Below are 58,048 nucleotides of genomic sequence, written 5' to 3' on the forward strand. Positions count from 1 at the left end.
AAATTCACAGGATCTTCATTGCTGTCAGATGGCCATCTAGCCTGTTTAAAAACCTCCAAGGAAGGAGAACCCACCACCTCCCGAGGAAGCCTGTTCCACTGAGGAACCGCTCTTAACAGTCATAGAATCCTAGAGCTGGAAGGGACCTCCAGAGTCATCTAGTCCAACCCCCTGCACAATGCAGGAAACTCACAAAGACCTCCCCCTAAATTCAGTGCATCCTCAGTGCTGTCAAACGGCCATCGAGCCTCTGATTAAAACCCTCCAAGGAAGGAGAGCCCCCCACCTCCCGAGGAGGAAGCCTGTTCCAGTGAAGAACCGCTCTTCAGACATAGAATCATAGAGATGGAAGGGAAGGGATTCTATCGCAAGGCCAACGGGAGGGACTGGGAGGCAGCCCAGGAGGAGAGGGAGCCAGGCGGATTCCTTGAGGAAACATGCAGCTTCCTGCTCTCCCAATCACCAGACAGCGGCGCCATGGGATGACGACACCAGGGGGGGCGCTCCACTCCCAACCAATCACCAGCCAGTGCTATGAGATGACGACGGCGGGCAGCGCCGAGCACTGTGGGCTGCTGGGAAAGCGAGGCAGGCAGGCGCAGGCAGCGGTGAATGGGAGGTAAGGGCTGCGGGGCGCGGCTGAGCAGAGCTGATGTGTGGGGCTTCCTTCAGGTAGGCGGGCAAGGCTTGGTGTGGCTGCCCTGCGGCCAGGTGGCGCCCCAGGCAGCCGCCTACTCGGAATCACAGAAAACTAGAGCTGGAAGGGACCTCCAAGGTCATCTAGTCCAACCCCCTGCACAATGCAGGAAACTCACCAATACCTCCCCCTAAATTCCCAGGATCTTCATTGCTGTCAGGTGGCCATCTAGCCTGTTTAAAACCCTCCAAGGAAGGAGACCACCACCTCCCGAGGAAGCCTGTGGAAACTTAGAATTATAGAATCCTAGTGTGGGATGGGACCTCCAGAGTCATCTAGTCCAACCCCCTGCACAAGGCAGTAGACTCAGAAAGACCTCCTCCTAAATTCACAGGATCCTCATTGCCAAATCATTAATGATTTGGAGTTGGGAGTAAGCAGTGAAGTGGCCAAGTTTACAGATGACACTAAATTGCTCAGGGTGGGGAGAACCAGAGAGGATTGTGAGGAACTCCAAAGGGATCTGTTGAGGCTGGGTGAGTGGGCGTCAACGTGGCAGATGAGGTTCATTGTGGCCAAGTGCAAAGTAATGCACATTGGGGCCAAGAATCCCAGCTACAAATACAAGTTGATGGGGTGTGAACTGGCAGAGACTGACCAAGAGAAAGATCTTGGGGTCGTAATAATAGGTAGATAACTCACTGAAAATGTCAAAACAGTGTACGATTGCAATAAAAAAGGCCAGCGCCATGCTGGGAATTATTAGGAAGGGAATTGAAAACAAATCAGCCAGTATCATAATGCCTCTGTATAAATCAATAGTGTGGTCTCATTTGGAATACTGTGTGCAATTCTGGTCACCGCACCTCAAAAGAGATATTATAGCATTGGAAAACGTGCCAAAAAGGGCAACTAGGATTATTACAAGGTTGGAACACTTTCTCTATGAAAGGTTAAAACGCTTGGGATTCTTTAGCTTGGAGAAACGTTGACTGAAGGGTAACATGATAGATGTTTACAAGATTACACATAGGATAGAGAAGGTAGAGAAAGAAGTATGTGGCGGAACCGGCCCGATTCTGCCTTCAGGCCTGGTCCCGTCAGCTCCCTATTGAGTCGCCAACTCCTGGAGGGAGCTATTTCTCCTCCTGCCCCTTGGGCTCGCTGCCACCACCTGCTCAGTCTCAGGGTTCCGATTGAGAGGAACAGGACTCCCAATCCCCCTCTCCGTCTATGAGGCTAGGCCTCCAGGTCCTCTGCCACCCTGCACTTGGGTTTCACAGAGACCTCAGCGCTTCTTTGGGGCACCCCTGGAGGATTGGCACCTTATCCAACTGCATGCCTTCCTCCTTCCCAAAAACAGCGTGGCCTAAAGCGGTCTGGGGATCTAGGTGGTACAGAGATTGACTGCCAGTCTCTCTCTCTCTCGGCTTGGCTTCGCGAACGAAGATTTAAGAAGGGTGCAATAGTCCACGTTTGCTGCAGGCTCGCTGGTGGCTGACAAGACCAATGTGGGACAGGCAGGTCCGGCCACAGCGGCTGCAGGGAAAAGTCTGATTTGGGGTTGGTGCTGTAGCAGTGCGATTCTTCCTCAATCTCCTTTTGTCCTCAAGATCAGCTATGCGTGCGTTCTCAAAGGAAGAGACAGCCTGGTGGATGGTGTGCCTCCATGCTTTGCGATCTGAGGTGCCATCTAGCCTCTGTTTAAAACCCTCCAAGGAAGGAGACCACCACCTCCCGAGGAAGCCTGTGGAAACTTAGAATTATAGAATCCTATAGTTGGAAGGGACCTCCAGAGTCATCTAGTCCAACCCCCTGCACAAGGCAGTAGACTCAGAAAGACCTCCTCCTAAATTCACAGGATCCTCATTGCCAAATCATTAATGATTTGGAGTTGGGAGTAAGCAGTGAAGTGGCCAAGTTTACAGATGACACTAAATTGTTCAGGGTGGGGAGAACCAGAGAGGATTGTGAGGAACTCCAAAGGGATCTGTTGAGGCTGGGTGAGTGGGCGTCAACGTGGCAGATGAGGTTCATTGTGGCCAAGTGCAAAGTAATGCACATTGGGGCCAAGAATCCCAGCTACAAATACAAGTTGATGGGGTGTGAACTGGCAGAGACTGACCAAGAGAAAGATCTTGGGGTCGTAATAATAGGTAGATAATTCACTGAAAATGTCAAAACAGTGTACGATTGCAATAAAAAAGGCCAGCGCCATGCTGGGAATTATTAGGAAGGGAATTGAAAACAAATCAGCCAGTATCATAATGCCTCTGTATAAATCAATAGTGTGGTCTCATTTGGAATACTGTGTGCAATTCTGGTCACCGCACCTCAAAAGAGATATTATAGCATTGGAAAACGTGCCAAAAAGGGCAACTAGGATTATTACAAGGTTGGAACACTTTCTCTATGAAAGGTTAAAACGCTTGGGATTCTTTAGCTTGGAGAAACGTTGACTGAAGGGTAACATGATAGATGTTTACAAGATTACACATAGGATAGAGAAGGTAGAGAAAGAAGTATGTGGCGGAACCGGCCCGATTCTGCCTTCAGGCCCGGTCCCGTCAGCTCCCTATTGAGTCGCCAACTCCTGGAGGGAGCTATTTCTCCTCCTGCCCCTTGGGCTCGCTGCCACCACCTGCTCAGTCTCAGGGTTCTGATTGAGAGGAACAGGACTCCCAATCCCCCTCTCCGTCTATGAGGCTAGGCCTCCAGGTCCTCTGCCACCCTGCACTTGGGTTTCACAGAGACCTCAGCGCTTCTTTGGGGCACCCCTGGAGGATTGGCACCTTATCCAACTGCATGTCTTCCTCCTTCCCAAAAACAGCGTGGCCTAAAGCGGTCTGGGGATCTAGGTGGTACAGAGATTGACTGCCAGTCTCTCTCTCTCTCGGCTTGGCTTCGCGAACGAAGATTTAAGAAGGGTGCAATAGTCCACGTTTGCTGCAGGCTCGCTGGTGGCTGACAAGACCAATGTGGGACAGGCAGGTCCGGCCACAGCGGCTGCAGGGAAAAGTCTGATTTAGGGTTGGTCCTGTAGCAGCGCGATTCTTCCTCAATCTCCTTTTGTCCTCAAGACCAGCTATTCGTGTGTTCTCAAAGGAAGAGACAGCCTGGTGGATGGTGTGCCTCCATGCTTTGCGATCTGAGGCTAGGTCAGACCACTGGTGATGGTTGATGTGACAGGTGCTAAGGGATTTCTTCAAGGAGTCCTTGTACCTCTTCTTTGGTGCCCCTCTATTTCGATGGCCGGTGGAGAGTTCGCCATACAGGGCAATCTTGGGAAGGCGGTGGTTTTCCATCCTAGAAATATGCCCTGCCCAGCGCAGCTGCGTCTTCAACAGCAGTGCCTCGATGCTGGTAACCTCTGCCCGCTTGAGGACTTCAGTGTTGGTCACAAAGTCGCTCCAGTGGATGTTGAGGATGGTGCGAAGGCAGCGCTGATGAAAGCGCTCAAGGAGTCGCAGGTGATGACGGTATAAAACCCACGATTCGGAGCCATAGATGAGGGTTGTCATCACAACCGCTTTGTAAACATTGATCTTTGTGCCTTTTTTCAGATGCTTGTTGCTCCACACTCTTTTGTGCAGTCGGCCAAATACACGGTTTGCCTTTGCCAGCCTGTTGTCAATCTCCTTGTCGATCTTGGCATCTGAGGAGATGATGCACCCCAGATAGCTGAACTGCTGGACTGTCTTCAGAACTGATTCACCCACAGTGATGCAGGGAGGGTGATAATCTTCCTGGGGTGCAGGCTGGTGGAGAACTTCTGTCTTCTTCAGACTAACTTCTAGGCCGAATAGCTTGGCAGCCTCTGCAAAGCAGGACGTCATATGCTGCAGAGCTGATACCGAGTGGGAGACGAGACATCATCAGCAAACAGTAGCTCTCGGATGAGTTTTTCCATTGTCTTGGAGTGTGCCTTTAGTCGCCTCAGGTTGAACAGGCTGCCATCGGTGCGATAGCGGATGTAGACACCATCGTCCTCATCTAGATCTACTGCGGCTCTTTGAAGCATCATGCTAAAGAAGATTGTAAAGAGAGTTGGCGCGAGAACGCAGCCTTGCTTTACACCTGTGCCTATTGGGAAGGGCTCCGAGAGGTCGTTGCAGTGTCTGACTTGGCCTCGCTGGTCTTCGTGTAGCTGGATGATCATGCTGAGGAACCTTGGGGGACATCCTAAATGTTCCAAGATTTGCCACAGGCCTTTCCTGCTAACGGTATCGAAAGCTTTGGTAAGGTCGACAAAAGTCACATACAGACCCTTGTTCTGCTCCCTGCATTTCTCTTGGAGCTGCCTGAGAACAAATACCATGTCGGTGGTGCTCCTGTTAGCTCTGAAGCCGCACTGGCTCTCTGGGAGGAGTTCTTCTGCAATGGTGGGCACCAGTCTGTTCAGGAGTATTCTGGCAAGGATTTTGCCTGCGATGGAGAGCAGGGTTATCCCCCGGTAGTTGGAGCAGTCTGACTTTTCCCCTTTGTTCTTGTATAGGGTGATGATGATTGCATCGCGAAAGTCCTGTGGTAATTTGCCTTGTTCCCAGCAGGTGACAAGTACTTTGTGAAGTGAGCTATGTAGTACTGTGCCCCCATGCTTCCAGATCTCTGGTGGAATTCCATCAACTCCTGCTGCCTTGCCACTTTTCAGTTGCTTGATGGCTTGACTGCCAGTATTTAGAACAGAAAAAACATTTATTTAAAAGAGAAAAATATAGGGGAAGAAAAGCAAAACAAAAACAGTTGCGTTTAAAAGGTTAGCACAGCACAGCACAGCTCAGCAAACAGCATAACAAAGAAAAGTTGATTATAAACGCATCCGGTTGGCCCTGATCTAAACATGCCCTGCCCTTTTTGAATTACTTACTTAGTCTGCCTGCCTGGGGGGCCTCCCCGGCAGGAGCCTCCATTGCTCACCACATGCTCGCTCGAGCGCTGGCTTCCAACTGAGACTCCCTTCCTGCCTAGCACATGGCAAGAACCACAGCACTTCCTGCCTCTCTAGGAGACTTTCCCCCTAGCGTTGTTGGTTTGGCTCTGGAAGGGAGGGGGGGGAGTGAGGGGAAGGCTACAAAGCCGGCTGAATGGATTTACTGATCCCTGCCTTTTTGGGATGAAGCACCAACACTCTCAGATGGCGTTTCTCCACAAAGTACTTTTCTCCCTTTCTCACAATACAAGAACTTGTGGGCATTCAATGAAATTGCTGAAGTACTTCTTCACCAAAGGGTGACTAACACATGGAATTCATTGGCGGCTGCAAGTATAGCTAGCTTCGAGATTGGATAAACATGGAGCAGAGGTCCATCAGTGGCAATTAGCCACAGCGTATTGTTGGAACTCTGTGTCTGGGACAGTTATGCTCTGTATCCTTGGTGATTTTGCGGGAGGGGGCACAGTGGGAGGGCTTCTAGTGTCCTGGTCCCACTGATGGACCTCCTGATGGTGCCTGCTTTTTTTGGTTACTGTGTGACACAGAGTGTTGGACTGGATGGTTCATTGGCCTGATCCAACATGTCTTCTCTTATGTGACACAGAGCGTTGCATTGGAGGGGCCATTGGCCTGATCCAACATGGCTTCTCTTATGTTCTTATGTTGGACTAGATGGGCAATTAGCCTGATCCTACATGGCTTCTCTTATATTCTTATGTGACACAGAGTGTTGGACTGGATGGCCATTGGTCTGATCCAACATGGTTTCTCTTATGTTCTTATGTGACACTGAGTGTTGGACTGGATGGCTATTGGCCTGATCCAACATGTCTTCTCTTATGTTCTTATGTTGGACTAGATGGGCCATTGGACTGATTCTACATGGCGGTTCTTATGTTCTTATGGAACTCCTGATGGCACCTGCTTTTTTTGCCACTGTGTGACACAGAGTGTTGGACTGGATGGGCCATTGGCCAGATCCAACATGGCTTCTCTTATGTTCTTATGTGACACAGAGTGTTGGACTGGATGGGCCATTGGCCTGATCCAACATGGCTTCTCTTATGTGACACAGAGCGTTGCATTGGAGGGGCCATTGGCCTGATCCAACATGGCTTCTCTTATGTTCTTATGTTGGACTAGATGGGCAATTAGCCTGTTCTTATGTTCTTATGGAACTCCTGATGGCACCTGTTTTTTTTTGCCACTGTGTGACACAGAGTGTAGGACTGGATGGGCCATTGGCCTGATCCAACATGGCTTCTCTTATGTTCTTATGAGAGACAGAGTGTTTGACTGGATGGCCATTGGCCTGATCCAACAGGGCTTCTCTTACGTTCTTATGTGACACAGAGTGTTGGACTGGATGGGCCATTGGCCTGATTCAGCAGGGCTTCTCTTATGTTCTTATGTGACACAGAGTGTTGGACTGGATGGGCCATCGGCCTGATCCAACATGGCTTCTCTTATGTTCTCATGTGACACAGAGTGTTGGACTGGAGGGGCCACTGGCCTGATCCAACATGGCTTCTCTTATGTTCTTATGTTGGACTAGATGGGCAATTAGCCTGATCCTACATGGCTTCTCTTATATTCTTATGTGACACAGAATGTTGGACTGGATGGCCATTGGTCTGATCCAACATGGCTTCTCTTATGTTCTTATGTGACACTGAGTGTTGGACTGAATGGCCATTGGCCTGATCCAACATGGTTTCTCTTATGTTCTTATGAGACACAGAGTGTTGGATTGGATGGGCTATTGGCCTGATCCAACATGTCTTCTCTTATGTTCTTATGTTGGACTAGATGGGCCATTGGACTGATTCTACATGGCTGTTCTTATGTTCTTATGGAACTCCTGATGGCACCTGTTTTTTTTGCCACTGTGTGACACAGAGCGTTGGACTGGATGGGCCATTGGCCTGATTCAGCAGGGCTTCTCTTATGTTCTTATGTGACACAGAGTGTTGGACTGGATGGGCCATTGGCCTGATCCAACAGGGCTTCTCTTATGTTCTTATGTGACACAGAGTGTTGGACTGGATGGGCCATCGGCCTGATCCAACATGGCTTCTCTTGTGTTCTCATGTGACACAGAGTGTTGGACTGGATGGGCCATTGGCCTGATCCAACATGGCTTCTCATATGTTCTTATGTGGCACAGAGTGTTGGACTGGATGGGCCATCGGCCTGATCCAACATGACTTCTCTTATGTTCTTCTAGTAGTGACGAAAGCCATGAGGAGTTGGTTTTCAGGCTCCCCAAAATCCAGGATCTAATCAAGTGAACCCCACAATTGAGAAAGGGACCTCCATTGTTTTTGGACGTGTTGTTCTTTTTACCTAACACTTTATATCTATTGAAGTGATACATACAGTGGTTAAGAGGTCACCAGTCCCTGTGGTCGTTTTGGGGTCCAGCTGCCCTTAAGAATTAGCCCCTTGCCAGACTGAACCCATGTAAGGAGTGACTAAGCTTTTATCTTTCTTAGAGCCAAACAGAGATGGCCAACTTCCCCAACGAACCCTGGAGGTATATCTAAAATCGCTTGGTATGTAATATAGCAATATGATATGAAACCTGGTCTGCAAGCCACAGCAAACCCTCTTGAGCTGACCTGCCAAGGCGATTCTCAGGTGCCTTCCTCGTGATAACCTTACAGTCTCTGTCTCTCCTTCCCTCTAGAAAGAAGTCTGTCTTCATAGCCGAGTCACTCAAGGTACCTTTACCTAGTTGGAGGTGACCCAAGAGCAGGCGAAGGAGATGGAAGAGCAGCACCCAGGAGAACATGGAGGTGGCACGATATCGAGCAGAGGCCCCCGTTGCACCCAAGCTGGGAGTGGTGCTGCTGACTTACAGGAAAACACTGTGCCAGTTATGTCTTTCCAGGTCATGCCTATCTCAGACGTGCATTGCCAACGCTTTCGGCAGTTCCTCTACCGTGAGGCGGATGGGCCCCGAGAGGTTTGCAGCCAGCTCCATCGACTCAGGAACCGCTGGCTGAAGCCAGAGAGGCGCTCCAAAAAGGAGATCCTGGACGTGGTGGTCCTGGAGCAGTTCCTCGCCATCCTGCCCCTGGAAGTGCAACGCTGGGTCAGAGAATGTGGGCCAGAGAGCAGCTGCCAGGCGGTGGCCTTGGCTGAAGGCTTCCTGCTGAGTCAGGCCGAGGAGGAGAGGCCGGCAGAGCAGGTGAGGGGTTCCCTCCAGGTATGTCCCCTTCAAATCACATTCCCTGACCTGATCCTGACGTTCCCCTGAGAGATATTTGTCCGCATGGTTTCTTCTTTTGAAAGATATAATACTTGAAAGATATAATATAATAAAGCCCATTTTGGTATCTTACTTTGCCCAAAATGGGCGTTTGAGAGAGAACTTGGCTGGAGGTTTCAGTTGACTTACGAGGAAGCTGCAGGAGCAGCGGAACGCAATCAAAGCCGGGGTTTGCGTGAAGGCTAGAATTTTTCCTTCAGAAGTCAACAAGCAACGGAGGGACTCCTGTGGAACTTTATTATTGAGTCTTAGTACTCAGTTTGGAAAACTCAGAGACTGTGTGGGGTCCTCCTTGGAATATTGTTTTGAGACTTTTGTTTGTTGTCTATTTATACTGTATGAATGTATGTCCACTGTTGTAGGCTGTTCATTTCATGATAATAGAATTTTGTATACACCAGTCAAGAGTGTTTGTTTTTGCACAATATTTTGTATTTTTGTATTTTACATATTGTGCTGCCACTATTCTTTTGTTGTGTCATTATCTCCCAGCAGACCTTTTTCCAACTCAGTTTGATCTTTGCTTATTCCTTCATTTTTAACATCATTTTCCACCAAGCTCTTAATTTGTTGCATTTGAAACCAGTCAAACTTGTTATTCAGCTCTTCGGACGTTTTTAATTCCGTCTTATCACCTTGTATTTTTAACAGTTGGCTATCGCGAAGCCAAGCCGAGAGAGAGATATGATAGCCACTTTTCTTCACCCGTCTCCGCAGATATTTTTATTACTTCTGTTGGCACAATCCATAACGGCTTCCTCTCATCTCCATATTTTTTGTATTTCATCCACGTATTTAACAGATTTCTTCTTATATAGTGATGAAAGAAAAAGCCATCCATTTTATTCTTTCCATAGTACATATATGCATGCCAACCAAATAAGTTTCCATGACCTTCCAATATTAAAAGTTTCCTATTCAATAACGTCACCCATTCTTTTATCCGCACTAGACATACTGCTTCGTGGGATAGCTTTAAGTCTGGTAGTTGGAATCCTCCTCTTTCTTTTGCATCTGTTAAAATTTTCATTTTGATTCTTGGTTTCTTCCCAGCCCAAACAAAATCTGAAATCTTCTTTTGCCACTTTCTAAATTGTTTATTGTCCTTCACTATCGGAATTGTTTGAAATAAATACATAATTCTTGGTAGTACATTTATTTTAATTGCAGCTATTCTACCCAACAATGATAGATTGAGCTTGTTCCATTTTAGCATATCTTCGTCTATTTTGCGCCATAACTTTTCATAATTATCTTTGTAGAGATCAGTGTTTTTCATTGTAGTGTCCACACCCAGATATTTTACTTTAGAAGTGACTTCACACTCTTAGTCTTTGCAGTTCATTTTGTTTCTTCACTTGCATATTTTTACATAAAATTTTCAATTTTTCTTTATTAATGTAAAAACCCGCCAGTTCTCCATATTCTTGTATCTTACATAATAACAATGGTGTTACTTGTATAGGGTTTTCATTTATAAACATTACATCATCTGCAAATGCTCTGTGTTTATAAGTAAAGCCCTTCATCCTCAGTCCTTTCTATTTGTTTATCTTCCTGAATTTGCATCAGCAAAATTTCCAAAGTCATTATAAACAATAATGGAGATAGGGGGCAACCTTGTCTTGTGCCTTTACTAATTACCATAGTCTCTGTTAAATCCACATTTATACAAAGTCTTGCACACTGTTCAGTATACACTGCTTTCACCATTTTTATTAAACTTTCCCCCAATCTCAATTTTTCCATTACCGCAAACATAAAGTCCCAATTCAAGTTGTCAAAGGCTTTCTTTGCGTCCGCAAAGAACAATGCAACTTCTTTTTCTGGATGTCTCTCATAATATTCTACAATGTTTACAACAGTTCTGATATTGTCTCTAATTTGTCTCCTGGGAAGAAATCCTGCTTGTTCTTCTTTGATAAAGTTCATCAGATATTTTTTTTAGTCGTTCTGCTAGTATTCTTGTATATATTTTGTAATCATTATTTAATAATGAAATTGTTCTATAGTTTTTAACATTTGTGACATCTCTATCTTCTTTTGGAATCAGTGAAATTACTGCTTCCTTCCATGTATTTGGTATTGTTCCCTCCATTCTTATAGTATTCATCAGTTTTTGAAGTTTCGGTATCAACACTTCCTTGAAGACTTTATAGAACTTAGCAGTATATCCATCTGGGCCGGGAGATTTTCCCAGCTTCATTGAATTAATAGCTGCTTCAATTTCTATTTTTTCTGTTGGTTCATTCAAGACTTTTTCCATATTCTATAATAATAATAATAATAAAATTTTAATTATATCCCGCCCTCCCCTGCAGGGCAGGCTCAGGGCGGCTAACAACAATTCATAGGCACACAGTACAATAGATATAAAACTTTAAATTAAACATTAATTAAAAACCAGTCGATACTTAATTAAAACTTAACTTAATCTGACAGTAACAATGATGTTCCTGACGCTATTACTGTCAGTTTACATAATAAACAGAACCCTAAAGAGAACCATATTGGCGGTTTCCTTTATTAAACAACCATGCATCAGCAGTCCGTGATCGCCAGCTTGAAAAGGGTGGTCTTGCAGGCCCTGCGGAACTGATCAAGGCTCCGCAGGGCCCGCACCTCCTCTGGGAGCTGATTCCATAGGCATGGGGCCGCGATGGAAAAGGCCTGTGCACGGGTGTTCTGAAGTTTAACCTCTTTTGGCCCAGGGATGGTCAGTTTGTTTTTCCCTGCTGACCTCAGCGCTCTCTGGGGCTCATACGGGGAGAGACGGTCCCTCAGGTAGGCCGGTCCTCGGCCATATAGGGCTTTAAAGGTGATGACCAGCACTTTGTACTGGACCCGGTACATAATTGGCAGCCAGTGCAGTCCGCGTAGCCCCGGCTGTATATGCTCCCACTTCGGGAGACCTAGCAACAGCCTGGCCGCCGCGTTCTGCACTAGCTGCAACCTCCGGGTTCGGCACAAAGGCAGCCCCATGTAGAGGGCATTACAGTAGTCCAATCTTGAGGTGACCGTCACATGGATCACTGTTGCTAGGTCCCGACACTCTAGGAAAGGGGCCAACTGCCTCGCCCGCCTCAGTTGGAAGAATGCTGACTTGGCAGTGGCTGCTATCTGGGCCTCCATTGATAATGAAGGCTCCAGTAAAACACCCAAGCTCTTTACCTGGTGCGCTGGTCTCAATGGCGCACCGTCGAAGGCCGGGAGAGATATTTCCTTCCCCAGAGCGCTGCGACCCACACAAAGGGCCTCTGTCTTCGTCGGGTTCAGCTTCAGCCCACTCAGCCTAAGCCACGTTGCACCAGCCTGTAAAGCCTGATCCAGATTCCCTGGGACGGAGTCGGGGCGGCCGTCCATTAGCAGATAGAGCTGGGTGCCATCTGCATATTGATGGCAACCCAGCCCAAACCTCCGGGCAATCTGGGCAAGGGGGCGCATATAGATGTTAAATAACATCGGGGAGAGAACTGTTCCCTGAGGCACCCCAATCGCCACCCTTTGTCCCCGACCCATGAGGAAGGAGGAAAGCCATTGTAAGGCCAACCCCCTAACCCCTATGTCGGCGAGGCGGCGGGTCAGTAGCTGATGGTCAACTGTATAAAATGCCGCCGACAGGTCTAGTAGCATCAGCACTGCAACGCCACCTCGATCCAGTTGCTGGTGGAGGTCATCTACCAAGGCGACCAGGGCCATCTCCGTCCCATGGCCCGGCCGGAAACCAGACTGGCACGGGTCTAGGACGGAAGCGTCATCCAGAAACCTCTGTAGCTGCAACGCCACTGCCCTCTCAATAATTTTACCTAAAAATGGTAAATTAGACACCGGTCGGTAATTTGCCAATTTGGCCGGGTCTGCTGTACATTTTTTCAGGAGGGGGCGGACCAAGGCCTCTTTCAGAGGTGTTGGAAAACGCCCCTCTAAGAGGGATCTATTTATGATGTCCCGTAGAGGACATCTAAGCTCCCTCTGGCAAGATTTAATCAGCCAAGAGGGGCAGGGGTCCAAATCGCATGTTGTTGGGCGAGCAGCAGAGAGGATTCCGTCGACTTCCTCCAGGTTGAGTGGGTCGAAGTGACCCAGCACTAAATCCGAAGACAGGCGCGGAGCCTCAATTTCACTTACTGTATCTAATGTGATAGGCGGGTCTTGGCGGAGTGACGAGATTTTATCTGCAAAATATTTCGCAAATGCCTCGCAGCCTATCTCTAATTCTCTAACATTTGGTTTGTGGCAATGTTGTAAGATCTCCAATTATTCTAAACAATTGTGCTGGGTACGAGTTTGCAGATGCAATCTTGGTTGCAAAGTAATTCTCTGTTAGGGGAGTTATTTTTAGCCTTTGTAGATATATTACCATCTTTTCTTTGTTTACTTTAAATCCAGAAATTTAGCAATGATATTTGTTACATATTCCTTTAAGTCATTTTGTTCATTTTCAGGTACTCCTCTCAGACGTATCTGGTTTTCCATCAGTTTGCAGTCATGCATAATTACTTTTTCTTGTACTTCTTTTAAGGTGGAATCTTGTTCTTTCATTTTCCCTTCCACTTCTTGCATTTTCTTTGATGTTGCCACAGTCTCATTTCTAAGATCCTCAATTTCTTTCTTCAAAGCTCTTGTACATGTTTCAATATCTTTCTTTATTTCCTTCTTGGAGGCAGCTATTAGTTCTTTCATACATTTTTTCCAATTAGGCAGCCCTAGTACGTGCTGGTTTTGAGTCTGGAGGACGCTTCCACCTTGGACCCATGCCAGTCCGGCTTTCGCCCGGGCCATGGGACGGAAACAGTCTTGGTCGCCCTCATAGATGACCTCCGGCGGCAACTGGATCGGGGTGGCTCGGCAGTATTGCTGCTGCTCGACCTGTCGGCGGCGTTCGACATCGTCGACCACCGGCTGCTGGCCTGCCGCCTCGCCGACGCAGGAATTCGGGGGCTAGCCTTACAGTGGCTCTCCTCCTTCCTCGAAAATCGGGGACAAAGGGTGGCAGTTGGAGGGAAGCTGTCTCAGAGACACCCTCTGCACTGTGGGGTGCCTCAGGGAGCAGTTCTCTCCCCGATATTGTTTAACATCTTTATGCGCCCCCTTGCCCAGATTGCGCGGAGGTATGGGCTCGGTTGTCATCAGTACGCTGATGACACCCAGCTCTATCTATTGATGGAAGGCCGGACTGGCGATGTCCCTATAAATTTGGACCGGGCGTTACAGGCCGTGGCTGACTGGCTCAGGCTGAGTGGGCTGAAGCTGAATCCAACGAAGACTGAGGTCCTTTGCGTGGGCCGGGACGGACCGGAAGGGGAGATCATTCTGCCGGCTTTTGACGGTGCGCCACTGATACCAGTGCGCAGGGTCAAGAGCTTGGGGGTGCTACTGGAATCCTCGCTATCAATGGAGGCCCAGATAGCCGCCACCGCAAGATCCGCCTTCTTTCATCTTAAAAGGGCGAGGCAGTTGGCTCCCTTCTTGGAACGCGACGACCTAGCAACTGTGATCCACGCAACGGTCACCTCAAGATTAGACTACTGCAATGCCCTCTACATGGGGCTGCCCTTGTGTCGAACGCGGAGACTCCAGGTAGTGCAGAATGCGGCGGCCAGGCTGCTAGCGGGACTACCTAGATGGGAACACGTGCAGCCTGTGCTGCGGGATCTGCATTGGCTGCCGGTTGTCTACCGTGTTCGCTATAAGGTGCTGGTTATCACCTTTAAAGCCCTATATGGCCGAGGACCTGCCTACCTACGGGACCGCCTCTCCCCATATATTCCCCAGAGAGCACTAAGATCCAGCTCCCAAAACCTTCTACAAATCCCTGGGCCAAAAGAGGCCAGACTTAAGATAACCCGGGAGCAAGCCTTTTCACTAATGGCCCCTCGTTGGTGGAACCAACTCCCAGAGATGGTGCGAGCCCTGCGGGATCTGAATCAGTTCCGCAGGGCTTGCAAAACCCATCTTTTTCAGCTCTCATTTGGAACAGGACCTGACCAAACTGACTAACTATCGTAATTTTAGCCACTTTATGTTGAAATTGGAACTGATGTATGACAATATGTAAACTATGACCGACAGAAATATAGCACCTATTTCTACCTACTTTATATTTTTATATCTTTTAATCTCCTATTCTCTTATTTTTATATTTTTAAACTTTATTAATTCATGTAATTGTATTATTTAAACCATTGCTGTCTATTTTAACCGAATCATGCTTGTCATGTCTGTGAGCCGCCCTGAGCCCGCCTTCTGGTGGGGGAGGGCGGGATATAAAAATAAAATTTGCTTTGCTTTGCATTTGCTATACCAAAAAAGTTGATCTAGGTATCAGGTTTTGAAGAGCAAGGCTTGCTCTCTTCAGTGAGCCCTAAATCGCCAGTTCTGGAGCTTCCTACATTGAGATATTAATTTTAAACATTTTTATTCTGTCCAAGATGGCGCCCACGGTTTTTCTGCCCCCCTTTTAAAAAAATCTTCTACTTTCTTCTAGGGGCTACTAAGATTATTTTCATCAATATTGATCAATAATGTCCACCTTGCAATGACCAATTTTGCTGGCTCCACAAATTTTTAACGTCCCAAATATTTTTAATTAATTCTTAAACTTTGACCTTCTTCTAATGGCCACCGATGTTTTAATATGATTTTCCAGTCCTAGAGTAGGCTGGCTGACTCCACTTTTCCCTTCTTTCGATGGTTACTTCCTGTTTTGCTAGCCGCCAAGTCCCATTCTCTATGGTTAGGAAGTCTCGTGATACTTTATAACGTCATTTCCTGTTGTGTCTGCTTCAATAACAACTCTGTGACAATGGTATTTCTCCTCCAAAACCGCAAGTATTCAAAACATTAATTACTTTTTTCCCATTTCTAGCACTGTCCTTTAACATTTAAAGTTCTCAATTTCACCCCTCCTCTTCTTTATATAAACTTAATATACTCCGCTTGCCACCTTCTATTTTTTCTCATATAATTCTTATTTTAGTCCCAGAATGATAGACAGCAATCTGTACCTTCTACTGTAGTTATCTAAATAGGCACTGTCCTTGTAACGATTCAGATGTTGAGTAAAACAAATAAGGTTTGGATTCCGGAGAGTTTAAATTGAATGACTCTGAAGACCCTCTGTAGATGTTGAAATGCAACCCGTTACCGGAGATCCTTCAAAGCTTCAAAGAAGCCCCCTTAGGAACTTCTTTTCAGCCAAACTAAATCTCCTCAGAGTTTCCTGAGCATGTCTTGGACTATTCTCTGACTGAGAAAAGTAGGCAGTAGGCATTGATTTGCCTTTTCTACCCCAAACAGAGGTCTCAGGCTGCTCCCCTTGTGAGAAGCAGTTCAGCTCTCCATTTTCCAACCCCTGGAAGTCCTAGTTTTTTGTCTCGTTAAATAATTCCTTGAGCACTCTCTTTGAAGGACTTTTGTTTTTTAGAGTGGACTTGTTTAACGAGATGTGGATTGAGTAACCTGCTTCTGGAAACAAAGGACCTGAACGTTTTGTATTGATGGAGTCATTGCATATAGTTTCATATTTGTTGTTCTTTAGTCGCAGTCGAGTCCGACTCTTTGCGACCCCATGGACAAAGTCATGCCAGGCCCTCCTGTCTTCTACCATCCTCCAAAGTCTGCTACTTTCATATTTACTGTTGTATAAAACATATAAAGTCCACTGTGATATAAGGTATTGAATTGTATGAGGAGTACATTTTCCTTTGTTCTATATAGCTGAGTACGGGAGTGGGGTGGGAAACGTTGCTCACTCTCTTTTCCATTCCATCTCTTTCCGTTCTTCCTGGCTGCTGCTCCAGGTGCGGGGACCATCCGTGGAGAGAGACGCAGCATTCTCCGAGGCGGAAGAAGCTTCCCTGGAGCGAGAGCAGAGGGCGCAGACTCAGCAGGGTGCCCAAGATGCCCTCTCCTGTGGTAAGGTCCCATTTTGCCTGCATGCGGTTGGGGGGCCCTGTGAATGGGATGGGTAGAGAGTTCAGGACAGGAAAAGAATTAAATACTTCTTCACATAACAAACAGCACTCAATGCCTACGACCTGCAATTCTTATTTAATTATATTTCCAATCTTGTAATTAATACATACAAAAAAGAGCAATTTAGATACAAAAAGAAAGGAAAACAAAGGATCCTATACCACACAATTACTTACAAGAAGAGATGAATTGTGGTTTAAAACCCGCCACCCAAATTTAATATCCATCATTATCTACATACATTTAACAAAGAACTATAAATCATAATAAATAACGTTCAGTTTTTATCCAACCACTTATATACTTTCTCCCATTTCTCTTTCGCTTCGCAACGTGGCACCCCTTTAACCAAATTGGCTAAAATGTCCATTTCAGCAACTTGAAGAATTTTCTGAACTACATCTTCCTTTTGTGGGACTACCGTTAACCTCCAAAATTTAGCAAATAAAATTCTTGCCGCAGTCAAAATATATACAGTGATATATTCATCTTCGCGCGGGACAACCCCTCTAACAAACGAGAGTAACATAGTTTTTGGCTTAAAAACAATATTTACCTTAAGTATTTCTTTTAACATTCTATGAATTACTACCCAATATCTCTTTATTATATGACACGTCCACCATATATGATAAAAGGATCCTATCATCATTTCACATTTCCAGCATTTGGGGGATATAGACTGATTAATCTTATTTAGATGAACCGGGGTAAAATACCATCTGTGAAAAAGCTTTAAAAAGTTTTCTCTGAAGATAACAGGCTTTATAATCTTATAGTTATTTTTCCACAATGATTCCCATTGTTCCAACGTTATATTTATCTTCAAATTTTTAGACCATTTTAACATAGTTTCTTTAACCACTTCCTCCTCAAGCTTAATTTGCATCATATAATTATAAACCTTCTTAATAGCTTTTTTCCTGTCTTGTGGCTATTATTATGTCAAAATCAAAATTCTCTTTAGTAAAGCCTGACACTTTATCTTTATTATACTTTGATAATATTTGCGTCATTACCCACCAGTACATTATAACTCCCCTCGCTTCCAAATCTTCCTTCTTTCTAATTTTGCTATTTTCATCCAATAACTCTACATATCTGATCACCCTTCTGGAAAGCCATAATTGAGGCAAGATTGATGCTTCTGCTGGAGATAGCCACCTAGGCGTTTTGTCATATATTTTTCTCTTACATAAGAGAACATAAGAGAAGCCATGTTGGATCAGGCCAACGGCCCATCAAGTCCAACACTCTGTGTCACACAGTGGCAAAAAATGTTATATACACACATACACTGTGGCTAATAGCCACTGATGGACCTGTGCTCCATACACTGTGGCTAATAGCCACTGATGGACCTGTGCTCCATATTTTTATCTAAACCCCTCTTGAAGGTGGCTATACTTGTGGCCGCCACCACCTCCTGTGGCAGTGAATTCCACATGTTAATCACCCTTTGGGTGAAGAAGTACTTCCTTTTATCCGTCTTAACCTGTCTGCTCAGCAATTTCATCGAATGCCCACGAGTTCTTGTATTGTGAGAAAGGGAGAAAAGTACTTCTTTCTCTACTTTCTCCATTCCATGCATTATCTTGTAAACCTCTATCATGTCACCCCGCAGTCGACGTTTCTCCAAGCTAAAGAGTCCCAAGCGTTTCAACCTTTCTTCATAGGGAAAGTGCTCCAGCCCTTTAATCATTCTAGTTGCCCTTCTCTGCACCTTCTCTAAAGCTATAATATCCTTTTTGAGGTGCGGCGACCAGAACTGCACACAGTACTCCAAATGAGACCGCACCATCGATTTATACAGGGGCATTATGATACTGGCTGATTTGTTTTCAATTCCCTTCCTAATAATTCCCAGCATGGCATTGGCCTTTTTTATTGCAAACGCACACTGTCTTGACACTTTCAGTGAGTTATCTATCATGACCCCAAGATCTCTCTCTTGATCAGTCTCTGCCAGTTCACACCCCATCAACTTGTATTTGTAGCTGGGATTCTTAGCCCCAATGTGCATTACTTTGCACTTGGCCACATTGAACCGCATCTGCCACGTTGACGCCCACTCACGCAGCCTCAACAGATCCCTTTGGAGTTCCTCACAATCCTCTCTGGTTCTCACCACCCTGAACAATTTAGTGTCATCCGCAAACTTGGCCACTTCACTGCTCACTCCGAACTCTAAATCATTTATGAACAAGTTAAAAAGCATGGGACCCAGTACCGAGCCCTGCGGCACCCCACTGCTTACCGTCCTCCACTGCGAAGACTGCCCATTTATACTCACTCTCTGCTTCCTATTACTCAGCCAGTTTTTGATCCACAAGAGGACCTGTCCTTTTACTCCATGATTCTCAAGCTTTCTAAGGAGCCTTTGATGAGGAACTTTATCAAAAGCTTTCTGGAAGTCAAGGTAAACAACATCTATCGGGTCTCCTTTGTCCACATGTTTGTTCACCCCCTCAAAGAAATGCAACAGGTTAGTGAGGCAAGATCTTCCCTTGCAGAACCCATGCTGAGTCTTCCTCAATAACCCGTGTTCATCAATGTGCCTACTCATTCTGTCCTTGATAATGGTTTCTACCAACTTTCCCGGTATTGAAGTCAGACTGACTGGCCTGTAGTTTCCCGGATCTCCTCTGGAACCTTTTTTAAAGATGGGGGTGACATTTGCTACCTTCCAGTCCTCAGGAATGGAGGCAGATTTCAATGAAAGATTACAGATTTTTGTTAGAAGATCCACAAGTTCAACTTTGAGTTCCTTCAGAACTCTCGGAGTTCCTTCCTGTTTGGCTGGAAGACAGTCTGCAGCTCCCTAACAGAGGGGGATTTTATTGTCACTGTTCAGGGTATTAAAGACCCCTGATAAGGTCTATGCTCATTAACCCTAGGCAAGGGTTAACCCAAGACGACTTATCTTCCTTTAATGCTGTTGATATCGAACTGGAGCAGTCAGGGAGCTGACTCCTTCATTTCTTGATGTCCGGCAATGGAATGTCAACCATCGTCTGCAGTGACTCTAAAGTGACTTCGGTCACTTAAGGCTGTCGGAATCCAAGCACGCTAGAAGGACTGATTTTAATTGCAAGAAAATAGCAGCCGGGGGAGTTGAGAACATCTAAAAGGTAGACTCATCATTCTTATCTTCACTCTGAGAGACTTTGAATATAGTTTAAACACTGAGTGGATTAATAACAGACGAAGGCAAAGCATAATTGAATGGAAAAAAAACTTTTACCTTGTTAAGCTGAGCTCTGTGGCTTTGGATGTGAACAACAGCAAAAAAAAAAAAAAAAACCTTTCAAGATAAGAGTGAAAGTTGGCAATGGGAGGCTGGTGACGCAGAAGAAAGAAAAGAGAGTTGCCGTGTATATATGCCCATAAACTGCAGAACCTAGAATGAACTGAGCTGAGTGGGGGCACAGCAGGAAAAGAATTCAGCTTGGGAAAACTGAACGCCGTAAAAACAATTGCCTTCAAAGATATTTTGGAGAAAGGACATATTGTTGTGAATTTTTGTGGTTGCGGTTTCTTCATGCAGCTCAAAAAACTGCGAGATTAGACACGAGATCAGTCTAAGCTGTGACAGGAAGTGAAACTAAAAGGGGCTGGACAATAAATCAGAGCCTATAAGGACAACAAGAGCTGTGACATCCGACCTTTGAACTAGGAAGGAATTGAGTCCAAGACTCAGATCAAGAAAGACGAAGAGAGACCTCTCTAGGCTGGAACTGTACCATAGAGAAATAACGATTGCCATTTTAAAAGGGAGAAAAACTGTCAAAATTGTTAAAATTCAATATCTTTGCTCAGGAAGAAGGGAGAAAAACGAAACTAGTCTCATCTGAAAGAACTGGCTCTAAGCTATTGGATTGGATGCTAAATTTTATGTGGGGATTTTTTTAAGGTTTGGTGATTTTTTATATGTCAGTAGAAAGAACAACACGTGCAAGAGCCCAATCATTTGACAAGATGCAGGCTCAATTTGACGCTCTGGAGGCAAAAATGTTAAAAGCTATGGACAAATTGCATTTGGCAATAAAAAAAGATATTAAAAAAGAAGTTGGAGACCTTAAGAAGAAGATAGAGAATTTTAAGGAAGAGACTCAAAATAAAGTGAAAGAGGTAGAGATGAAAGTGGATACACAGGCCTCTGCCTTGCTAAAAATTCAAGAAAAGGTCATAATACACGACTGTAAGTTGCTGGAGTCACAAGTGCGTCTAAGAGGGGTACCTGAAAAAGAAGACACAGACTTAAAAGGCTATATGGTGGATATCATCACTGAGTACATAGAAGAAGACCCTGACAGATTTAAGAGTAGGTTGGAGGGTGCCTACAGAGTCAACTCAGTTTATGCGAAAAATAAAGGTCTGCCAAGAGACATCGTCATAAGATTAAGATCAAAAGAAGTGGCAGAGAAAATTTTGAGGAAAGGGTACCAAAAAGCCTGGGCAATAGAAGGGAGCAGAGTTAAAATAATGAAAGAGCTACCAAGAGAAGTGATCAGCGATAGGAAAAAGTACAAGAAGTTAACCGATCAGTTGCATGCAGAGGGCACAAGATATAGATGGATAATACCAGAGGGTCTTGGATTTGAACAAAATGGCAAAAGGATTACAATAAGAAGCGAACAAGAGATGCATAGCTTTTTTGAAGAAAATAAAGAACCAACATCATAATGGAGTACAAATTACTATCTTGGAATATAAATGGACTAAATTCACCACAGAAAAGAAGGAGAACATTTCATTGGATTAAAAAGCAAAAATGTAATATAATTTGTTTACAGGAAGTTCATATACAACGCAAGGACAGTAAATTTTTGTGGAATAGAAATTTGGGGTTGGAATTTTTTTCACTAGCAGAGCAAAAGAAAAGAGGGGTGGTTTTTTACATTAAAGAACAACTTGACCCAAAATTAATCTTTAAAGACAAAGAAGGAAGATACATTGCTGTTGAGGTGACGATAGAGGCGAAAAAAACGTTACTACTAGGACTCTATGCACCCAATGGAGCGAAAGACAAATTCTTTAAAGACATAAATAGACAAATGGACGAAGAGACTTATGACCAGGTATTGATGATGGGTGATTTTAATGGGACAATACAAAATAACCTTGACAGATCAAGTCCAAAGAAGAATGATAAAGAAAGGAAGCTGCCCAATTCTTTCTTTGAGTTGATTAAACAGGAAAATCTAGAAGACATTTGGAGAAAGTTCAACCCTGAGGTAAGAGACTATACATTTTTCTCAGCAAGGCATAATTCTTTTTCCAGAATTGACATGTTGTGGGGTTCCCAAGGCTTGGGCCTCATAACAAAAAAAATTGAGATTCTTCCAAAGGTTTGGGCGGACCATAATCCAATATGCTGGTCAACAAAATTGCAAAGAAAATCAAGAAGATGGAGAATTAATGAGGATTTACTACAAAATAAAGACACTGTATCATTCTTAGAAAAGGAGACTGCAGCATTCTTCCAAATAAATGAAACGGATGATATGGAATATCCAACAGTATGGGACACTTATAAAGCAGTAATGAGGGGTATATTAATTACATTGAATAATAAAGACAAAAGAGCAAGAGAAGAAAGGCTGTCAGCACTGCAAAATGAAATAGATAAAAAAGAAAAGGACTTAAAAAAAAGACCAGGGAAGAAAAAATTAATAAAAGAAATTACGATATTACAATCCCAAGTTAAACATTTGCTGAATAAAGAATTAGAATGGAATTTAAAAAATTTGAAACAGAAATCGTTTGAAAGTGCAAACAAACCTGGTAAATACCTGGCCTGGCAATTAAAAAAAAGGAAAGAAAATAAGACTATAAATAAAATCATGGCAAATGGGAAAACAGTAGTGGATCAAGAAGGAATTAAAAGAGAATTCTTTAAATACTATGCAAATTTATTCAAGGGTGTGAATGTAAGTAAAGAAAAAGTGGAAGAGTATCTACGAAACATTCAGGTGGCACCTTTGACGGAACATATGAAAAAGATATTAAATGACCCAATAGAGAAAATTGAAATAGAAGCAGCAATAAAAGCAATGTAAGAGGGTAAAGCTCCAGGGCCAGATGGATTCACGTCAAAATTTTACAAATCTCTCAAGGATGAATTAACACCCAAACTGTTGAAGTTGTTAAACACGATAAGAGAAGAAGGGAAAATCCCAAAGACCTGGAGGGAAGCTGTAATCTCTCTGATTCCTAAGGAAGATAAAGATAGCACAAACGTAAAAAATTATAGACCAATCTCATTGTTGAATAATGACTATAAGATCTATACAAGAATTTTAGCAGAGCGACTGAAACAATACCTGACCAACTTTATAAACAAAGACCAAGCGGGATTTCTTCCTAAAAGACAAATAAGGGACAATGTAAGAGCTGTTATTAATGTTGTGGAATACTATGAAAAGCATCCGGAAAAAGAAGTGGCCTTATTTTTTGTTGACGCAGAGAAAGCCTTCGACAACTTAAATTGGGACTTTATGTTTGCGGTAATGGAAAAAATTAATTTAGGGGAACAATTTATAAAAATGACAAGAGCAATATATACAGATCAGCATGCAAAATTGTGTATAAATGCAGACCTTACCAAAGAATTGAAAGTGAGTAAAGGAACAAGGCAAGGATGCCCGCTATCACCATTGTTGTTTATAATGACTCTTGAAATTTTGTTACAACAAATTCAAAAAGATGAAAAAATAGAAGGTCTAAAAATTAGAAGATTCTCTTATAAATATAAAGCTTTTGCAGATGATATAGTGTTCATAATGGAGAATCCGGTTCAAGTGTCACCACTGCTGATAGCTAAGATAAAAGAATACGGAGAACTAGAAGGATTATACATAAATAAGGAGAAATCGAAATTCCTCTGTAAAAACATGCAACCAAATAAAACAAACGAACTACAAAAGGTGACAGGTTGTGAAGTCACAACCAAAGTTAGGTACCTTGGAATAGAGATAACAATGAAGAACATTGATTTATACAAAAACAATTATGAAAAACTGTGGTGTAAGATGGACAAAGATTTGATGAAATGGAATAAACTCAACTTGTCCTTACTGGGCAGGATAGCTGCAATCAAAATGAATATTTTGCCAAGGATAATGTATTTGTTTCAAACCATCCCGATTGTAAAAGAAGCAAAACAATTCAACAAATGGCAAAGGAAAATCTCTGATTTCATTTGGGCCGGAAAGAAACCAAGGATAAAGATGAAGATCTTAACGGATGCCAAAGAGAGAGGAGGTTTTCAACTTCCCGATCTAAGACTATACCACGATGCAGTTTGTTTGACATGGATAAAAGATTGGATAATGCTGTTAGATAAAAAACCTTTGTGGTTAGAAGCTCACGGAAATAGATTCGGCTGGCATGCATACATGTACTATGGGAAGAATAAAATGGATGGTTTTTTCTCTCACCACTATGTCAGAAATACATTACTAAATACTTGGATAAAATACAAGAAATACGGGGACGAGAGAAAACCATTATGGATAGTGCCAGCAGAAGTAATAAAAATAACAGCTGATTCTGAAGAAAAAAGAGAAATGTCATATAACCAACTGCTTAAGATTCAAGGAGACAAAATTGAATTAAAAACCTCAGAAGAGCTAAATAACAATTATGATTGGTTTCAAATGCAACAAATTAAAAGTTTGATGGAAAATGACATAAAATCAGAGGGGATTAGACGAGAACAAACAGAACTGGAAAGAGTCCTGTTAGGTGACAATGAAAAATTGATATCAAAAGTATATAAGTTATTATTGAAATGGTCTACAGAAGAAGAAGTAGTAAAGTCTCAAATGGTCAAATGGGCAATTAATGTGAATAGAGAAATACAAATGGAAACATGGGAGCACCTCTGGAAGAACTCAATGAAGATATCAACTTGTCAAAGCATTAAGGAGAACTGTTTTAAAATGATGTATAGGTGGTATATGACTCCGAAAAAATTGGCTAAGATAAGTAAGAAAATGTCGGATAGATGTTGGAAATGTAAAAAACATGAAGGTTCTTTCTTCCATATGTGGTGGACATGTGAAAGAGCGAAAGAATTCTGGAAGATGATACAACAAGAAATCACCAAAATTTTGGGCTATGATTTTAAGAAAATTGCAGAGACGTTTTTACTTGGATTACAATTAGAAAAATACCCAAAAGAAGACAGGACTTTAATTTGGTACCTGTTATCAGCTGCTAGGACTTTGTACGCGCAGCTTTGGAAGCAAGAAAAAATACCAGAGAAATGGGAATGGACCATGAAAGTTTTATCGTGGTGTGAAATGGACAAATTAACCAGAACACTAAGAGACTATGATTTAGAGATATTCAAAAGGGAGTGGAGAAAATTTAAAGGATATATGGAGAAAACTTGGAAAGTAAAGAAATATTGGACATTTTTTTAGTTGTAAGAATATATATACGGAACTTTGAGCAATCAGAAGTGCCTTTAGTATGGATTTGAACTTATAACCTCGGGGAAGTCAACATTGGAGGGAGGGGGGATGGAAATGTCATATGGGTTAATGTGAAAAAAAAAGAAAAAATTAAGAAATAGATAAGCTTTGTAACCATATGCTACCAATAAATTGTTTAAAACAAGAACTCTTAATTTTGGTCCAAACTTCAAAAAGAGACTTACGTATTAAGTGATTTTTAAAATAGTTTTGTGGTTTTTCAATGTACCATAAATTTGCATGCCAACCTGCCTGCAAATCAAATCCTTCTAGGGCTAGTAAACGACTGTCATCCAAGATTACCCACTCCTTTAACCACACGGTTGTGCATGCTAAATGATAAATCTCATAATCGGGAAGGCCCAGACCTCCGTTCTCTTTTTTATCTGTTAGAATCTTCCATCTAACCCTGGGTTTCTTTCCCTGCCATATAAAGATTCTTGTCATTTGATTTAACTTAGTAAAAAAAACCTTCCTGACTGCAAAATTTGCCATTTGAAATAAAAATAAAACTTTGGGCAATATATTCATTTTAAGTAACGCAGCTCTACCCATTAGTGAAAGTCTCAAGTTACTCCATTTTTTTAACAATAAATCTATTTCTTCCTTATTACCTCATTTAGGACTTCCAAGGATAAAATAAATAATAGCGGAGAGAGAGGACAGCCTTGCCTTGTGCCCTTAGTGAGAATTATCTCTTCAGTCAGATCTCCATTTACTATTATTTTAGCGAATTGTTTATCATAGATTGCTCGAATGTTATTTATAAAAATATCTCCAAAATTCGACTTCTTTAAAAGTTTGATCATGAAATTCCAATCCAAATTATCGAACGCTTTTTCTGCGTCGAGAAATAGAAGCGCTAATTGTTTGTCCCTGTTAAACTCAAAATATTCTAAAACATTTAAGAGCATCCGAATATTTGTTCTCATATACCTTCTTGGTAGAAACCCAGTTTGGTCAGGATGAATGACTACTCTCAAAATCTTCTTTAGTCTGTTGGCCAATACCGCTGTAAATAATTTGTAGTCTATATTAAGCAGGGATATTGGACGATAGTTCCTAATATCATCCGTTTCTTTTTCGGGTTTACTTCCAGGATTCTGGAATTTTGGCCGAAAACCACACCTCATCCGTTAGATTTTTAAAGACATCTATAAGATTTTCTTTAAAAGTTATATAATATTCTGGAGGAATACCATCAGGACCTGCAGCCTTGTTTCTTTTTAGTTTGGTCCAAACTTCTTCAATTTCGCACATCGTTATCGGATCACTTAAAGATCACTTAAAGAACTCCTCTGATCCTCCGTTAACTTTATCTTTGCTTTATTCAACAAATATTCTTGTTTTGCCTTATTTTTCTCACTCTTAGTATACAAATTCTCATAATAGTCTCGAATTATTGTTTTCATTTCTTCCAAAACAGATGTGTGTTTTCCATTTTTATCTCTCAAAACTTTTATCACTTTCTTTTCTCTTTTTTTCCTAACTCTATATGAAAGCCATTTACCAGGTTTATTTGCATTCTCAAAAAATTGTGTTCTGGAATAAGCTATCTTTCTTTCCTTCTCCTCTAAAAAAAATCAAATGAATCTTATGTTGGAGATTTTTTATTTCAGTCCTAATTTTCTGTAGTGACGGATTTATCTTTAATTGTTTTTCTTTTGTTTTGACTAAATCTGTCCATTTTGTCAAAATTCTACTCTCCTCTCGCCGTTTATCTGCACTATAACTGATAACTAAGGGGATTGGACACAATTATAGAGATGGTACATTCCTCCCATTCATTGAAATTCTCATATCTCACCTTCCTTCCATAAAAGGAAGCCAAGGTGGCTCAAGAAAGAAAAGAAAAGGCAGACAGACCTGGGCAGAGCTATTCCACTTGGTGGGCACAGGGAGCCTCTGCCTCTTGGGGCAGCACTGAGCGCTGAAAGCCAGTTCCTAGGGGCCAGTAATCATGGTGAAATGTGGCTTCTGTGCCCAGGCTTATAGGGGCACTGGGCAGGCCCTGCGGGGAATAGGATGCTGAGGTAGGAATGAGAGGCTGTGGTCTGGCACCCCAGGAGATCGGGGGGAGGCCTTAGCTTGACGCTGATATTACCCTGGCTTCTCCAGAAACGCTCAAGTGATGTCTGGTTTTTGGTTGAATGTGATGGTGACATGTCATGTGATGTCATTTCCAGTCCCTTTTCCCACCACTAGACCTGACCTAAAGGCCCAACCAGCAGGAGAATGGGATTCCTGGGCTTTTGGTCTGATCCAGCAGGGATGCTGTGACCTTTGAACTCCAGAGTTCATAGGGCACATTCAAGTCTCACAGAAGCCTGAAATATGTTGGTGGCCTTTGTCACCCCTGAGGCTCATGCGTACTTCTCTTCTGCCTCTCCCAGAATTGAGTAAAAGAATGTGTTGCGTGTATGCAGGGCAAGGTTTCAGCCTCCTGGGAAGGGAGTGTGTGAAGAGGGGAACAAACCAGCCAATGGAATAGGAAGTCACGACTGACACCCTTCCTTGTTTCATCTTTCTCCTTCCTTCTTTCTCCTTCCTCCACAGGTAGCGGAGAGATGCTGTTGAGTCCTCATGCGTTTGGGGGTGTGGAAACAGTCCAGGTAGGGGAGATAAACAGGGAACAGCCTGGGGGGTGGCTTTTGCTCCTGCGGTTTCTACAATGGTCCAGGAGAGAGAGGCTATCCCCAAGTCAAGCCATACATCCTGTACCCTTTAGAGCAGTCCCTTCCAGTGTGCAGTCTCTGAGAACTAAATCTGCTTGTTCTTTCAGCGTCCCTTTTCCTTTGAGGAGGTGTCTGTCCATTTCACTCCAGCAGAATGGGCCCTGCTGGATCCGGGCCAGAGAATTCTCTACAGGGAAGTCATGCAGGAGAACTATTGGAGCATCATCTCTCTGAGTAAGGAAGATTTTCCAGAAGTGCCAAAGTTAGAACTTGGACAGCAGTACATCATTTTGAGGACTTTCCAGCTCCTTGCCCAGTGTTGTGGCCTTCCCCCAAGCCAGATAAGTTGTCCTGGTCAGAGACCAGAGGCAAAGGTGGGGATGAGAGACTGGTATGTAGCAGCTGCATGCCAACAAGCCAGACATGTCCAGGTGCTCACACAAATCCCAGAGCTGCGGGGTGGCTCTGGAACAGCTGTTGGTAGTGAGTGTTGGGCAGCCTGCAGCTCACCAGCCTGTTTGCTGGCTTCTGCAGACTCAGAGCCAGCCATGTGTGGCTCCCTTTCTCCTGAGGAGTCCTCTTCCCTAGGGGACTTTGTGGAGAGCTCAGGCTGGCCCACGACAGAACGCTGGGAAAGACTCTGGGAGGGGCCAGATCCTCATTTCTCTCTCACTAAAATTTACAACACCCCCTCTACTCCCCGCGATGGGATTATAAACATCCCCTTGAACTGAGATCAGGAAATGATCCCGTTAAGAACCCAAGCCTGGTCCCCCTGGGTTACTAGTCTTTGTACCGGAACAGCACCCAGTTCAGTCGGTTCACAAGGAGAGTGGACACAAGTCAAGCAGGGACTTTTAAAACTATATAAAGGTTTATACAGAATGTAAAAACAAGTCATCCACAGTTCTAAAGATTTATGAAGGATGTAAAAACAAGACGTCTGCAGCTCAGAAGAATAAGAAGATATCGGATTTATACCCTGCCCTTCTCTCTGAATCAGAGTCTCAGAACGTCTCACAATATACTTTATATTCTTCCTCCACAACACACACTCTGTAGCTAGGGATGAGAGAGCTCTCACAGAAGCTGCCCTTTCAAAGACAACTCTGCAAGAACTATGGCTAACCCAAGGCCGTTCCAGTAGCTTCAAGTGGAGGAGTGGGGAATCAAACTCGGTTCTCACAGATAAGAGTCCACACACTTAATAATAATAATAATAATAATAATAATAAATTTTATTTGTACCCCGCCCTCCCCTGCCGAAGCAGGCTCAGGGCGGCTAACAATACGGTGACCAATGGTGCACCAACAATAAAACAGTTACATTAGAAACATTAAATTAAACATTAATTAACCTTAAAAACCACTACACCTATGTTAGCCATTACACCAAACACTTAACCAGTTCAGCAACAGATAAACTATCTTATGTTCATGAAATGTCTGGCATTAGGTGGTACCTCTCCTTACAGCATATGTATTCCAGCTGTAGCCTAAGTTACTCTACATAGTGCAGTTCATCAGAAGAAAGCAAGAAACATCCAAGTGCACCAGCATGGCATGAGCATAAAGTCTGCATGGCCTCTCTCTGGTCTATACCGGTATTATACTTTCCACCCCTCTAGGATCAGGTGGCTCAAATGAGCCAATCAAGGATCCTCCAAGACGGAATCTTCCTGAGGCTGGTAGCACCATTCCCCTCCCCCTCCATCCTGATTACACAGCGGGATTAATCTCACAGTTAACCCATTACCAAAGTCTTGAGTCTGGCCTTGAAAGAGATAAGGACGTTACCTGCAGGGAGAGTCAAATCACGAACACCTGCAAGGCAGACCAGGCCTCTTAAGAATCCCGTTACGCCTTGCGGGGAAGTGGGGAGCTTTGCCTCACAGATCTTCCCCACTTGTACCAGTTGGAATTATGGGCTATGATCTCGACCACGGTTCCATCCTCCCAGAAGAATTTTTACTCTTGAATTTCTTTCCTTCCCCATATAAGAATGATCTCTCTCTCCCTCTCTATCTGTGTGTGTGTGTGCCAAAGAAGACCGAAGTGTAAGAGAGACGTTGGTGGAGAAAGACAAGAGTCTCGCATCTGAAGAAAGGCTGGAGAGTTTCTCGGGAGGATCCCAAGAACATGTTTCCTTCCCAAAGGAGGTGACTGACAGTGAGTACCCTTCACGGTTATGTCAAGAGAACAGGCAAGGAATAGCCATGGAAATTTCTGATTCACTTCTGAGCAACATTTGGCTTGTTACAGTCCTACAGCCTGCTGGGTAAAGAGGCCTTTTGGGAACTGGGATTTGGAGGGTCAGGAGTTCCTTCTGAGCAAGAGCTGTGGCTCTTGAGGGAATGAGGGATCCTTAAATATAATATATCCTAGGTATGTTGGGGGGGGGGGGGTTATGTCCAGGAAAGCTGGAGGAGGTGAAAGGGCCATCAATCCTTTCTTCCTAAAGTCACGTGGGTGCTTTGGGATCTTACCTGCCCCCTCAGGCATTAATGGGATCTCTTTATTTCAGCAGAGGATGATCAGAAGAATGAAGAGGGTGATGAACTTGATCAGCAGTTGCCAGAAGGAGTTAAGAATGAGGACTTGAGAGAAAACATCAGGAGTCGAGGCAGACCTAAGAAAATGAAAGTCAGGCATATAGTTGAAAAAAGAGATGTAAGATGGCGTATTGTACATTTTCCAAATCAGAGAATAATGAAGGCAAGTACATCCATTCAATGTGGAAAGTATTTCAAAAGTAGATCGGAGTTCTTTGTGCACCAAAGAACCCACAGAGGCGAGAAACGCTTTAGCCATCTTCAAGAACATAGAAAAAGCCACACAGGGGAGAAACCTTCTGAATGCTCAGAGTGTAAAAAGAGATTCACTCACAGTGGCCATCTTCAAAGGCATCAGAGAACCCACATAGGGGAGAAGCCTTTTGAATGCTCAGAGTGTGGAAAGAGATTCAGTCGGAGCAGCCAACTTCAAATCCATCAGAGAACCCACACAGGGGAGAAGCCTTTTGAATGCTCAGAGTGTGGAAAGAGATTCAGTCAGAGTAGCAGTCTTCAAAGTCATCAGAGAACCCACACAGGGGAGAAACCTTTTGAATGCTCAGAGTGTGGAAAGAGATTCAGTCGGAGCAGCCAACTTCAAAGCCATCAGAGAACCCACACAGGGGAGAAGCCTTTTGAATGCTCAGAGTGTGGAAGGAGATTCAGTTGGAATGGCAGTCTTCAAAGGCATCAGAGAACCCACACAGAGGAGAAACCTTTTGAATGCTCAGAGTGTGGAAAGAGATTCAGTCGGAGTGGCAGTCTTCAAAGGCATCAGAGAACCCACACAGAGGAGAAACCTTTTGAATGCTCAGAGTGTGCAAAAAGATTCAGTCAAAGTGCCAGTCTTCAAAGCCATCAGAGAATCCACACAGGGGAGAAGCCTTTTGAATGCTCAGAGTGTGGAAAGAGATTCGGTTGGAATGGCAGTCTTCAAAGGCATCAGAGAACCCACACAGAGGAGAAACCTTTTGAATGCTCAGAGTGTGGAAAGAGATTCAGTCGGAGTGGCACTCTTCAAAGGCATCAGAGAACCCACACAGAGGAGAAACCTTTTGAATGCTCAGAGTGTGCAAAAAGATTCAGTGACAGTGGCTATCTTCAAAGCCATCAGAGAATCCAAACAGGGGAGAAGCCTTTTGAATGCTCAGAGTGTGGAAGGAGATTCAGTCAAAGTTACCATATTAAAAGCCATCAGAGAACCCACACAGGGGAGAAGCCTTTTGAATGCTCAGAGTGTGGAAAGAGATTCAGTCAGAGTGGTTATCTTCAAAAGCATCAGAGAACCCACACAGGGGAGAAGCCTTTTGAATGCTCAGAGTGTGGAAAGAGATTCAGTCAGAGTGGTGATCTTCAAAAGCATCAGAGAACCCACACAGGGGAGAAACCTTTTGAATGCTCAGAGTGTGGAAAGAGATTCAGTTGGAGTGGCGATCTTCAAAGGCATCAGAGAACCCACACAGGGGAGAAACCTTTTGAATGCTCAGAGTGTGGAAAGAGATTCAGTCAGAGTGGCAGTCTTCAAAGCCATCAGAGAACCCACACAGGGGAGAAGCCATTTGAATGCTCAGAGTGTGGAAAGAGATTCAGTCGCAGTGCCAGTCTTCAAAGCCATCAGAGAACCCACAGAGGGGAGAAGCCATTTGAATGCTCCGAGTGTGGAAAGAGATTCATTCGGAGTGGCAGTCTTCATAGGCATCAGAGAACCCACACGGGAGAAACCTTTTGAACGCTCAGAGTGTAAGAAGAGATTCACTCACAGTGGCGATCTTCAAAGGTATCAGAGAACCCACATAGGGGAGCAGCCTTTTGAATGCTCAGAGTGTGGAAAGAGATTCAGTCGGAGTGGCGCTCTTCAAAGGCATCAGAGAACCCACACAGGGGAGAAGCCTTTTGAATGCTCAGAGTGTGGAAAGAGATTCAGTCACAGTGCCAGTCTTCAAAGCCATCAGAGAACCCACACGGGATAAACCTTTTGAATGCTCAGAGTGTGGAAAGAGATTCAGTCGAAGTGCCTGTCTTCAAAGCCATCAGAGAACCCACACAGGGGAGAAACCTTTTGAATGCTCAGAGTGTGGAAAGAGATTCAGTCTTAGTGCCAGTCTTCAAAGCCGTCAGAGAACCCACACAGGGGAGAAGCCTTTTGAATGCTCAGAGTGTGGAAAGAGATTCAGTCACAGTGCCAGTCTTCAAAGCCATCAGAGAACCCACACAGGGGAGAAGCCTTTTGAATGCTCAGTGTGTGGAAAGAGATTCAGTCAGAGCGGCCATATTAAAAGTCATCAGAGAGCCCACACAGGGGAGAAACCTTTTGAATGCTCAGAGTGTGGAAAGAGATTAAGTCACATTGAGCATCTTTAAAGCCATCAGAGATCCCACACAGGCGGGAAAACTTGAATGCTCAGAGTGTGGAAAGAGATTCACTCACAGTGGCCATCTTCAAAGCCATCATATAACACACACAAGGGAGAAACCTTTTGAATGCTCAAAGTGTGGAAAGAGATTCAATCAAAGTGGCTATCTTCAAAGGCATCAGAGAACCCACACAGGGGAGAAAACGTTTGAATGCTCAGAGTGTGGAAAGAGATTCAGTTACCGTGGCCATCTTAAAAGCCATCAGAGAACCCACACAGGGTAGAAATCTTTTGAATACTCAGAGTGTACAAAGATTCAGTCAGAGTGGCCATCTTCAAAAGCATCAGAGAACCCACACAGGGGAGACACCTTTTGAATGCTCAGAGTGCGGAAAGAGATAAAGTCACATTGGCCATCTTAAAAGCCATCAGAGAGCCCACACAGGCGAGAAAACTTTTGAATTCTCAGTGTCTAAAATGAGATTCCATCAGAGTGGCCATCTTAAAAACCATCAGAATACCCACACAGGGGAGTGACCTTTTGAATGCTCAGAGTATGGAAAGGGATTCAGCATGGCGGTCTTTGAAATCTAAGAATCCAGAGAATTAGAAATCATGGAACATCTTAGTTCATTGAAAGACTTCTTGAAAACATGAATCTACACAGAATTTTGGCCCTCAGCAGACAGACATGTTAAAAATAGGCTATTGAAGGAGCTTGAGCCATATTTGAAGCCCTCAAGTACATCCCACTATCCCACATGGTGTTAACGAAATGTCTAACCTTTCCAGGCAACTGGAAACTCGCAACTCATGATTAAGTGTTACGTTATGAGGAGAAAATAAAACTCATTTACGGGAGGGTCATAGCTCCTTAAAGAGATGATTTTTTGTTTCATGTAAATGGACGTTTTGTTTGCGGTGGTTTCTGGAAGTTTTTATGAGTTAAGCTTCAATAAATGTGTGAAAGGTTGGTGTGGCATGTCTTTTTTCAGTCGTTTTGCAGGTTGTTGAAAGTAAACCTGTCCTGACCTGGATAGCCCAGGAGGCAAGCCGGATCTTCAGATCTCGGAAGCTAAGCAGCAGTCAACTCTGGCAAGTATGTGGATGGGAGACCTCCAGGAAATATCTGCAGTCGGAAGTATAGGGGCAGGCTTTATTCAGCCACTTCTCTGAATATCCTCTAGGCCCCTAGTAGGGGTCAGTCACTGTAGGTCGCCCTAATCTCCAGGTGCAGAAACGCACACAACCACATGCATAATAAATAAATAGAAGAAGAAGAAAAATTCTCTTGCAGATGCTTGAAACCCACTCTATGGGCATGACTGATATTCGTGAATGAATGAAACCAACCCAGTTCTCCCCTATTCATGAGGTCGGTCAGTTGAAGAGTGTTGGGTTTAGACTTGGTGGGTCTGGGTTCAAATCCATGGTAAGAACATTAAAAAAGTAAGAGCATAAGAGAAGCCATGTTGGATCAGGCCAATGGCCCATCCAGTGGAACACTGTGCCAAAAAAAACCCCCCAGGCTCCTTCAGGAGGTCCATTAGTGGGACCAGGACAGTGGAAGCCATCCCACTCTGCCCCCACTCCCAAGCACCAAGAATATTGTGCATCATTGCTCTAGACAGAGAGTTCCAACAATATGCTGTGGCTAATAACCACTGCTGGACCTCTGCTCCATATGCTTATCCAATCCCCTCTTGAAGCTGGCTATGCTTGCAGCCGCTGCCACCTCCTGTGGCAGCGAATTCCATATGTTAATCACCCTTTGGGTGAAGAAGTACTTTTATAAGTTCTAGCCCAACTGCTCAGCAATTTTATTGAATGTCCATGAGTTCTCATATTGTGAGAAAGGAAGAAAAGTCCTTCTTTCTCTACCTTCTCTATCTCATACATAATATTGTAAACCTCTGTCAGGTCCCCCCTCAGTCAATGTTTCCTTAAGCTAATGAAGCTCTGGATGCCCTTTAGCCAGTCATATTTTCAGCCTAAAAGATCGTCTTTGACTTTCTTTCTCTCACTCCTCCGCATGCAGCTGGTGGTCTGCCCTTGAGTCGGTCTTAGTTCTCTCAGAGCTGTTCTCCCAAGACCAGTTCTCTGAGAGCTCTCTCAGCCCCACCTACCTCTCAGGGTGACATTTGTGGGGAGGGGAAGGGATGGAGATTGTAAGCTTCTAGGAGACTCCAAGAGAACGGCAGGGTATAAATCTAAAACTTTCTTCCTTATTACCTTTTCGGAGCTCCTGTGATTAGGGGGGTCTTGACTAAAAGAAAACCCACATTATTTACTAAAGGAAAATATGTTTGACAGAAATGTGGCGACCGAATACCAAATGTTCAAGGCTGTGCTCAACTTTTGGGGCTTCTCTTTTGTTTGATTTTTACCCATAGGGATAATTTGTTAACTGCCATTCTATGAAGCATCTGTTTGGCATTCAGAAGGTCCCAGATTCCATCCCCGGCATCTCCAGTTGAAAGGACCAGGCAGGAAGTGATGGGAAAGACCTCAGCCTGAGACCCTGGAGAGCCATGGAGAAGGGCCATAGCTCAGTGGCAGAGCATCTGCTCGGCATGCAGAAGGTCCCAGGTTCAGTCCCCAGCATCTCCCAGTTAAAAGGACCAGGCGGGAGGTGATGGGAAAGACCTCAGTGTGAGACCGTGGAGAGCCATGGAGAGGTGACATAGCTCAGTGGCAGAGCATCTGCTTGGCATGCAGAAGATACCAGCTTCTATTTCTGGCATCTCCAGTTAACAGGTCAGAGGGTGATGTGAAAGACCTCAGCCTGAGACCCTGCAGAACTGCTGCCAGTCTGAGTACACAAGACCGACCATGACGGCGTGAGAGTCTGGTTCAGTATAAGGCAGTGTTTTGTGTCTTTCTGCCTTAAAGAGTCCAAGGCAACCTCTAATGTATATGAAGTTCATAAAATGAAGTGTGTAAGAATACATCAATCCAACACATTTAAAATATCAGTTTAGGGCAGCTTTAATCAATTGCAGTCCTGTAGTCGTGTTCTGTTACCTCTTAAAGGCCGAAGGTGTGGGGTTCAAACACCTTCCTGGGGAGCTTGTAGAATTGTGGAGCTGCCACTGAAAAGGCCGTGTCGTATGTACCCCCAAACGGGCAAGGGAGGAGGGAAAGATGGGAACCACTGCTGGAAACTATTGCTGTGGGATGCCGTTAACCTCTCAAGTTTCCTAGATCTATCAGCGACGAAAGGTGTCTTGGTGCAGAGTTAGAGTCCCGTCTTTTTGAATCTGGGAGACTTGGAGCAGAATGGGCTTTCTCTGGCTGGCAGGCCCTGTTTCTTGCTGCCCTGGTTGTCCTCAACACCTGCCTCTCCATTCAATCACAGCTGCCACAGCCTGACTTCTGTAGGGATCGCCCGCCAGGAGGGTCAGGACTCCAAACTTCTCTTCCACAGCCTGCTGCAGCCCAGCCCCTGGTTGCCATGGGGACAGCTTTCTGCCTTGTACCCCCCCTGGGGGAGGAGCCAGTGGCCGGCAGACTGCCCTCCCCTTCCTCCTGGTGCTTCTTTTGCAATAGCATCTCCCAGACGACGGAGGTCAATGTGGCACAGAGAACCACTACCAGGATCCAAAGTAAGAAAGTGGTTATTTTAAAACAAATGTTCAACAGCATACTTTCAGCTCAGCACCAGACTGAGCAAAGATTGTAAAGAAAGGGGTAAAATGCAAACCCTCCTTCTGTACGTGCCCTAGCTGGGGTTGCCAATTCCCAGGGGATCCCCTGGTTTGAGCCCCCCCCCTTTCAGGGTTTTCAGAAAGCAGGGGAGGGGGTTGAATGTCCAATCAACACTCCATTATACTCTAGGGAGGCTGGTCCCCATAGGATATAATGGCCTTAGACTGTGACAGAAAAGCTATCCAATGCAGGGAGTTTTGACTCTGGGAAGCTAACTTAGAGGGGCTGGAAAAGAAGGAAGGAGTCAGCTTTACCAGGAAAAGGACAGGAATCACACCATGGATGCCATTGAGAGTCAAACTAGGCCTCACGGGTGACACAAGCCAGGACTCCAGTATGCACGAGCCAGGACTCAGGCGTCCAACCAACGGGACTCTTTGCCAGACACATGGAAGGTGGAAGGCACCTACAAAGGGCTCTGGTCTGTTCCGTTCAACTCCCGACCGCTGAAGGAAGCAGGACGCCTACTGGTTTTGGTGGCCAGTGGAAATGGACATGGATCCAGAGGAAGGTGCTAAGCGGACCCCTTGACATTGCCAGCGGTGAAAACAGAATGACGAAGACACTCTACCTCATCAGAGTTCTCCAGAGCCAAAGAAAGTGCGTTTAGGGTAAGTGCCACCTGTCCCAAGTGTGACAATGAGTCAGATTAGATGTCTGCATCTGATTCTTGCCACCAGAAGGATCCAGCCTGGCTCTTGGAGAGAGTAAGAGGAAGAGGGATCGTTCCCTTCCTAGAAAAGATAAATTCCTCTCCTGGCTGGTCTATCCCTTTTTTGTCCGGTTGCCATGAAGGAGGGGAGGAAGCTGGATTGGTCCAGTCATCCACCCACTGAAATCCAACGGAACTGGGAACTTCCAACTTTGCCCATTGGAATTTCAGGTGGATCTTTACGGCATTGGGGAGGGCAGAAGTGCCCCAGAGATTGGGGAGGGGGTCCTGATGAAATTCAAATGCTTGTTCCGTTTGCCAAATTGCCCTCGAAAGAGATGTGGGGGGATTTAGTTACGTGGCTAAAGATGGTGAATGCACGGGGTCAATACCCTGTGTATGCGAGATATAAGGGCCTTAGACCGTGACAGAAAAGCTATCCAATGCAGGGAGTTTTGACTCTGGGAAGCTAACAGGGAGTTTTGACTCTGGGAAGGTTTTCTGCTTTTGGCAATCTCTCTCATTCTCTCTGCTTTTTCCATTTCACTACGGTATTGGGATAATTGTTATAGAAACCCCGTATAGGAGATCACTTAGAGGGGCTGGAAAAGAAGGAAGGAGTCAGCTTTACCGGGAAAAGGACAGGAATCACACCGTGGATGCCATTGAGAGTCAAACTAGGCCTCACGGATGACACAAGTCAGGGCTCAGGTGTGCACGAGCCAAGACTTGGGCGTCCAACCAACGGGACTCTTTGCCAGACATATGGAAGGTGGAAGGCACCTAGAAAGGGCTCTGTTCTGCTCTGCTAAACTCCCGATCGCTGAAGGGAGCAGGATGCCTACTGGTTTTGGTGGCCAGTGGAAATGGATGTGGATCCAGAGAAAGGGGCTAAACAGATCCCTTGACATTATTGCCAGCGGTGAAAACAGAATGACGAAGACACTCTACCTCATCAGAGTTCTCCAGAGCCAAAGAAATTGCATTTAGGGTAAGTGCCACCTGTCCCAAGTGTGACAATGAGTCAGATTAGACGCCCGCATCTGATTCTTGCCACTAAAAGGATCCAGCCTGGCTCTTGGAGAGAGTAAGAGGAAGAGGGATCGTTCCCTTCCTAGAAAAGATAAATTCTTCTCCTGGCTGGTCTCCTATCCCCTTTTCGTCCAGTTGCCATGAAGGAGGGGAGGAAGCTGGATTGGTCCAGTCATCCACCCACTGAAATCCAACGGAACTGGGAACTTCCAACTTTGCCCACTGGAATTTCAGGTGGATCTTTACGGCATTGGGGAGGGCAGAAGTGCCCCAGAGATTGGAGAGGGGGTCTTGATGAAATTCAAATGCTTGTTCCGTTTGCCAAATTGCCCTCGAAAGAGATGTGGGGGGATTTAGTTAGGTGGCTAAAGACGGCAAATGCACGGGGTCAATAATCTGTGTATGCGAGATATAAGGGCCTTAGACCGTGACAGAAAAGCTATCCAATGCAGGGAGTTTCGACTCTGGGAAGCTCCTACCCCCAACTCCTTGCTGGTCTCTGAGATGCCACCAGACTCGAATCTAGAGAAATATACCAGGTGACTGATAAAAATATAGAAGCACTTGGAGGGGTTTGAAAAGAAGGAAGGAGTCAGCTTTACCAGGAAAAGGACAGGAATTGCTCCGTGGATGCCAGTTAGAGTCAAACTAGCCTCATGGGTGACACAAGCCAGGACTCGGGCGCCCAACCATGCAACGGTCACCTCGAGGTTAAGACTACTGTAATGCCCTCTACATGGGGCTGCCCTTGTGCCAAACCTGGAAGCTGCAGCTAGTGCAGAACGCGGCCGCCCGGCTGTTATTGGGGCTCCCCACGTGGGAGCACATTCAGCCGGGACTGCGGGACCTGCAAGGGCTGCCAATAGTATACCGCAGGGGTGGCCAACGGTAGCTCTCCAGATTTTTTTGCCTACAACTCCCATCAGCCTCAGCCAGCATGACCAGTGGCTGGGGCTGTTGGGAGTTGTAGGCAAAAAAACATCTGGAGAGCTAACGTTGGCCACCCCTTGTTAACAGACAAAGTATACAGGGTTCTACCTCTATATAATAAAAGGGGATCTTTATTCAGATACTCTGGGAAGAACACCCCTCAGGGACAAAGACACCAGACTCTCAGGTTCTGACAGATATTGAGAACTTATTTAAATCTTAATTACTGCGGTATTCTGACAAGACCAGGGACAAATGTATAATCCCAAGGTTTCATGATTACATAGCTACATGGGCTCATGGGTGTATGGTTACATGACCCATGGTCCAAGGTTACATGATTACATAGTTTCTTAGTTACATGGCTATAGTCTTTCGAGTGCTCAGGTTCCTTAGCCTATTACATTTAGTAAAAGCAAAGCCATTGTATAGATAGCAAAAAGCATTTCACCCTCACCTCTCTTATGGCTTCAGGTGGTTGTCTATGCAGAAGTGTGGAGGGGTCTTGCTTCCCAGGAGGCTTCCCTTAAACTCACTGTTAATTAGCTAACTGACCAACCCCTTTGATCTCCTCTAAGTTATACCTTTCTCCACAATGTCCACCCTTTCCTTCTATCCAATCAAAAACCAGAAAGCCAGATTCTGTCATCTTTTGGCTGGAAAGCCCCCCCAAAACCCGTTACATAAGAAAACCACCTATTGTTGCCAAATACTTCTGCTAATTACTACCAGATAGGCCACTGAACCCTAAAGGGAAAAATCCCCATCTGGGACCAAAGACTTTCCCACGAAAGCTTGGGAACCCTATCTCACCCATCCTAATCAGTACCTTAATGCATATAATAAAGCATACAATCACATTAACATATATGAGACCAGAAATATTGCCCATATATATATATATATATATATATATATATATATATATATATATATATATATATAAGGGAAAGGCTATGTATGTGTGTATATGGAGAGAGCTATATAAAGCCCACAAAGATTCCATATAAGCCACTATACTTGCCCTGCATGATTTTCTAACGATTAGATCCACTATAGTTCCCTAGCCTATTAGGAAAGTCTACCAAATCCATTTAATAAAAATCCCTTCTCAGTGTCCATGCCTGAATTCCTGACAGGCTCTCTTTGGCAATCTCTCTCTCATTCCCCCTCCTTTCTCCATTTCACTACGGTATTGGGATAATTGTTATAGAAACCCCCTATAGGAGATCATTTCGGCCACCTATCAATCTCATCTCTTCCCAACAGGGTATAGACAAACATTAATAATATTATTCTGTTGAATTCAGGCTGTTTAACAATATTTCTCCACGCCAGACGCATTGGAGCTCCATACAAGGGCATTGTCAAAGTCCTCTTCCGCAATGAGATTAATAGACTTGTTTTCCCAGATCCTCTTTAGTACTCCATGTGTTGAGGACACCGTTATCAAAGTTTACTTTATCATCTTCAGATGTTTTGGGAACAAACTTGTTTACAGCATTTTTGTGCAACTATGCAGTTACATAACAAGATATTGACGCCACACATACTTTTGCCGCTAAGTTTATCCGGCCAGCCTCTAATTAGTACCCAATATGTTTTCCCAAATAAGTTCATTCGTTGGCCAACCGTCCCTTTTTATTAGAGAAATACGAGCCCTTCAATAAGAACAGTCATATAGAAACATCATATATATAAAAATCCAACACACCCCTCATCCAGTTCACAAGCAATACTCCCTCTAAGCCAGGGGTGTCAAACATGCGGCACGGGGGCCGAATCAGGCCCTAGGAGGGCTCCTATCAGGCCCCCAAGGAACTGGCTGTCTTCTGCTTCCTTCTCCCTCTGTCTTTCTCCCTTCTGCATCACAGCTTGCTCTGCATGGCTTGCTCAATCGTACAGGAACTACAGAGCAAAACCTCTGTTTTCTCCATATTTTCCTAGGAGGAAAGGCTGAGGGACTTGGGAAGCTTCAGGGGGGGACAGGATGGCTCTCTTGAAGTCTCTGATGGGCTGTCCCCTAGAGGAGGGCAGGGAACTGTTTTTCCTGGCAGCAGAGAAGAGGACTTACGATCATGGGTTTAAATTAAGGATGGGAAGGTACAGAGCTGGATATTAGGAACAACTTTTTTTACAGGGCCGTTCAGTGGTGGAATCAGCTCCCAAGGGAGTGGTGTGTTCCCCCTCGCAGGCAATCTTCAAGCAGCGGCTGGACAAACACAGGTCAGGGATGCTCTAGGCCAGGGGTGGCCAAAGTGGCTTAAGATAAGAGCCACACAGAATAAACATCAGATGTTTGAGAGCCCCAAGGAAGGAAGGAAGGCCAACGGATAGGGGGAGGGGAAAAGAAAGCAACTTTCACTTTAAAAGCACTGCCCAAGCTGCCAACTGGCTTGTCTTGGAGAAGTGGTTTCTATAGACAAATGCCTTCTCCGAGCCAGTCGATGATGGGGGCCTCAAGAACCACACGATGGGCGTGAAAGAGCCGCATGGGGGCTCCTGAGCCGCAGTTTGGCCTCCCCTGCTCTAGGCTGACCCTGCATTGAGAAGGGGGTTGGACTAGATGGGCTCTGCAGCCACTTCTAACTCTATGATTCTATAAACTTCAGGAGATCGTCCAAACCTGTTTTAACAGATAAACAGGAGTAACAAGCTAGGTTACCCTGAATAAAACTCTGTTGATCGTAAAAGTGCCACTGGACTCAAAGTTTGTTCTGCTAGGAAGCGTATAGCAGTTAACAATAGGGCATTTGGGAGGTCTGCAAACTGTAAAGCTGAATTATTCCAGAAGGCTTTTTCTATGCAGGCAATAGAGTCACACTGTAATAAATGATTCACAAGATAAACTTGGGAAAATTATTAGGGACTGTGGTCTGTCCTACCATGCATAGCAGGGGTGGCCAAACTTGCTTAATGTAAGAGCCACATAGAATAAATGTAAGATGTTTGAAAGCTGCAGGACATGAATATCAGAACTCAGGAAATATCTGGGGACTTTGGGGGTGGAGCCAGGAGACATTGGGAGTGGAGCCAAGAGCAAGGGTGTGGCCAGCACAATTGAACTCCAAAGGAAGTTCTGGCCATCATGTTTCAAGGGACCGTGTGCCTTTTAAATGCCTCCCCTTCTTTGGGAGGGGCACCTTCTTTGGGAGCTCATAGAACTGGACCCCCTGGTCCAATCTTTTTGAAACTTGGAGGGAGGGGGGCTTTTGAGGAAATGCAGCTATGCTGAAAATCTGGTGCCTCTACCTCAAAAAACAGGACCCCTCCCCAAACCCCAGATACCCACAGATTGATTCTCCTTTATACCCTATGGGAACCAGTCTCCATAGGGAATAATGGAGTGCCCCCCCTCCCACTTTCTGCTAAACCTGAAGGGGGAGAGGGCCTCCAAACCAGGGAATCTCCTGCCCCCAACTGGAGATTTAGACAACCCGAAAGGTGAAAGACTCAGTGAGGCCTACAACCCTCCAGAAGGCCTCTGAGGCCTGGTATAAAGTTTGCAAGAGGCCTGCGTTTCCCAGGCAACCTCTGAGCCCTGTGATTGGACTGGGGTGAGATTGGAGGAAAAGGAAAGCCCAATCACCATGGGGGGGCGGGGCCATGGGAGAGAGCATATAAGGCCCTGTTGCCGGGGGCGGGAATTCAGTCTTCTCCAGGGAGCTGAGTGAGGGGGTGAAGGGCTGCTGCCAGCTGAAGAGGAACACCCTTTCCCATCCCATCCAATCCGTCCGAGGACGGTGGTGGGCTGAATTTAGGAGCACTCCCCCCCGGGTTACGGTTGCCAATCCCCAGATGGGGGCAGGGGATCCCCCAGTTTGGAGCCCAACCTCCCCTTCAGGCTCATCAGAAAGTGAGTGTGGGGGGGAATGTCTGCTGGGTGCTCCATTATTCCCTATGGAGACCGATTCATAGAATCCTAGAGTTGGAAGGGACCTCCAGGGTCATCTAGTCCAACCCCCTGCACAAGGCAGCAGACTCACAAAAGACCTTCCCATAAATTCACAGGATCCTCAGTGCTGTCAGATGGCCATCTAGCCTCTGTTGAAAAACCTCCAAGGAAGGAAAGCTCACCACCTCCTGAGAAAGCCTGTGGAAGCTTAGAATCATAGAATCCTAGAGTTGGAAGGGACTTCCAGGGTCATCTCCACAAGACAGGAAACTCATGAAGACCTCCCTCTAAATTCACAGGATCCTCATTGGTGGCCGTCTATCCTCTGTTTAAAACCCTCCAAGGAAGGATAGCCCACCAGCTTCCAAGGAGGCCTGTGGAAACTTAGAATCATAGAATCCTAGAGTTGGAAGGGACCTCCAGAGTCATCTAGTCCAGCCCCCTGCATGGCAGGAACTCACAAATACCACCCCTAAATTCACAGGATCCTCATTGCTGTCAGGTGGCCATCTAGCCTCTGTTGAAAACCCTCCAAGGAAGGAGAGCCCCCCACCTCCCCCTAAATTCACAGCATCCTCAGTGCTGTCAGGTGGCCATCTAGCCTCCAAGGAAGGAGAGCCCCCCACCTCCCGAGGAGGAGGCCTGTGGAGTCCTAGGGTTGGAAGGGAAGGGAAGGGATTCTCTCCCAAGGCCAACGGGAGGGACTGGGAGGCAGCCCAGGAGGAGAGGGAGCCGGGCGGATTCCTCCTTGAGGAAACATGCAGCTTCCTGCTCTCCCAATCACCAGGCAGCGGCGCCATGGGATGACGACAGCAGGGGGCACTCCACTCCCAACCAATCACCAGCCAGTGCTGCGGGCTGACGACAGCAGGGGATGCCAAGCACTGTTGGCTGCTGGGAAAGCGAGGCAGGCAGGCGCAGACGGAGGTGAATGGGAGGTAAGGGCTGCGGGGCGCGGCTGGGCAGAGCTGATGTGTGGGGCTTCCTTCAGGTAGGCGGGCAAGGCTTGGTGTGGCTGCCCTGCGGCCAGGGGGCGCCCCAGGCAGCCGCCTACTTGGAATCTTAGAAAACTAGAGTTGGAAGGGACCTCCAGGGTCATCTAGTCCAACCCCCTACACAAGGCAGGAGACTCACAAAGACCTCCCCCTAAATTCACAGGATCCTCATTGCTGTGGAAACAGAATCCTAGAGTTGGAAGGGACCCCAGGATAATCTAGTCCAACCCCCTGCACAAGGCAGGAAACTCACAAAGACCCCCTAAATTCACAGGATCCGCATTGCTGTGGAAACAGAATCTTAGAGTTGGAGGGGACCTCCAGGGTCATCTAGTCCAACCCCCTACACAAGGCAGGAGACTCACAAAGACCTCCCCCTAAATTCACAGGATCCTCATTGCTGTGGAAACAGAATCCTAGAGTTGGAAGGGACCCCAGGATAATCTAGTCCAACCCCCTGCACAAGGCAGGAAACTCACAAAGACCCCCTAAATTCACAGGATCCGCATTGCTGTGGAAACAGAATCTTAGAGTTGGAGGGGACCTCCAGGGTCATCTAGTCCAACCCCCTACACAAGGAAGAAACTCACAAAGACCTCCCCCTAAATTCACAGGATCCTCATTGCTGTGGAAACAGAATCCTAGAGTTGGAAGAGACCCCCAGGGTCATCTAGTCCAACCCCCTACACAAGGCAGGAAACTCACAAAGACCCCCTAAATTCACAGGATCCGCATTGCTGTCAGGTGGTCATCTAGCCTCTGCTTAAAACCCTCCAAGGAAAGAGAGCCCACCACCTCCCGAGGAAGCCTGTGGAAACAGAATCTTAGAGTTAGAAGGGACCTCCAGGGTCATCTAGTCAACCCCCTGCATAATGCAGGAAATTCACCAATACCTCCCTCTAAATTCACAGGATTTTCAGTGCTTTCAGATCATAGAATCATAGAGTTGGAAGGTACCTCCAGGGTCATCTAGTCCAACCCCCTGCACAATGCATGAAACTCAGATACCTCCCCCTAAATTCCCGGGATTCTCATTGCTGTCAGGTGGCCATCTCTCTCTCTCGGCTTGACTTCGCGAACGAAGATTTAAGAAAGGTGCAGTAGTCCACGTCTGCTGCAGGCTCGCTGGTGGCTGACAAGACCAATGCGGGACAGGCAGGTCCGGCCACAGTGGCTGCAGGGAAAAGTCTGATTTGGGGTTGGTGCTGTAGCAGTGCGATTCTTCCTCAATCTCCTTTTGTCCTCAAGATCAGCTATGCGTGCGTTCTCAAAGGAAGAGACAGCCTGGTGGATGGTGTGCCTCCATGCTTTGCGATCTGAGGTGCCATCTAGCCTCTGTTTAAAACCCTCCAAGGAAGGAGACCACCATCTCCTGAGGAAGCCTGTGGAAACTTAGAATTATAGAATCCTATAGTTGGAAGGGACCTCCAGAGTCATCTAGTCCAACCCCCTGCACAAGGCAGTAGACTCAGAAAGACCTCCTCCTAAATTCACAGGATCCTCATTGCCAAATCATTAATGATTTGGAGTTGGGAGTAAGCAGTGAAGTGGCCAAGTTTACAGATGACACTAAATTGTTCAGGGTGGGGAGAACCAGAGAGGATTGTGAGGAACTCCAAAGGGATCTGTTGAGGCTGGGTGAGTGGGCATCAACGTGGCAGATGCGGTTCAATGTGGCCAAGTGCAAAGTAATGTACATTGGGGCCAAGAATCCCAGCTACAAATACAAGTTGATGGGGTGTGAACTGGCAGAGACTGACCATGAGAGAGATCTTGGGGTCGTGGTAGATAATTCACTGAAAATGTCAAGACAGTGTGCGTTTGCAATAAAAAAGGCCAGCGCCATGCTGGGAATTATTAGGAAGGGAATTGAAAACAAATCAGCCAGTATCATAATGCCCTGTATAAATCAATAGTGCGGTCTCATTTGGAATACTGTGTGCAATTCTGGTCACCGCACCTCAAAAGAGATATTCTAGCATTGGAAAACGTGCCGAAAAGGGCAACTAGGATTATTACAAGGTTGGAACACTTTCTCTATGAAAGGTTAAAACGCTTGGGATTCTTTAGCTTGGAGAAACGTTGACTGAGGGGTGATATGATATATGTTTATAAGATTACACATAGGATAGAGAAGGTAGAGAAAGAAGTACTTTTCTCCCTTTTCACAATAAAAGAACTTGTGGGCATTCAATGAAATTGCTGAAGTACTTCTTCACCAAAGGGTGACTAACACATGGAATTCATTGCCACAGGAGGTGGTGGCGGCTGCAAGCATAGCTAGCTTCGAGATTGGATAAACATGGAGCAGAGGTCCATCAGTGGCAATTAGCCACAGCGTATTGTTGGAACTCTATGTTTGGGGCAGTTATGCTCTGTATCCTTGGTGATTGTGGGGGAGGGGGCACAGTGGGAGGGCTTCTAGTGTCCTGGTCCCACTGATGGACCTCCTGATGGTGCCTGATTTTTTTGGTTACTGTGTGACACAGAGTGTTGGACAGGATGGTTCATTGGCCTGATCCAACATGGCTTCTCTTATGTTCTTATATTGGACTAGATGAGCAATTAGCCTGATCCTACATGGCTTCTCTTATGTTCTTATGTGACACAGAGTGTTGGACTGGATGGGCCATTGCTCTGATCCAACATGGCTTCTCTTATGTGACACTGAGTGTTGGACTGGATGGCCATTGGCCTGATCCAACATGGCTTCTCTTATGTTCTTATGAGACACAGAGTGTTGGACTGGATGGGGTATTGGCCTGATCCAACATGTCTTCTCTTACGTTCTTATGTTGGACTAGATGGGCCATTGGGCTGATTCTACATGGCTTTTCTTATGTTCTTATGGACCTCCTGATGGCACCTGGTTTTTTTGCCACTGTGTGACACAGAGTGTTGGACTGGATGGGCCATTGACCTGATCCAACATGGCTTCTCTTATGTTCTTATGAGAGACAGAGTGTTGAACTGGATGGCCATTGGCCTGATCCAACAGGGCTTCTCTTACGTTCTTATGTGACACAGAGTGTTGGACTGGATGGGCCATTGGCCTGATCCAACAGGGCTTCTCTTATGTTCTTATGTGACACAGAGTGTTGGACTGGATGGGCCATTGGCCTGATCCAACAGGGCTTCTCTTACGTTCTTATGTGACACAGAGTGTTGGACTTGATGGCCATTGGCCTGATCCAACATGGCTTCTCTTATGTTCGCATGTGACACAGAGTGTTGGACTGGATGGGCCATCGGCCTGATCCAACATGGCTTCTCTTGTGTTCTCATGTGACACAAAGTGTTGGACTGGATGGGCCATCGGCCTGATCCAACATGACTTCTCTTATGTTCTTCTAGTAGTGACGAAAGCCATGAAGAGTTGGTTTTCAGGCTCCCCAAAATCCAGGATCTAATCAAGTGAATCCCACAGTTCAGAAAGGGACCTCCATTGTTTTTGGAGGTGTTGTTCTTCTTACCCAACACTTTATGTCTATTGAAGTGATACATACAGTAGTTAAGAGGTCACCAGTCCCTGCGGTCGTTTGGGGGTCCAGCTCCCCTTAAGAATTAGCCCCTTGCCAGACTGAACCCATGTAAGGAGTGACTAAGCTTTTAACGTTCTTTGAGCCAAACAGAGATGGCCAACTTTCCCAAAGAACCAGGGAGGTATATCTAAAATCGCTTGGTATGTAATATAGCAAAATTATATGAAACCTGGTCTGCAAGCCACAGCAAACCCTGTTGAGCTGACCTGCCAAGGTGATTCTCAGATGCTTTCCTTGTGATAACCTTACAGTCTCTGTCTCTCCTTCCCTCTAGAAAGAAGTCTGTCTTCATATCCGAGTCACTCAAGGTACCTTTACCCAGTTGGAGGTGACCCAAGAGCAGGCGAAGGAGATGGAAGAGCAGCACCCAGGAGAACTTGGCGGTGGCACGATATCGAGCAGAGGCCCCCATCGCACCCAAGCCGGGAGTGGTGCTGCTGAATTACAGGAAAACACTGTGCCAGCTATGTCTTTCCAGGTCATGCCTATCTCAGACGTGCATTGCCAACGCTTCCGGCAGTTCCTCTACCGAGAGGCGGATGGGCCCCGAGAGGTTTGCAGCCAGCTCCATCGACTCAGCAACCGCTGGCTGAAGCCAGAGAGGTGCTCCACAAAGGAGATCCTGGACGTGGTGGTCCTGGAGCAGTTCCTCGCCATCCTGCCCCTGGAAGTGCAACGCTGGGTCAGAGAATGTGGGCCAGAGAGCAGCTGCCAGGCGGTGGCCTTGGCTGAAGGCTTCCTGCTGAGTCAGGCCGAGGAGGAGAGGCCGGCAGAGCAGGTGAGGGGGTTCCCTCCAGGTATGTCCCATTCAAATCACATTCCCTGACCTTATCCTAAAGTTCCCCTGAGAGATATTTGTCCGCGTGGTTTCTTCTTTTGAAAGATATAATACTTACTGGACTCGAGCAAGATATAAATTGTTCTATTTCCCCAAGTGTTAATCCTCTGTATGGGAAATGAACAGCCTCCTTCGGCAGCCTCTTCTACTAGGAAATTTCTTATCCCCCCGGATATCTCACTAGGTGCGGCTGGAAGGGTGCAGAGTCCAGGGATGGCAAACAACATAAAAAATGGGCTCCTGAGTTAAAACAGTCACAGCTATAGAAAAGACAGGGGGACGCACTCCTCATCCAATTCAGTATCATACATCACAGTGAACTTTATATGTTTTGTACTACAGTAAATCTGTGGCTATATGCAATTACTTGAAGCCACCTTCAAGAAGGGTTTAGATAAAAATATGGAGCACAGGTCCATCAGTGGCTATTAGCCACAGTGTATGTGTGTATATAAAAATTTTTTGCCACTGTGTGACACAGAGTGTTGGACTTGATGGGCCGTTGGCCTGATCCAACATGGCTTCTCTTATGTTCTTATGTTCTGTGTTAATACAAAACGTTCAAGAGCAGCTTGGGCTTGTCAGACGCATAAATTGTAGGTCAGAGTGGCCACTTTTGGAACTGTGGAAGACTTTACCGTTCCGTACGAATTCTTGGTGAGGAGGAGATCTTGAAAAAAGACCTCACTTCTGGTGGAAACGGTCGTTGGCAAGGGACCCCAAGAGCAAGAGACTTCAGCGTCTTTCGAAGAGTTTCATTGTCTCCCAGAGTTTTTTGTCTTGCTAAATAATTCTTTGAGCACTCTATTTGAAGGACTTTTGTTTGTTGTAGTGGTTAAATGTGCAGACTCTTGGGAGAACCAGGTTTGATTCCCCACTCCTCCATTTGCAGCTGCTGGAATGGCAGCATAGCTCTGGCAGCCATAGCTCTGGCAGAGGTTGTCCTTGAAAGGGCAGCTTCTGGGGAGAGCTCTCTCAGCCCCACCCACCTCACAGGGTGTCTGTTGTGGGGGAGGAAGGGAAAGGAGATTGTGAGCCGCTCTGAGACTCTTGAGTGGAGGGCGGAATATAAATCCAATATCGTCATCTTCTTTTTTAGAGTGGACTTGTTTAATGAGATACTACTTCTGGAGACAAAGGACTTGAACGTTTTATATTGATGGAGTCATTGCATATAGTTTCATATTTGTTGTTGTTATTCAGTCGCCGTCGAGTCCGACTCTTTGCGACCCCATGGACAAAGTCATGCCAGGCCCTCCTGTCTTATACCATCCTCCGAAGTCTCCTAGTTTCGTATTTACTGTTGTATAAAACATATAAAGTCCACTGTGATATAAGGTGTTGAATTGTATGAGGCGTGCATTTTCCTGTGTTCTATATAGCTGAGTACGGGAGTGGGGCGGGAAACGTTGCTCAGTCTCTTTTCCATTCCATCTCTTTCCGTTCTCCCTGGCTGCTGTTCCAGGTGTGGGGATTATCCATGGAGAGAGACGCAGCATTCCCCGAGGTGGAAGAAGCTTCCCTGGAGCGAGAGCAGAGGGGGCACACCCAGGAGTGTGCCCAAGATGCCCTCTCCTGTGGTAAGGACCCATTTTTCCTGCATGCGGTTGGGGGCCCTGTGAACGGGATGGGTAGAGAGTTCAGGACAGGAAAAGAATTAAATACTTCTTCACATAACAAACAGCACTCAATATCTACGACCTGCGATTCTTATTGAAGGGGATTGGACACAATTATAGAGATGGTACATTCCTCCCATTCATTGAAATTCTCATCTCTCACCTTCCTTCCATAAAAGGAAGTCAGGGTGGCTCAAGAAAGAAAAGAAAAGGCAGACAGACCTGGGCAGAGCTATTCCACCTGGTGGGCACAGGGAGCTTCTGCCTCTTAGGGCAGCACTGAGTGCTGAAAGCCAGTTCCTAGGGGCCAGTAATCATGGGGAAATGTGGCTTCTGTGCCCAGGCTTCTAGGGGCACTGGGCAGGCCCTGCGGGGAATAGGATGCTGAGGTAGGAATGAGAGGCTGTGGTCTGGCACCCCAGGAGATTGGGGGGAGGCCTTAGCTTGACGCTGATATTACCCTGGCTTCTCTAGAAACGCTCAAGTGATGTCTGGTTTTTGGCTGGATGTGATGGTGACATGTCATGTGCTGTCATTTCCATTCCCTTTTCCCACCACTAGACCTGACCTGAAGGCCCAGCCAGCAGGAGAACGGGATTCCTGGGCTTTTAGTCTGATCCAGCAGGGATGCTGTGACCTTTGAACTCCAGAGTTCATAGGGCACATTCAAGTCTCTCAGGAGCCTGAAATATGTTGGTGGCCTTTGTCACCCCTGAGGCTCATGCGTACTTCTCTTCTGCCTCTCCCAGAATTGAGTAAAAGAATGTGTTGCATGTACGCAGGGCAAGGTTTCAGCCTCCTGGGAAGGGAGTGTGTGAAGAGGGGAACAAACCAGCCAATGGAATAGGAAGTCACGACAGACACCCTTCCTTGTTTCTTCTTTCTCCTTCCTCCACAGGTAGCGGAGAGATGCTGTTGAGTCCTCATCTGTTTGGGGGTGTGGAAACAGTCCAGGTAGGGGAAATAAACAGGAAACAGCCTTGGGGTGGCTTTTGCTCCTGCAGTTTCTACAATGGTCCAGGAAAGAGAGGCTATCCCCAAGACAAGCCATACATCCTGTACCCTTTAGACCAGTCCCTTCCAGTATGCAGTCTCTGAGAACTAAATCTGCTTTTTCTTTCAGCGTCCCTTTTCCTTTGAGGAGGTGTCTGTCCGTTTCACTCCAGCAGAATGGGCCCTGTTGGATCTGGGCCAGAGAACTCTCTACAGGGAAGTCATGCAGGAGAACTATTGGAGCGTCATCTCTCTGAGTAAGGAAGATCTTCCACCAGTGCCAAAGTTAGAACTTGAACAGCAGTACATCATTTTGAGGACTTTCCAGCTCCTTGCCCAGTGTTGTGGCCTTCGCCCAAGCCAGAGAAATTGTCCTGGTCAGAGGCCAGAGGCAAAGGTGGGGATGAGAGACTGGTATGTAGCAGCTGCAGGTCGGCAAGCCAGACATGTCCAGGTGCTCACACAAATCCCAGAGCTGGGGGGTGGCTCTGGATCAGCTGTTGGTGGTGAGTGTTGGGCAGCCTGCAGCTCACCAGACCATTTGCTGGCTTCTGCAGGCACAGAGCCAGCCATGTGTGGCTCCCTTTCTCCTGAGGAATCCTCTTCCCCAGGGGAATTTGTGGAGAGCTCAGGCTGGCTCATGACAGAGACGCTCAGAAACACTCTGGGAGGGGCCAGATCCTCATTTCTCACTAAAATTTACAACACCCCCTCTACTCCCCATGATGGGATTACAAAAAAACCCTTGAACTGAGATCTGGAAATGATCCTGTTAAGAACCCAAGCCTGGGTCCCCCTGGGTTACTAGTCTTTGTACCGGAACAGCACCCAGTTCAGTCGGTTGACAAGGAGAGTGGACACAAGTCAAGCAGGGACTATATAAAGATTTATAAAGAATGTAAAAACAAGTCATCTACAGTTCTAAAGATTTATGAAGGATGTAAAAACAAGACATCTATAGCTCAGAAGAAAAAGAAGATATTGGATTTATACCCTGCCCTTCTCTCTGAATCAGAGTCTCCGAACAGCTCACAATATACTTTATAGTCTTCCTCCACAACATACACTCTGTGAGGTAGCTAGGGCTGAGAGCTCTCACAGAAGCTGCCCTTTCAAAGACAACTCTGCAAGAACTATGGCTAACCCAAGTCCATTCCAGTAGCTTCAAGTGGAGGAGTGGGGAATCAAACCCGGTTCTCACAGATCAGAGTCCACACAATTAACCACTACACCTATGTTAGCCACTACACCAAACACTTAACCAGTTCAGCAACAGAAAAACTATCCTATGTTCATGAAATGTCTGGCATTAGGTGGTACCTCTCCTTACAGCATAAGTATTCCAGCTGTAGCTTAAGTTACTCTACATAGTACAGTTCATCAGAAGAAAGCAAGAAACATCCAAGTGCACCAGCATGGCATGAGCATAAAGTCCGCATGGCTTCTCTCTGGTCTATATCGGTATTATACTTTCCACCCCTCTAGGATCAGATGGCTCAAATGAGCCAATCAAGGATCCTCCAAGACGGAATCTTCCAGAGGCTGGTAGCACCATTCACCTCCCCGCTCAATCCTGATTACACAGCGGGATTAATCTCACAGTTAACCAATTACTAAGGTCTTGAGTCTGGCCTTAAAAGAGATAAGGATGTTACCTGCAGGGAGAGTCAAATCATGAACACCTGCAAGGCAGACCAGGCCGCTTAAGAATCCCGTTACGCCTTGCGGAGAAGTGGGGTGCTTTGCCTCATAGATCCGTCCCACTTGTACCAGTTGGGATTATGGGCTATGATCTCGACCACGGTTCCATCCTCCCAGAAGAATTTTTACTCTTGAATTTCTTTCCTTCACCATATAAGAATGATGTCTCTCTCCCTTTCTCTTTATCTGTGTGTGTGTGTGTGTGCCAAAGAAGACCAAAGTGTAAGAGAGAGGTTGGTGGAGATAGACAAGAGTCTCACATCTGAAGAAAGGCTGGAGGGTTTCTCAGGAGGATCCCAAGAACATGTTTCCTTCCCAAAGGAGGTTACTGACAGTGAGTACCTTTCACGGTTATGTCAAGAGAACAGGCAAGGAATAGCCATGGAAATTTCTGATTCACTTCTGAGGAACATTTGACTCGGTACAGTCCTACAGCCTGCTGGGTAAGGAGACATTTTGGGAACTGGGATGTGGAGGGTCAGGAGTTCCTTCTGAGCAAGAGCTGTGGCTCTTGAGGGGGATGAGGGTCCTTAAATATAATATATCCTAGGTACGTGGGGGGGGGGGTTATGTCCAGGAAAGCTGGAGGAGGTGAAAGGGCCATCAATCCTTTCTTCCTGAAGTCACATGGGTGCTTTGGGATCTTACCTGCCCCCTCAGGTATTAATGGGATCTCTTTATTCCAGCAGAGGATGATCAGAAGAATGAAGAGGGTGATGAACTTGATCAGCAGTTGCCAGAAGGAGTTAAGAATGAGGACTTGAGAGAAAACATCAGGAGTCGAGGCAGACCTAAGAAAATGAAAGTCAGGCATATAGTTGAAAAAAGAGATGTAAGATGGCGTATTTTACATTTTCCAAATCAGAGAATAATGGAGGCAAGTACATCCATTCAATGTGGAAAGTATTTCAAAAGTAGATCAGAGCTCCTTGTGCACCAAAGAACCCACAGAGGCGAGAAACGCTTTGGCCATCTTCAAGAACATAGAAAAAGCCACACAGGGGAGAAACCTTTTGAATGCTCAGAGTGTAAAAAGAGATTCACTCGCCGTAGCATTCTTCAAAGCCATCAGAGAACCCACACAGGGGAGAAACCTTTTGAATGCTCAGAGTGTAAAAAGAGATTCACTCACCGTAGCATCCTTCAAAGCCATCAGAGAACCCACACAGGGGAGAAACCTTTTGAATGCTCAGAGTGTGGAAAGAGATTCAGTCGGAGTAGTCATCTTCAAAGCCATCAGAGAACCCACACAGGGGAGAAGCCTTTTGAATGCTCAGAGTGCGGAAACAGATTCAGTCACAGTACCAGTCTTCAAAGGCATCATAGAACCCACACCGGGGATAAACCTTTTGAATGCTCAGAGTGTGCAAAGAGATTCAGTCACAGTGGCGATCTTCAGAAGCATCATAGAACCCACACAGGGGAGAAACCTTTTGAATGCTCAGAGTGCGGAAAGAGATTCAGTCACAGTGCCAGTCTTCAAAGCCATCAGAGAACCCACACAGGGGAGAAGCCTTTTGAATGCTCAGAGTGTGGAAAGAGATTTAGTTGCAGTGGCAGTCTTCAAAGCCATCAGAGAACCCACACAGGGGAGAAACCTTTTGAATGCTCAGAGTGCGGAAAGAGATTCAGTCACAGTGCCAGTCTTCAAAGGCATCATAGAACCCACACCGGGGATAAACCTTTTGAATGCTCAGAGTGTGCAAAGAGATTCAGTCACAGTGGCGATCTTCAAAAGCATCAGAGAACCCACACAGGGCAGAAGCCTTTTGAATGCTCAGAGTGTGGAAAGACATTCAGTCAAATTTGCAATCTTCAAAACCATCAGAGAACCCACACAGGGGAGAAGCCTTTTGAATGCTCAGAGTGTGGAAAGAGATTCAGTCAGAGTGGCCATCTTCAAAGCCATCAAAGAACCCACACAAGGGAGAAACCTTTTGAATGCTCAGAGTGTGGAAAGAGATTCCGTCACAGTGGCCATCATAAAAGCCATCAGAGAACCCACACAGGGGAGAAACCTTTTGCATGCTGAGAGATTCAGTCACAGTGGCCATCTTCAAAGCCCTCACAGGGGAGAAGCCTTTTGAACACTCAGAGTGTGGAAAGAGATTCAGACTGAGTGTCCATCTTCAAAGGCATCAGAGAACCCATACAGGGGAGAAACCTTTTGAATGCCCAGAGTGTGGAAAGAGAGTCAGTCACAGTAGCATTCTTTAAAGCCATCAGAGAACCCACACAAGGGAGAAACTTTTTGAATGCTCAGAGTGTGAAAAGAGATTCCGTCAGAGTGGCCATCTTAAAAACCATAAGAATGCTCAGAGTGTGGAAAGAGAATCAGCATGGCGGAACATCTTAGTTCATTAAAAGACTTCTCGGAAACATGAATCTACACAGAATTTTTGCCCTTAGCAGGCAGAAATGTTAAAAATAGGGTATTGAAGGAGCTTGTGTCATATTTGAAGCCCTCAAGTACATCCCACTATCCCACATGGTGTTAAAGAAATGTCTCCCCCCTCCAGATAGCTGGCAACTCACGATTAAGTGTTACGTTATGAGCAGGAGAAAACAAAACTCATTTACGGGAGGGTCATAGCTTCTTAACGAGATGATTATTTGTTTCAAGTAAATGAGACATTTTGTTTGCGGTGCTTTCTGGAAGTTTTTATGAGTTAAGCTTCAATAAATGTGTGAAAGGTTGGTGGGGCATGTCTTTTTTCAGTCCTTTTGCAGGTTGTTGAAAAGAAACCTGTCCTGACCTGGATAGCCCAGGAGGCAAGCCTGATCTTCAGATGTCGGAAGCTAAGCAGCAGTCAACTCTGGCAAGTACTTAGATGGGAGACCTCCAGGAAATATCTGCAGTCGGGAGTATAGGGGCAAGTTTTATTCAGCCACTTCTCTGAATATCCTCTAGTCCCCTAGCAGGGGTCAGTCACTGTAGGTCGCCCTAATCTCCATGTGCAGACATGCACACAACCACATGCATAATAAATAAATAAATAAATAGAAGAAGAAGAAAAATTATCTTGCAGATGCTTGAAACCCACACTATGGGCATGACTGATATTCATGAATGAATGAAACCAACCCAGTTCTCCCCCATTCATGAGGTCGGTCAGTTGAAGAGTGTTGGGTTTAGACTTGGTAGGTCTGGGTTCAAATCCATGGTAAGAACATTAAAAAAGTAAGAGCATAAGAGAAGCCATGTTGGATCAGGCCAATGGCCCATCCAGTGGAACAAAAAACAGGTGCCATCAGGAGGTCCATTAGTGGGGCCAGGACACTAGAAGCCCTCCCACTCTGCCCCCCCTCCCAAGCACCAAGAATACAGAGCATCACGGCCCTAGACAGAGAGTTCCAACAATATGCTGTGGCTAATAGCCACTGATGGACCTCTGCTCCATACGTTTATCCAATCCCCTCTTGAAGCTGGCTATGCTTGCAGCCGCTGCCACCTCCTGTGAAAGTGAATTCCATATGTTAATCACCCTTTGGGTAAAGAAGTACTTTTATAAGTTCTAACCCAACTGCTCAGCAATTTCATTGAATGTCCACGAGTTCTCGTATTGTGAGAAAGGAAGAAAAGTCCTTCTTTCTCTATCTTCCCTATCTCATACATAATATTGTAAACCTCTGTCAGATCCCCCCTCAGTCAATGTTGCTTTAAGCTAATAAAGCTCTGTGGATGCCCTTTAGCCAGTCATATTTTCAGCCTAAAAGATCGTCTTTGACTTTCTTTCTCCCACTCCTCCGCATGCAGCTGGTGGTCTGACCTTGTGTCAGTTGTAGTTCTCTCAGAGCTGTTCTCCCAAGAGCAGTTCTCTGAGAGCTCTGTCAGCCCCACCTACCTCTCAGGATGACATTTGTGGGGAGGGGGAGGGATGGAGATTGTAAGCTTCTAGGAGACTCCAAGAGAACGGCAGGGTATAAATTTAAAACTTTCTTCCTTATTACCTTTTGGGAGCTCCTGTGATTAGGGGGATCTTGACTAAAAGAAAACCCACATTATTTACTAAAGGAAAATATGTTTGACAGAAATTTGGCAACCGAATACCAAATGTTCAAGGTTGTGCTCAACTTTCGGGGCTTCTCTGTTGTTTGATTTTTACCCATAGGGATAATTTATTAGCTGCCATTCTGTGAAGCATCTGTTTGGCATTCACAAGGTCCCAGATTCCATCCCCGGCATCTCCAGTTGAAAGGACCAGGCAGGAAGTGATGGGAAAGACCTCAGTCTGAGACCCTGGAGAGCCATGGAGAGGGGCCGTAGCTCAGTGGTAGAGCCTCTGCTTGGCATGCAGAAGATCCCAGGTTCAATCCCCGGCATCTCCAGTTGAAAGGACCAGGCAGGAAGTGATGGGAAAGACCTCAGCCTGAGACCCTGGAGAGCCATGGAGAGGGGCCATAGCTCAGTGGCAGAGCCTCTGCTTGGCATGCAGAAGGTCCCAGGTTCAATCCCTGGCATCTCCCAGTTAAAAGGACCATGCAGGAGGTGATGGGAAAGACCTCAGCGTGAGACCCCGGAGAGCCATGGAGAGGGGACATAGCTCAGTGGCAAAGCCTCTGCTTGGCATGCAGAAGGTCCCAGGTTCCATCCCTGGCATCTCCAGTTAAAAGGAGCAGGCAGGAGGTGGTGGGAAAGACCTCAGCCTGAGACCCTGGAGAGCCATAGAGAGGGGCCATAGCTCAGTGGCAGAGCATCTGCTCAGCATGCAGAAGGTCCCAGGTTCTATCCCCGGCATCTCCAGTTGAAAGGACCAGGCAGGAGGTGATGGGAAAGACCTCAGCCTGAGACTCTGGAGAGCCATAGAGAGGGGCCATAGCTCAGTGGCAGAGCTTCTGCTTGGCATGCAGAAGGTCCCAGGTTCAATCCCCAGCATCTCCAGTTAAAAGGACCAGGCAGGAGGTGATGGGAAAGACCTCAGCCTGAGACCCTGGAGAGCCATAGAGAGGGGCCATAGCTCAGTGGCAGAGCCTCTGCTTGGCATGCAGAAGGTCCCAGGTTCAATCCCCAGCATCTTCAGTTAAAAGGACCAGGCAGAAGGTGATGGGAAAGACCTCAGCCTGAGACCCTGGAGAGCCATGGAGAAGGGCCATAGCTCAGTGGCAGAGCATCAGCTCGGCATGCAGAAGGTCCCAGGTTCAGTCCCCAGCATCTCCCAGTTAAAAGGACCAGGCAGGAGGTGATGAGAAAGACCTCAGCCTGAGACTCTGGAGAGCCATGGAGAGGGGCCATAGCTCAGTGGCAGAGCCTCTGCTTG

The 58,048-nt window shown here is 45.8% G+C and overlaps 1 protein-coding gene and 1 pseudogene across 2 annotated transcripts; both read left to right on the forward strand.

Annotated features, from left to right (window-relative positions):
* Window positions 1-482: 482 nt before the first annotated feature.
* LOC132586267 (zinc finger protein 420-like) lies at window positions 483-33,858 on the forward strand (annotated as a pseudogene).
* Window positions 33,859-48,069: 14,211 nt separating this feature from the next.
* On the forward strand, window positions 48,070-55,486 carry LOC132584354 (zinc finger protein 883-like). Of its 2 annotated transcripts, none has more exons than XM_060256224.1 (6): window positions 48,070-48,417; window positions 49,943-50,057; window positions 50,995-51,050; window positions 51,220-51,346; window positions 53,002-53,124; window positions 53,477-55,486. In XM_060256224.1, exons 1-6 carry the CDS (start codon window positions 48,106-48,108, stop codon window positions 54,820-54,822), a joined length of 2,079 nt encoding a protein of 692 aa, XP_060112207.1. In that variant the 5' UTR covers window positions 48,070-48,105; the 3' UTR covers window positions 54,823-55,486. The 2 variants fall into 2 exon arrangements, with proteins under 2 accessions (XP_060112207.1, XP_060112215.1); XM_060256232.1 differs by having other exon boundaries at window positions 53,005-53,124.
* Window positions 55,487-58,048: the final 2,562 nt, after the last annotated feature.

The sequence above is a fragment of the Heteronotia binoei genome, chromosome 1 (genome assembly GCF_032191835.1).
Source record: "Heteronotia binoei isolate CCM8104 ecotype False Entrance Well chromosome 1, APGP_CSIRO_Hbin_v1, whole genome shotgun sequence".
NCBI lineage: Eukaryota > Metazoa > Chordata > Lepidosauria > Squamata > Gekkonidae > Heteronotia > Heteronotia binoei.

Excerpts from the sequence above, each read along its gene's own strand:
- LOC132584354 (XM_060256224.1), top strand. The coding sequence starts at position 48,106 with ATGTCTTTCCAGGTCATGCCTATCTCAGACGTGCATTGCCAACGCTTC. Across the intron at positions 50,058-50,994 it reads CCAAGATGCCCTCTCCTGTG|GTAGCGGAGAGATGCTGTTG; the intron begins GTAAGGACCCAT and ends CTTCCTCCACAG. Across the intron at positions 53,125-53,476 it reads CCCAAAGGAGGTTACTGACA|CAGAGGATGATCAGAAGAAT; the intron begins GTGAGTACCTTT and ends TCTTTATTCCAG.